This window comes from Mustela lutreola, chromosome 2, assembly GCF_030435805.1.
Source record: "Mustela lutreola isolate mMusLut2 chromosome 2, mMusLut2.pri, whole genome shotgun sequence".
NCBI classification, from domain to species: Eukaryota; Metazoa; Chordata; class Mammalia; order Carnivora; family Mustelidae; genus Mustela; species Mustela lutreola.
Window position 1 is genome coordinate 124,849,957 of NC_081291.1, and position 72,089 is coordinate 124,922,045.

General features: G+C 34.1%; 1 long non-coding RNA gene across 1 annotated transcript; it reads right to left on the reverse strand.

Annotated features, from left to right (window-relative positions):
* Positions 1-8,819: 8,819 nt before the first annotated feature.
* LOC131825870 (uncharacterized) lies at positions 8,820-55,904 on the reverse strand. The gene is made up of 3 exons (XR_009351349.1): positions 55,815-55,904; positions 9,498-9,555; positions 8,820-8,967 (listed from the first exon to the last, which is right to left on the reverse strand). It is a non-coding gene; the product is annotated as an uncharacterized LOC131825870 (long non-coding RNA).
* Between the last annotated feature and the right edge of the window lie 16,185 nt (positions 55,905-72,089).

Below are 72,089 nucleotides of genomic sequence, written 5' to 3' on the forward strand. Positions count from 1 at the left end.
TAACCTCCTCTCCTATCAGTCCCTCAGTCCCTCTTCTCTTTTTTCTTTCTTTCTTTCTTTTCTTTTTTTTTTTTAAGATTTATTTATTTTAGAGGGAGGGAGGGAACGTGTGAGCAGGGGAGGGGCAGACAGAGCAGGAAAGAGGGAATTCTCTACAGACTCCCTGCTGAGAGCAGAGCCAATACAGGGCTTGATCTCAGGACCCAGAGATCATGACCTGAGCCAAAATCAAGAGTTGGCTGCTTAACTAACTGAGCCACCCAGGAACCCTTGTCTCTCTTCTCTTTTTATAGGGCAGATGTAAGAGTAAGCTTATTTATCATTGGGTGAATAAAGACAATTCTGTCTTTCAGCAGAACCTTCTATTGGCAAAAACATCCATTCCAGTGGGCTCATTTCAAGGAGGCAGAGTAAGGCCCTGGTGCACATACAAAAATCAGTTGTATTTCTATATGCTAAAAACAAACTATTTTTAAAAGGGAATTAGGAAAATAATCTCATTTACAATAGCACCAAAAAAAGAATAAAATACTTAGGGATAACGTTAACTAAGAGAAGGACTTGTACAGTGAAAACTTCAAAATATTAATTAAAGAAATTAAAGAAGACACAAACAAATGGAAAATAAAACATTTTATGTTCATGGTTTAGAAGATTTAATGTTGTTAAAATGTCCATATTGCCCAAAGTGATCTATGGATTTGGTGTAATCCATAGCAAAGTCTCAATGGAAAAAGCAGTATTAAAATCAATATTGAGCCACAAATGATCCAAATAACCACAGCCACCTTGAAACAGAACAAAGCTGGACACATCACACTTCTTAATTTCAAAATTAATTACAAAGTTATAGTAATTAAAACAGTGTATTCTGGCTGCTTCTCCCTCTGACCTTCTCCCCTCTCATGCTCTCACTCTCTCTCTCAAATAAATAAATAAAATCTTACAAAAAAAAAAAAAGACCGTGTATTCTGACAATATGACAGACATAGAGACAAGTGGAACAGAATAAAGAGCCCAGAAATTAATCCGCACATAAATGGTCAACTAATCTTCAACAGAATATCAAAAATCCCACAATGGGGGAAAATACAATACACAATAGGGAAAGGATAATCTCTTCAACACCAATGGCTGGGAGAACTATATATCCACATACAGAAGAATGAAATTGGACCTTGAACTTACACCACATACAAAAATGAATTTGAAATGAAATAAAGACTTTAATGTTTTGACCTGAAGGTATAAAACTCCTAAAAGATGACATAGGGAAAAAAAACTTCATGACAATGGTCTTAGCAATGATTTAATGGATATGATCCCATAGATAATGTCCTATAGCTAGTATATACTCAGTAAAATTGTTAGTAGTTATTAAATATTTTCAGCATCATTTTGTAAATATAAAATACACATGTACTTTTATTATGAGTTTCAATATATTAAAATAAATGTAAAAGACTAACCATTGTGACCTAATTTTTTTAAATTTATTTTACAAAATATCAACATTAATTCAACTAAACTTTTTATTTATTTTTTTCTCATTAATGATCCAGATGTTAGTGAAACTAGGCTTTTATGGAATTCAGAAGTGGAAAATGTCTCAGAAATGTTATTAATGACTAGATGAGCAGTCTTCTCAGGAGTCCCTTAACTGATGAACACCTGTCTCATCGTTAGCTTAACAGGTTCTCATTATGAAAGATATCAGCAAAATGATCATTGGTGGCATTCTTACCATACCTTTGAACTAGTGGGAATAATACAGTAATGAATAATTGACATTTAGTTATTCTAAGACACTTGCTCTTATTGGAACAGAGACATAGAATATAGTAACATTTTCCCCTTATGTTGAAATTACTTTGTTCACAGTGACTTTGGTGACTTAAAAAAAAATTACATACAAATTGTTAAGTTAACATCTTGACTTATAGCTAAAAAACAAAAGAAGAATATAAAGTTAACATCTTGATTTATAGCTAAAAAATAAAATAATGGAGAATATATCTAAAAGCATTAATGCTAACTTGTTAGGGTATTATACACAGATGGGGATGGCTAATTGCTAAAACACGAAAGGATTTTTTATCTTAGTTGTACATTTTATTAATTTCAACACTGTGTCTTTTCATTGCTAAACCAAGTTGCTATGTGGATCATGAAATTCCTATACTCTCACTTACAGTGATAACTTCTTTTTTTTTCTTTTTTTTTTTTTACCCCCAGTGAGTAATTTCTCTTAGGTATTTACATCAATAATTTAATTTCCTTATTTAAATAGGTACTTTTAATAAGTACTTTCCAAGTATAGAATGAGCATTTTGGAAAAAAATAAACCAATCTTTGTAACTCTCTATTTCTCTCTCTTAAAATAACCCCTGAAGATGAGAGATAGAAATTCAACACATAATTATAAAGTTGTGCAAACTTGTGTTTGGCATCCTCCTGTTCTCCGTTTTGACTTTTGTTGTCATTTTAACTCTAGATTCCAAAAATTTCAGCTGCCACATGGCTGTATAGTACCTCCCAGTACCAATTCCCCATCTGGATCTATTCTGGACATATTATATTCTAGGCCTGCACTGTCCAACATAGGAGCCACTTGCCCCATGTGGCCATTTAAATTTTAAATTAGGTAACATTAAAAATAAATTTCCTCATTAACATTAGCCATACTTAAAGTTTTCAATAGCCATATGTGGCAAGTAGCTTCCACATTGGACAATGCAGTTATGGGTATTGCCAAATACACAAAAAGTTTTATTGCAGAACACTGATTTAGAAATGTTTTTTAAGATTTTATTTATTTATTTAACAGACAGAGATCACAGGAAAGCAGAAAGGCAGTTAGGGGCAGGCTGGGGGGGGAAGTAGGCTCCCTGCTGAGCAGAGAGCCCTACATGGGGCTCAATCCCAGGACCCTGGGATCATGACCCAAGCCGAAGGCAGAGGCTTAACCCACTGAGCACCCAGGTGCCCCCAGAACTTTTTTTTTTTTTAAAGCATATTATATCCATCTCGGGGAATTATGAAGTTTTGTGGAAGAGTTGGAATTTGGCTGAAAGGTGTATAAACTACCATGGAAAAAGGCTACATTTAGTGGAAGGTGTTGCTGAAATACAGGATATGTGAGTGGCATGATGGGAATGCATGTTGAACAGGTAGAATGGGATAAGATTATGGACATTTTGGGTACAATGTACATTTATTCTGTGAGAGAATGAGAAACACTGAATTCTATTGTGACACTTCAAGATGAGAAACTATACAATGTAACACATATGCATAACATTTCCATTTCCAATCATGCAAAAACATTATTTCAAATATTTGACTGAAACTAGGGATGCTGACAGTCTGGTCAAAAGATAAAGTAGATATAATATCATCTCAGATGATTTTTTCAAGAATAAGGTACAAACTAAATGTTTACCAATATTTTTTTCTCTAGTTTCCATAAGAGACCGTTTAGCATGGACATGAAGGTATTCTTGTGGTATTAGAGGGTTTATGTTTGATTTCCAGCTCTTTCACCTGTGGCTGAGTACTCTTGGGTTCAATATTCTTATCTATAAAATGTAGATAATAAAAGTAATTACCTCATTTACTCATTGTGAAGATTAGATGTGTTAATATAGGAAGTGTACCTACCATAGTTCTCAGCACATAGTAGGTTCCCAATAATTAGTAAGTAATGTTATAATAATTGTTAACATGGTAAATAGTGTCATAGAACATCTCAAAGTAGGGGGTTTATGGGTTGTTACATTATAAAGTTCTATTAGTCACCAAAGGTTCCCCATCTTCTACTTTTTATGTCATTAAATGTATTCATATTCATTTAATTATTAATTGATTTATTCATTCATTTATTTTTCCAATAATAGTTTCATCCATTTATATAACTAAATTATGTTTAGTAATATAGTTTTGCTACATATAAATTCCCATTCTGGAATAACTAAAATGTTATAGGAGAAAATTAATTTTGACTAGAGTTTCAGGGTTGAATTCACAAAGAAGTCACAATTTAGTAATACCCCAGGTTCCATTTCACTCCTGATCTATTTAACGGTAGACAGGCATTTTGGGTGGAATTGATCCATCTCAAATCCTAGGGGTAGACCCGGACTGCGTAATTATATAATGTTCAATAGGACTCTTTCTATACAATTCATTCAGAGAAATAGCTCTACTTGTTTTTGTTTTTGTTGTTGTTGTTTTTAAACCTGGGTTTTCATTTTCAGAATCTGGTTCTAGAATAAAGTTTATGAACAGGAGCCCATAAATATTTTGTGATTATCTTCAGAACACATTTTCATATCCAAAGCAATGGAAAAATAGAAAGCAGAAGCCCCAGCCATAAAGTATGTAATAAAAAAAAAAAACAACCAAAACATGAAGGCTATAAAGAGTTTTGATAACTCTCATGTTTGATTCATTTGGATGAAGTAATGCTTTATCCAATTAGATAAATATCTGTGACTCTTTTCTAAGCAGAGATGGGATTTATGGTTTGAACTCATTCCATGGATGTCACTGGCAATATTTTCACTTGAATTTTGTGGTTATAGTAATTTGGCCTTTCTTGTAAGTAATTCTAGCTGTACTCTAAGTCTGCTATGAAGGTGACTTAGAAAAGTGGAGAAAGACTTGTTAGACTGACTGAAAATTAACCTCTCAATATTCTGTGCTTTTAGTCCCTGATTCAGATTAAGTTAATCTTATAGATGGTGACATAGACAAATTTTTATTTAGTTTTGTTTTTTGAAGGCTCTCATTGCCCTTATACCAAAAATCAATGAAAAATTATACAGTCTTGTCAATATTTAACTTAAAACAGACATTTTATGTTAAGTTATAAGGATATTGAAAGAAAAAATAAAGTTGAAATGGTCTACTAGGTTGAGAGATATTTTAGTACCCAAGTCTTAAATGAAGGCTTGAAGATTAGATATGTTTATCCTGGAGATATAGGAGAAAGAGGGAAAAAAAGGTGTCTTTACATATTTTCTACACTCTTACATGCAAGAGATGCCAGTTATTCTATGTTGTCTGAGAAGAAAGTGCCAGAGTAAAAAATAATAATAATAATAAGACAATGCATTTCCAATTAAAAATCAGATTTCCTAATAAATTAAAGTACCAGCATTCATGAATAAAATACTTTGTCTTGTGAAGAAATTAGGTTTTGAACATTACAAATTTCAACAGGGATAAAATTTTAGAAACACTTTTATTTTTTAATTTTTATTTATTTATTTATTTTTAAATTTTTATTTTTTATAAACATATAATATATTTTTATCCCCAGGGGTACAGGTCTGTGAATCACCAGGTTTACACACTTCACAGCACTCACCAAAGCACATACCCTCCCCAATGTCCATAACCCCACCCCCCTTCTGCCAACCCCCCTCCCCCCAGCAACCCTCAGTTTGTTTTGTGAGATTAAGAGTCACTTATGTTTTGTCTCCCTCCCGATCCCATCTTGTTTCATTTATTCTTCTCCTACCCCCTTAAGCCCCCATGTTGCATCACCACTTCCTCATATCAGGGAGATCATATGATAGTTGTCTTTCTCTGCTTGACTTATTTTGCTAAGCATGATACCCTCTAGTTCCATCCACGTTGTCGCAAATGGCAAGATTTCATTTCTTTTGATGGCTGCATAGTATTCCATTGGAAACACTTTTATTTTTAAATAAATTGAATAATTTTTAATAAATTGGATCTTCAATAAATTGAAGAAATTTATACCCCAAAGAAAATTCTTGATATTCTTCCCCCCTCCTATCTACATAATTCCCTCCTCTCAAGTCTTCCTCAGATCAATAAATACACTTTTATCTCTATTAATCCTGTTAAGCATCATCTCTCATCTAGACTGCCTGTTTTTATATATAGTTCTCAAAGTAAGAATTATTTTTACATTTTTAAGTGGTTGAAAATTTTTAAATAATATTTTATGACACTTAAAAATTAGGAAAATTCAAATTTCCATGTACACAAGTTTTGTTGTAACCCCAAAAAGCATATTCATTTACATATTGTCTAAAGATGTTTGTTTGCCATAATGGACGAACTGAGTAGTCAGTCATGAAAACAGAGATTGTATGGCTATAAGGTCTAAAAATATTTATTTTCTGCAAGAAAAATATCCCCAAAGAAAAGTTTGCTTATCCCTTATCTAGACCATTCAAACATCCTCTTTACTGATCTCTTGGGTTCTACATTTAAACACAGTAATGCATTCTTCACATAACCAACAAAGTAATCTTCCAAAATGTAAATGAGGTCATTTTGCTCCCTTGTTTCAAATCCTTCAATGATTTCCTACTGATGTGATAATAAAATTAATACTCCTTCTCATGTCTAAAGGCCTTAAATGATGTGATCTTGCATACTTAGAGGTTTTGTCTCTTATCATACTACTCTCTCCCTCATCCACCAAAGTCTGGCCACAATGATGTTCTATCTGTTTCTAAAACATGGCAAAATGTCAGACCTACTTTCTCTACAGTGCCCTTGCACATTCCTGTCTCTGACTATAAAGTACGTTTCTGATCTTACTGATCAAGAGATATCTTCTTGTAATTCAGTTCACAACATAATTGTGACCCTGTCCCATCTATCTAAATTCCAAGAATTCCTCCCATCTCTAACATGTCGCTGTCTATTACTATAAATTTTATATTCAGGGGCACCTGGGTGGCTCAGTGGGTTAAGGCCTCTGCCTTTGGCGCAGGTCATGATCCCAGGGTCCTGGGATCGAGCCCCACATTGGGCTCTCTGCTCAGCAGGGAGCCTTGCTTTCCTCTCTCTCTCTCTGCCTGCCTCTCTGCCTACTTGTGATCTCTGTCTATCAAATAAATAAATAAAATCTTTAAGTAAAAAAAAAATTTATATTCATTATTATTATTGTCTTACCCATACATGGAATTTAAGTTTGCTCAATCAAGTAAGAAGTTTTATTCAAAATTATATATAACTCTAGTTTCTGCCATAACTACTGATGTTTGATAATTGTTAAATGAATGATTTACATTACTACTTTCAAGGCCCTGAATTAGATACTATAATGTGACAAGGTAGGGAAGGAAGATAGAGAGATGAGTAACTTAAAGAGTCTGAAATCTGTCTGAGGAGAAATATGTACTTTCTAATATTTAAATTAAGTAATCCAAGTAATAGGCAACACATGCTGAGGTATAAGACTTCTGGAGTCAGACGTCAGGAGTTTGATGCCCAGTGGTACCAACTGTAACTTCGTGACATAGGACAAATAACCTGACTTCTTTGCACTTAGCTCTCTCATCTGTAACATGGAGGAGAAAATATCTTTTTCATGGATTCTTTAAAGATTAATTAAATTAATATGTGAAAAAAATTTAGTATCTGGCCATAGGAAAAATTGCATCAATGTCTGTTGAATAAAAAATGGAGTTACTAGGAGTATGTTTTCAGTACCCAGCCCAGGAAATCTTGCCTATACTAAAAAGTTTATCACTTATTTGAGGGCTCTAGGGAAGATTTCTGATGAGGATGCATTGTCATTAACTTTGCTTTCAATGAAGATGAATGTGTTTAAAGAACAGGTGGAGAGAGATCCACAATTAAAGCGGGCGGGGAGGGGGGCGCTTCTGCATTATTTCAGAGAAGAAGTGATGAGAGACCTACTTAGAAAGCAGAAGTGGGAATGTAAAGGATGAGGCAGGAGGGAGGAGGGCTTCAAGGGCTAAAGTAGTCACTGAGTGTGAGATGGATGTGTGATCAAGAAACTGAACCTTGTCAGTTTCTTTACTTCAGCTATGGTCTCTGTAGTGCCGTTGTGTGGAGTACATAATATATACCCAGAAAATCCTTAGTACAATTATAATACAAAATAAATACCAATGACAGTGTTATTGGTAGGGGTAGTTGATAATATATTGTTTTTCTCTTTTTCTTATGATATGAGAGCTATGGGGAGGTAGATGAAAGGATTTGACATCTTATTAAATGGAGAGAGTAATGGAGAAAGGCACATAGAAAATGACTTTAAATTTCTGGACTACATATTCAGGAGGAAAATGGCAATGTTAATTAATATAGGGACCCAGGAGGAGCAAACGATTTAGAGAAAGATAACCATGAAGCCACATCTTGAAATGAAGGACAGAATTTTGGCCATTAGATAAAATTAAGGGGTTTATTTCTTGGGAGAAAATTTATTGAATTAAATGAGCCATCACAGCATAAAAGAGGAGAGTAATAGAAAAGAACAGGATTTCAAGGGAATAGTTATACTAAAGGAGTAGTCAGGAAAGAAGGTAGGAGTGGAGAAGACTGCAAAGAAAGACAACAGAGGTGGAAGAGGAGGAGGCAACAGTGTTATGAAAGCCAAGGAGGTATTGCACAGGAGGGTGGGGCCAACAGGGAAGTCGAAGAGAGTAAGCTCTGCAGATTATGGGAGGTCCAGGATTTAGCAGATCATTATGGAGATCGGAGAGTGTATGAAGTGAGCTGTAGGTGTGGGACGTCCTGTCTACTACGAATAAACACTTTGGGGGCGCCTGGGTGGCTCAGTGGGTTAAGCCGCTGCCTTCGGCTCAGGTCATGATCTCAGGGTCCTGGGATCGAGTCCCGCATCGGGCTCTCTGCTCAGCAGGGAGTCTGCTTCCTTCTCTCTCTCTCTGCCTGCCTCTCAGTGTACTTGTGATTTCTCTCTGTCAAATAAATAAATAAAATCTTTAAAAAAAAAAAAAGAATAAACACTTTGGATATGGCTGGAAGAAAGTATTTAGTTGTTTATCAATACTTACTAGAATTATTATGAAAGAACTGTAGTCTAACACTCCCTTGTAGAGCCTAGAAGCTTCTGTTTTTGAAGGGACGCCCACTGACGATTCTTTTGGAAGTGAGGTGTGATTGAAGATTCAATTAGCAGAAGTGCAAAATTATCTCAACTGGAGTATTCTGAAAAGGAATCAGACTCTGATGAGAGGGTGACACAGAATAGAATTTTGTCTTAATCACTTATTAGCCAGATAATGTTGGGTAACTTGCCTAACCTCTGCATGTCCCTTTCTTCATCTATAATTTGGAATCGTACCACTTCTGGGCAGGGATGAAAATGAAATATCTTATAGTCCTGAATTCTGGCATCAAGATGGTGAGCTTGTATGGAGTCCTTTCTTTCTGCCTCTCCTTGCAGGCCCTCTACCTGGGTACAATGTTTAGCCAGAAGGTCAAATCAGTTCTACTAAAAACAGGCCTGCACAAAGGCCAAGGTTCACTGAAAATAAAATAAATAAATAAATAAATAAATAATGTCCCGATTTTTATTAAAGGCATAGCTCTCCTTCCAGTCACTCAAACTTAAATCTTGGTAACTTTTGATTTTCTTTTCCTTTTCTTTCCCAGAAAATCAATTATCTAACTTGTAATTGATTCATAGCATGGTTTTGGAGTCTGAAAGCTTAAATTCAAATTTTGTGTCCACTTACCGCTAGATATGAGCACTCGGGCTAGTTATTTAACTCCTCAGAAGCCCCATTTCCTCATCTGTAAGATGCAGATAACATTAGTATTTATAATTACAGTTTAGTGATAATTAAATAAAATAGTCCATGTCTAGTGCTTGGCCTAGGGTCTGACATATAGTAAAGGTTCAATAAATGTTAGTTTCTATGGTTAATATTAGTGTCAGCACAGTGTTAAGATTTTACATAATATCGTGCTCCTTATTCTTTGTATTTAACTGTAACTTGCATAGATTTTTATAACTTGCTGAACTTATGCCCACCCCAACTATCATTGTGTCTAGCTGATTTTTTTTTTTAAGATTTTATTTATTTATGTGACAGAGATCACAAGCAGGCAGAGAGGCAGGCAGAGGTGGGGTGGGGGGAAGCAGGCTCCCTGCTGAGCAGAGAGCCTGATGTGGGCTCTATCTCAGGACCCTGAGCTCATGACCTGAGCCAAAGGTAGAGGCTTAACCCACTGAACCACTCAGGTATCCCTGTCTGGTTGATCTTATAGCTTGTTTGTACACCATAGATGTTGAGGCATAACTCTGTTGTATCATTATGCTATTAATTATCTGTAGTTCCCTTCAGGATATGTGCCACATTTCAGAGCAGAATTTTTGCCCTCCTTCATTCTCTCTCTTTCCAGCTTTACTGTCTCCTGTACCCTTTTCTGAATCTGGTGTTGACACCCACTGGACTAATCATCCCCTTGAGAATTGCCAATTTTATACTTCTGTTAGATGAGATTTCCTTCACTTGAAATTCACCACTTCATGTCCAATATTACGACAAATAACATCACCACAGCAGACCCCGCTTCAGCACCTATTGGAAGTAAACTTTCCCTCCTCTGCATGAACTCATCTAACACTTTACTAAATTTCAAAGGGCACTTTTTTCATATTTATTTATTTACTGCACAAATCCCCTTCATTCTAGACAATTATCTCCTTTACAACATATATCAGTATATATATTCTGTTCATTATATCCCTCCTAACACATATATATTATTAAAGACTTCTGAGCAGCAATGAGATAAAAATATTCAATATTGATTATGGAACTACTTTTCAGCTGGATCTATAAAATGTGCTAAATATGAAATAATTTAGAAGGGAAAAACATCAACTGATCAATTGTCTGCTGTTATACAAGGAAAAAGTTTGCTGAAAATTTCAATTTTTGACAAGGCATTTCAACATTATAGTCATTGTACTATTTCAGGAGACTAAACTCACCAGATGTGAGAGTTTCTTATACTAGCTTAAGGTAAAATAGTACATATGCCCCAAAGTATGCCATTCTTCCATATAATAGGCTGCTAAATTAAACATTTCTTAAGCCACTGAAGTGTAGAGTAACTAAATTACTATAGCAATCACTAAGCTATATCTTTAATGTATGACTTTACTACATAGTAGTAGGTTTGGTATGAATCAACCTTGTACATATTCATCTTAATCTACTTTCTCATAATAACTGAAGATCAAAATAAAGATGAGCCTGTTCCCATGTGAAATTACTTTAGAAAGACATATGCTATGTATTTTCATTTTATTCTCTTTTGTTTTTTAAACAAAGTTCATATTGTTGAGGATAATAGTTACTTTCACAAACATCTCTTCTCCTTAGGACTGAAACTTTATTAGGGAAACATTGGAAAAGTAATACAGTCACTTCAAGATAGTTCACTATTTAATGGTTCTAATGAACACTACATTAATAACTCATTTAAATTGATCAGCACACTTGAAAACATTTATAAACAAGAAAGAAATATTTGATTGCTTTCTGACATTGAGAAGGATAATTGACATAGGACTAAATGATTGTTTATGTTGATAAACATGCATTCACTTAAAAAATAATAAAAATGATAATTTATAAAGATTATAAAAATTTTAAATAAAATATTAGATGAATTTTTAAATTTTGAGATATGTGTTTACCTTTTAAATAATCTTATTGTATAATTACTGAAGAATTTAGAAGAAAAATATAGTATATAGATATTATTATTTTTATTGACCAATAGAGACAGTTTTTTTTTAAGTAGAGAAATATATGCAAACCTAAATTTTGTTTTCTAAAGACTAATCTTGTAAGGCTTTGAGTTAAAAATAGATTATTCTTGTGTTTTGATGAGAAGAGAGAAACTTTCCCTGATATGCAGTTTATACTTGCATTTTTTATCTAATCAGGCAAACAATTTTAATTAATTCAGATAGTCGCCTCTATGGTATCTGTACCCTTTAGGGACTCTTCTTCATTATGGATGCAAATGTGTTCCTAAAATAATGAGAATAGCATTATCCTGTTTTATTCATTTAGGTGGTCAGAAAGAGAACAAAAAAATCATTTGATGGTGAGGTAATTCTTTTAATACACCATAATGGCATTAACTTTGGTATTTCTGTGCCTCATTTTCTTGATCATTCTCCAACAGTGGAACAAGTGAAGGTGATGAGGGCAGGGATGCCAAGAAAAGATGAAATCAAAATCTTTATATTTTACGTAGTTAAAACTTAGATTGTGGTGTCTTTTTAATAAATTTAATAGAGAATAAGTATCTGTCAGTATAAGCATATAAAATGCATAATGGGTAAGAGAATGGTATAAGAAATTAGAAGACATTTTAATAAAACATGTATTTTTAAAATTTTAATCAGATTTATAATTATGAAATTTGGATCACCCTCTTATCATTATTCTTAAAATACACACACACACACACACACACATACACAGTTTAGATGAGTGGTGTTTAATATACTAACTCTACTCAGAAATCTGTCCCACCAACCTTGAGAATTCTTGGAAAGAAATTTGTCACAAGACAACCTTCATCATACTAAGTTGCTCCAATATAATGCTCATACCTCATTTATAAGTTCATTTATTCACTAAAATTTCCTTTTGTGTCTAACATATGCTGGAGAGAAAAACAAATATAGAAACTAGTCAAATAGAGTTTACATCATTATTAATGTATTTTATTTTTAATTTTTTACAAGTGAATCACCCAATAATGAATGTATGAAAAAGAAATTCAAGAATTTAGGCATAAGAAGCGGAGTATGCAAAGTACAGTGCCTAAAAAGAGCATCCTCCATTTGGGAAATTGTTACTAGATGACAGACACCTAGATATCACCTGGAGATGATGCTGCAGAAATAGATGTTATGGAATGCCTTATATGCAGAGCTTTGATTTTTTTTTTCTACAGCATCAGGAAGACATTAAATATTGAAAAATTTCACTGTGACATAGAAGTTTCAGTGGAGCAAGCAACTATTTCCCCCAACTGCTCTCTCCTCAATATACCTAATATAATTATTGACCTTAAGCAGACTCCAAATCAAATACATCATCTAGTTGCAAATACTGGCCTCTGTCATGTATCCCTAACCTAATCAATCCTTACCTAAATTGCTACAGTGGGTGTTATTTGGTCTCTAAGACCAAGAAGTTTCTTGTCTTCAGAACAAGAAACTATTCTTCATGCTATATAGCTAGACTGGTTTTCCTAAAACACTGTGATTTCATAGCCAATTAGAATCTTTCACATCAATTCTGAAGTCTTCCTGTTTCAGGAACCTTCACAATCTGTCCCTATTTAAATTTTCAAGCCTCATCTGCTGCCATTTTCCCACAGACTCTATGTTTGAACAACCCAAGTGTCTCAAACTTTCTTAATCACCGTTTGGTGTTTATTCCCTGGTGAATATTCTCCATGGCAAACTCTTTTCTTTCAAGGATCAGCTCAAATACCATGTCCTACAAAAAAATTTCTGACATCCAAAGCCAGAACTGATGTCTCTTTACCTAGAGGCCCAACAAAATTTTCCCCTTAATTATAGTGTTGCATATTATATTGATATTTAATGCATCTATCTCTTTCAACCAGGATTCAGACTTCAAGGATATAGGCTTCATCAACTTCTCTCACTCAGTTCTTGATTTAGTATCTAGCTTCCACGGGGTGCTGAATACATACGAACAAAATATAGAGCACATATAAATAAAACTTTACCTACATTCTTAGCTGTTCCTTTAAACAACTCTGTTAAGTATTGTTATTACAGATATAAAAACTAAGGCTCAAAGATAGTACTTGATTTTTTTTTTTTTTTACATTGCTAGTAACTGACTAGGAATTAAAACCAGGCTTTCTGATAACAAATCCTAAGTTTTTAAATCTTAACAGAATTTTCTTTGTAAACCAGTCATGATCAGTAAAATGTTTAATGTACATATGGACTTAAATTTCAAACAAAGAATTTTTTTTCAATAAATCAGATTTAAACTGAGATAAGATGGTATTTGTACTGGAGGTTATCACTTTTTGATCAAATATTATGTCCTCAAATTGCTTAAAGTTAGGTCATACCTTCTTGTCAAATGTATTGAGGTACTATGAGTGAAGAACTATAAAAGTTAAAAATTGTTTTCCAAATGTGTTTTCATTTGGTAATTGCAATATAATGAAAGGAAGCTTGTGGTAGGATATCATCACTGCCCATCTTTCAGACCCTTATAAAAAGAGTCAGAATCCATCTCTTGTTCGAGATAGTTATCCAGTCATGCCCACTACATTTGGCTTTGCCATTTTTTGGTCTTTCCTTCAATTTAATGGGTTTCAAATTTGAAGAAGAAGGTTTGCAGCACATCCCAAAAAATCAGTTCTGGTGATATATCTCTGTTGCTTAATGATGCTTTGTTTAGAGGGAAAAGGGAACAGAAATAAACAACTTTTGACTGATCTCTGTCAACTAGGACAGAGTGTTATGTTACTGATCAAACTGGGAGACTTTCCCCAGTTTTAGCAGTAACATGACACATACCAGTGGAGTTTGTGGGTGAAGATGGTAGTTTCTAAGACATCAGCTTATTAAGATTTAACATGCAGCCCATTCTCATATTTTATACGTGTCAAAGATTTAAACACCGATTTGAAAAGATTTTCCAAAGAAAATTGAATTTTCAATCTATAAATAGAGAAAAGAAGAAGAACAACAAAGTGAACAAGAAGCCAGCAGAAGATACGCCAGAAAAGATGACTTGTCACAGCAGAAAAGAAAGAAAGTCAAAATAAGTCAGTGACGGGAAACTTAGTGAATGTTTTAATGAAAACCATAAGACATTTGAAGATAACTTTGTATCTTCAAAGTTGCTGCCATTGCTAGTAGGTTTGGCTATTTTCATAAAATATTGCTAGAAAAATTGGAAGCACTAAGTTTTTCAGTAGTGATACATTGTTGCTAAAAGTGTTTGATCTTCCAGAACCTTTTTTTTTTTTTTATTGTTCTCAGAATTTATAAGCAAGGAGATAAAATTAAGGTACATTTGGTCTTTTGCAATGTGCTGATGAAAAGCATTGTAGTGATGCTAAAACAAAGAATATGGCCATGGTAAATAACATCTCACAGGAAAAAAATATAATTGAAACAAACTATTCCATAATTTTTGGCATCACACACATAACCCCATTTCTTTCTGCTATAACAATTTTTAATAAATCTATTAAAGAAAAACTAGTAAAACACAAGTTTATAGAACCTTACATTTGCCAAAAAATACTTTAATCAAAACTTCCTAAGAATATGATGAATTACAAAGCATATATTTGTATTATTTTTCTCTTCAAAAAGAGCACATTGGTGAAGTAATTTTCAGAAAGGCTTTAGCTAAGGAAAAACTTAAAGTGACAAAGAACTCAAACAAAGAACCACTTCAATTTCACCTTCCATCCCCCAACTTTTTAGTGCTCTAAGAGCCTATTGATCCCTCATCCATCTGCATCGAATTCTAGTCGTTTCAGGACTTTGACTTTGTTACTGAACTTGCCCACTTGGCAAATGTCTAAAATACAGTTCTGCTAATGCAATCAAACCATTCTTGTTCTATCTACTTGGCTGTGGTATATTAGGGTCTGCTGAAGTGAAATATGAGGGAAAATGCAAATGCAGAAAACCCTATGGTATTGAATATGTGTAGTATCCATATGAATATTGGATTGACCTTCTTTTGGGTCAATACTTTTTTTCTTTTCTTTGACAGTCTGAAATTGTTGATTCAATAGCTGGAAGTGTAGTAATTGGAAGAAACCAGGCCAATACAGTAGTTGTGGTATTTTACTTGCTATTTTTAGTTCTATTAAAAATAAAACAAAATGAATTATTTAGTTTTCGGGCACATTGTGAATGAATGAAATTTAAATACATCATAATAGGTGGTGTTATGGAAAATGTATTGGGAAAAACAGGAAAATACGTTTGGGTTCCTTTAACACAAATAATTGGCCTCACCTGTCCTAAACTTAGAGCAGATGCCTCTTACTTCACTAGCTACTTGGGAAAAAAACAAAACAAAACAAACAAACAAATAAAAACAAAGGCAAACCAAAAGGAAAATGACCAGGAAGAGAAATCCAATGGACAGAATCTAAAACATCACAACAAGTAGATGCAAGAGTTTTTGACCTTTAAGAAAATATGATCTCTAGTTTCCCCAGTTTTAGCAGTAACATAACACATATCAGTGTTATGTTACTGTTACCTTGGTCACTTATGTCCTTGGATTGGATCACATCAGTTCTTTTCCTCCATTGGAATGGAATGGGGAAAGAGTTTGAATGAACAATCCCTAGAGGTAAAAGTGACCTCTTTTTGGCATTGCTTTTGTTTCATTTGCTTCTAACTAAGCTGTAAATCCTTTGTTCTTAATTTACAGATTTGAAATTCATGAGCTTTACCACATCTCCAAATCAGGACAAATAACCCCCCTGCTGTTTAAATCACTTGCATAATTTATATCTTTTAAAATTGGAATAGCATCATTGCCTCTTTTGCAATTATCCCATAGTCAAGCCTATCACCTCATTGAAAGGTCTTTAATTTTTCTTGATTTTTAAGCATTTTTACACTTCTGACAAGTTTATTTGAATACCTTGGGATGCCATAGCAATCTAGTCTGATCTACATAATAGTTTAGAGGTATGCTATATCCAGATAATGTTCAAAGTCAAACTGTCTGCAGATGTTACTAATTTATGTTTAAAAAATCAGCCAATGACATTTCAAAACAAGTATTATCAATACCTCATAAGAAATCACTATTTAATCTTGAGTTTGTCACTCTACATTTCCGTAATGCTTTAAATGTATTTCTGCCTTAAAAATTATAGTATTATTAAAATTCTTATTTTGACTGTCTTTCTAATTGGACCATGAAATCTTTGAAGGGTTGGATATATCTTATTTACCCTTTTATTCACAATATATAGTATATTACCTAGAATGTATTATTTACTTAAGAAATGTTTGTTGATTTATTAGCAAATTTGGCACACCAAAATAGGTAGGTATCATTTATCACATAAAAAAATAGCAGTGATGATGTTATTTTAGAATCTAATTGGGTTTACCTTAGTAATTTTCACTAGCATATAACATCCCTGAAAGATGAACATCTGAAAATCCAGCATTCATTCCTGATTAATACGCTTCAAAGTATAGGGATAGAGGGAACATTCCTGAACTTCATAAAATCTATCTATGAAAGACCCACAGCAAATATCATCCTCAATGGGAAAAAGCTTGCAGCCTTCCCATTGAGATCAGGAACATGACAAGGATGCCCACTCTCACCATTCTTGTTCAACATAGTATTAGAAGTCCTAGCAACAGCAATCAGAAACAAAGAGAAATAAAAGGTATCCAAATTGGCAATGAAGAAGTCAAACTCTCTCTCTTCGCAGATGACATGATTCTTTATATGGAAAACCCAAAAGACTCCACCCCCAAACTACTAGAAGTCATACACAATTCAGCAACGTGGCAGGATACAAAGTCAATGTACAGAAATCAGTGGCTTTCTTATACACTAACATTCCATTTACTATAGTACCAAGAACCATAAGATACCTGGGAATAAACCTAATCAAAGAGGTAAAGGATCTGTACTTGAGGAACTACAGAATACTCATGAAAGAAATTGAAGAAGACACAAAAAGATGGAAGACCATTCCATGCTCTTGGATCAGAAGAATAAACATTGTTAAAATGTCTATACTGCCGGGCGCCTGGGTGGCTCAGTGGGTTAAAGCCTCTACCTTTGGTCAGGTCATGATCTCAGGGTCCTGAGATGAGTCCTGCATCAGGCTCTCTGCTCAGCAGGGAGCCTGCTTCCTCTTCTCTCTCTGCCTGCCTCTGCCTACTTGTGATCTTTCTCTGTCAAATAACTAAATAAAATCTTAAAAAAAAAAAAAAGTCTGTACTGCCTAGAGCAATCTATACTTTTAATGCTATTCCGATCAAAATTCCACCGGTATTTTTCAAAGAGCAGGAGCAAATAATCCAAAAATTTGTATGGAATCAAAAGAGACCCCGAATCACTAAGGAAATGTTGAAAACAAAAATAAAAGTGGGGGCATCACAGTACCTGATTTCAAGCTTTACTACAAAGCTGTGATCACCAAGACAGCATGGTACTGGCATAAAAACAGACATATGGACCAGTGGAACAGAGTAGAGAGCCCAGATATGGACCCTCAACTCTATGGTCAAATAATATTTGACAAAACAGGAAAAAATATACAGTGGAAAAAAGTCTCTTCAATAAATGGTGCTTCAATAAATAATAAATATTTATTTATTCAATAAATAGACAGTCTCTTCAATAAATGGTGCTGGGAAAACTGGACAGCTATATGTAGAAGAATGAAACTCGACCATTCTCTTACACTGTACACAAAAATAAACTCAAAATGGATAAAAGACCTCAATGTGAGATAGGAATCCATCAGAATCCTAGAGGAGAATATAGGCAGTAACCTCTTCAATATCAGTCACAGCAACTTCTTTCAAGATATGTCTCCAAAGGTAAAGGAGACTTCTTCTAAAAGCTAACATGGAGTGGCAGTTTACTCAAAATTTACTCTACTTTGATTAGGTCATTATTTCTTTTAGTAAGACCATTTTCCATCCTTTGGAACATTATAGAATGAGTCTATGCTTTACCTTAAGGTCCTTCAAATATTTGAAGATAGTCATAATTCCTCATTTATCCCTTCTTTAGACTAAACATCTTCAGTTTTTTTCTGCTGTAATAAGATGATTTCCAGACCCTTCATCTTCCTATCTACATTCTTTCTTTAGTGATTAACTCAAATAGTTTAAGAAAAACAAAACAAAACAAAACAAAAACAGAAGATAGAAAAAAAAAAAGGAAATTTCCAACGTCTCTCCACTGTTTCTCTATTTCTTTGTTATTAAGTATATGTGTGAATGAAAATAAAATTTTTGCTTTTTAATCTCAACCTCTCAGATATATGATAGTTGACAGTTTGCATTGGATTCTTCTGTAATATCATCTTTGTGTGTTCAAATACATTGAAACACATGTATGCACACACACACACACGCACTCACACACACAGAAAGAGACAGAGATAGAAAAACAGAGGGGACACTTTTTAGAGTGTTGTTCTATTTAAAAAGAGATTGAGAGAGAACTTGTTATAATATTGCTATGCCATTTTTTCCCCATGAAAATCTCATCAGTCATGGCTCTCTCTTGGTTATACTCCAACATGTCAGTGAATCTCTTGAAATCTTATACTCAGGATGAAATATAAACTCAAATATAATTCCCTTTTATTAAGCATTTATTAGATATCAGGAACTTTGCTTGGTACTTAAAATGTTATCCCATCTTAATTTTCAATACAATATATGAGCTGGTTAGTATTCTAATTTTACATATAAGGAAATATTTTTAGAGAGATTAATTAAATTTTTCAAGGTCACTCACAAAGTCAGTTGCAGAGCTATGAATCTATTTCCTTATTTACTCCCCACCTTGATTCAGTATTTCAGACCTGTTTTCAGGGTACACAAATATAATCATTAAGCTTAAATGTGAAAAAAAATAGAGAAAAAAAGAAAAATAATCAAGACTGACAATATAAAATTAAGTCAGGAATGAGGCTAGTTTACAAAACATTATGTTCTTACTATAGATGGTCACAGATTTGGTAGAGAGTATCTTATTGAGCAACAAGATTATGGATAGTTAGTAGGTTCATTAAAATGGTAAGATAAAAAGGAACTGTTTTTAAAAATATAGCTAGAATTCTTCTGTGCCCTTAGGGAAGAAAAAGACTCATTTTCACATTTTTGATGTGGAAATGAACATTTTCATGAAAGATATAATGTTAATTTCACAAAGTTTTTATCTATAATACCTCTTGATATAGTGAATGTCCTAACACCAAAGCCAAGATTAGTAAAAGCAATTTTCTAAAAAACCAAATATTTTATATTCTGGATAACCAGAGCTCTGTTTCCTTGTTTCTTTTTCTTTTTTTTTAAAGATTTTATTTATTTATTTGACAGACAGAGATCACCAGTAGGCAGAGAGGCAGGCAGAGAGAGAGAGAGAGAGAGAGAGAGAGAGGGAAGCAGGCTTCCTGCGGAGCAGAGAGCCCGATGCGGGGCTCGATCCCAGGACCCTGAGATCATGACCCGAGCTGAAGGCAGCAGCCCAAACCACTGAGCCACCCAGGCGCCCCTGTTTCCTTGTTTCTTTACTAGATCTGTGCTAGAGTTTACAATACCCAGGGTAAAAAATGGCTTGCAAGTCTTTTCAGTAATCTTGTCTGTTAGTCTGTCTAACCACTCTATCTATCTAAATATCTATATCATCTATATCTATATGTATATTGATCTATGTTATCTCTAATCAACGGCTCTACTGCAGCTACCTGAGAAAATTCAGCCAGCATTCTTGATCTAGCTATATTTGCTCAAACCTGCATGATTTGATGATTTGATTGTTAAATATGACTTCAGTGTGTGCCTTGTGTTTCCATCAGTACCGGAAGAATATTAGCTTCATTACGTTACTAAGTTAACTTCCTTGAGTGGGTCATCCAAGACATCTACCTGACTGTAGACACAATGCTAACTCTTTCTACAGAAAATAATAAACAAAATAAAAACTTCAAAATTGTAATTGAACTTTAGATAATCATTGGTAATCATAAGGTAGTGGTTAAAATTATATATCTTTACAAGGACAGCTATTATATTTTGGAGTTAAGTAAAGGCCATAGGGCAGCGAATACTTGTGATAAATTTGATCTCATTCCAATTACAATGCTCTTTCTAGGCTGTCTGTAAATGTAGATTTTTCTGGTGCAGAGTATGGATGGTTAACTATTTGAATTGATCAAGCAATTATGCCTTGATCAATATTGACTAAGTTTATCATGACTGGTTAAATATGCTTTACCTAAATTACTTCTCCTCCACTTTATTTCTACTACTTCTCCCAAGCCTTATCCTCCAAGCCGGGGGGGGTGGGGTGGGATCCAACATTGCTTCCCATTGCAAATTCTAAGAGCCCAAGATACAAATAGTAAGTATTCATAAAATGTTGTAAGAGGTGGACATTTCAGGGACCACACATCTGTACAAAGGAGTATGGCAAGAGGGAGTGGAAAATGAACCACTGCAGTCATTCTGTGCCTAATGCACTTTTGCCAGGCATTTCATTACAAGACTTGCTGTAAAGTCAGAGTGCATAAGGTTTCCTACATTAAGAATCTCTGTTAGTGACAACAGCAGGGAATCTTATGTAAGCCAGTCCTTCTCTGTGAGTGGAGTGACATGCCTATATTGATGATAGCTCCAAATGTAACTAATAGCTGTTGTTCTTGGAGAGAAATGGTCAGAGTGGTTAAGACTAGAATTCTTTACTCCCTTTGCAGACAGTAATGAAACAAATCATCTCCATCAGTTGCTTGAGCACAGACACTGAAAAGGCAGGAGATCTGAAATGAAATAAGAATCAGGTTTACCTTGGAACTTGCTTGAAATGGGAGAACTCAGTGGTGCTTATAGGGGCCAGAAAGGACTGGAGATATACCTTCTGTCTCTATAGGTACATTTTCAGGGATGGAATGGTCAGTAAGGAAGTAAAGAGGAAAATAGGTTGCTGCAAAGGCAGGCTGAACTAAGCATCTAAGCCAAATTCCAGATGTCATTTGTAGAATGTGGCCATCAGTTATCTCCATAAATAAAGGCAGACAAGGTCAAACTTGTTCTACTTTCAAACAATTGAACTTTTAAAGTCAATTAGTCTTTCTCTTTGAAATGGAAATGTTGAAAATAAATTAGAGTTCAAATTTTTGGTTTATGTTTATATTCAACCTTACAGACTATTAGGAACTTTGGGTATGAAAAAGAATAAATGGAATGATTTGGATATATGAAACTAATTCAACTCCTTTTGATTTCTTGTTACCTTTGAAAATATTTATAGACAAAGAAGTTTCAGTTGATCTAATCAGATGAAAATAAAAGAAAACAAATTGCTATGTAGAAATGTTGACAGAAGATTGGGTCCCAGTTCAGTTAGAATCAAGTTCTTATCTGTGTTCTGATAGAATAGTTTTTATGACTATGAACATGTTGCTTTACTTTTGCCTCATCTTTCTCATTCTTCAAATGCAAGTTAGTGTTGGTCTGATTTCCAGGGCTCTTTAAGGAGCATAAGTTTATAATTCTGTTATTTAAGGGGAAACATTGAAAAAAAAGAGAGAAAGAGAGAGATTTATTTCTACTTAATACTCAACTTTGTATCTCAAAGAGAGGTTTATTTTTCCTCAAATCACTCCGTCAGTTGGGATTACTGATTCTCAGTAACATTTCCCAACAGAGAACCTGACTTGTTAAGCCTTAAGAAATCAAGAAACTGTTGAGATTATTTTAATCTCCCTATTATAAACAACCAAGCAAAAGTATCTTGATTTACTGTATGGACTTTCTTCATCATGCTTTTCTTTATATTTTCATCTCTAAAGGTACAAAAATCATTTGAAATATATTGCCTGCATAAATAAGAAAAGTGAAAAACTAGATATAATTAATTTTTATTGAACATTTTGTTTTCTGTGCACATTAATACCCATGATGTTGCTCATTTTTCTCTTTATTGTTCAGTTACTGGAAGATAGACATTTTACAACTCTCTACCTGCCTTATGATGTCTTAGATATTTACAATATAGAACAGACTATAATTTTCTTACAATCAAAAACTGCTGTTATTTTCCCTCTTAGGGAACACTATCGATGCCCAAACTGAGAGAAATTTATGTTTTGTATCTAAGTAGTCTGAATAATTTTGCAACATATCACTTGTAAAATCAAAGCATTCATGAAAATATTTTGAAGGTTGGGAATTGCTTATGTTTACTTAATGAATTTTTGTCTTAAATTCCAACCTCAGCATTGTTTGTTTCCCAGAGTCAGGAGTCTCTCATGTTTTGGCTCCCTCTCTGATTTCTTCTCATTCGGTTTTTCTTCCCCTATGATCCTCCGCTCAATTTCTTATATTCCACATATGAGTGAAACCATTTACTAGTTGTCTTTCTCTTATTGATTTATTTCACTTAATATATACTCTCCAGTTCCATCTATATCAGTATAAATGGTAGATATTCATTAATATAAATGGTAGATATTCCATCCTTTCTTATGGCTGGGTAACATTCCATTGTATTATGAACCACATCTTTTTTATTTATTCATCTGTCATTGAACACAATACCAAAAACTAATGATGTACTATATATGAGTTAATTGAATTTAAATTAAAAAAAAAATCTCCAACCTCAATATATTGAAAAATAGGAATCATTCAAATTGTCCCTATGTTGAGTTTGGCTTTGTGCAAAAAGTTACTTCAAAAGATGCAGTAAAGAAAACACTTTAGAAAAGGTGAGTTAAAAATTAGCTTTTAAAGGAAAAAATAAACATTTTTTAGTAACTTAAAATGTATATTTTTAGTTATTTTAAAAGTGGATAATTGGCTAGAAAGTCAACTGGATGAAATGTCCATTTTAAGGTAATGGATCCAACTATAAAACAGAGGTCTTTACTATAAATGAACCATATTGATGTAATAAAAAATCAATGGTCATATTCACTCAAAAAATATTCTTGAATAAACTTCATGTATAGTATTTGAGAAGTACCCATAGACCAATATTTAGTTCCCCTTCAAGTGTTGTATACCAACATGAGAAAGATATAAAAACAACTGAGTATAAAGAAAAACAACAGGAAAAACTAACTAATGAGAAGAGATATAAGCAATGATTAAAATTTAAGAAGATGAGTATACTTTTAATTAAGGTAAGCCTCAATGGAAGAGGAGTCCTGTGAGTTAACCTTTTGAAAAGTAGTATTTTGACAGAAAGTCTGGGTGTTGTGTTCCACTTAAAAACAATAGAGTTCAGAAGTATATGAGTGAATGGAATATCTGGAGAATAAGTTAAATGTAAATGGTCACTGATTCAGATGAGTAATATTAGATGCAGAGAGAGATAGCCACCAGTAATCATGATAAAATCACGAGAAGTCTTAAGCACCATCAAAGAAATTAAATTTTACTTAATCAAGTAAATTTTAATTAATTAGATAAAATATTAATTAATTTCATCATTAATTTCAATAAATCAATGATTTATTAATTATATAATAAAGTAATATTATTATGACTATAGTATTGTAATTGTTATAAATTAATGATTTATTACATTAATTTACCAAAATTTAATTAATTTAATAAAATTAATTTTATTCTTTAAAATAAAGAGACAGATTAAAGGTTGTGATTCAGTCTGTATTTTAGAAAAATAATACAGTGGCAGTTTGTTTAAGTATTTAAGATAGTAAATCCAATGACAAATTTCTAAAGGATGAGCATTAGAACATCAGAATAATTTTTATACTAAATATTCTACATATTTATTTATTTATTATTATTTTTTTTAAAGATTTTATTTATTTATTTGACAGACAGATCACAAGTAGGCAGAGAGGCAGGCAGAGAGAGAGGGGGAGCAGGTTCCCCATTGAGCAGAGAGCCCGATGCGGGACTCGATCCCAGGACCCTGAGATCATGACCTGAGCTGAAGGCAGAGGCTTTAATCCACTGAGCCACCCAGGCGCCCCTACATATTTATTTTTTAACTTATGAATATTTCCCATGTTATGATAAGCACTGGTTGTTTTAAGTGATTAATCACTAAATTCTACTCCTGAAACCCACATTACACTTTTTGTTAACTAACTAAAATTTGGGTAAAAACTTCAAAGAGAATATTTATCAGTTTATAAATTTAATAGCTTAATGAAACTTCAAAAATCTATGTTTTAATTTAGGAGAGTATGTTGAAGTATTTCTTGGGAAATTGAACATTGACATAAAAATGTATAGAAGAAATGCTTTAAAAATGCTAAGATAACAATATTAAGTTGCTACAGGTCATATTCATTACATTAAAAACAAAATACCATTCCAACAAAATAAAGCAAGATTTGTGGGAAAAAAAATGGTTTTAAAGCATTGGAGATCTGTTAAAGCAGAGAGGATTAAATTAAAGGAAAAGCCAGTTATTTTCTTATCTAGGATCATTTCTGGATTCCAGTGGGGCTGACAATTGAGTTTGCCCATGCAGAGCAATATAACTGGGAACAAGGAAACTGGCTCTGATTCTGCCGTGTGCTGAGCACCACATGGACAATTTTGGATCCCTAAGCAAGGCCAAATTTTTCCCATTATACATTTGTTGCAGTCTGGATCATAGAGGATCTAGGGAACTTCTAGAAAGTGGACTTGGAATTTCCCATAGTCTCCCCAAATTAGGAAATCAAGTCTCACTTCAGGAATGGTACCTGCCTCAAATACATAGCTAGTTACCTCTTCAAAATACTTACCAAACTTTAAAGAAGTATGGTAAGCCAAAGAGCAATGCTCAAAACCACAGAAGGAAACATTAAGTTCTTCCAAGTGCTGTCTGAAGAATTAAAAATAGCCACCCCATGCTTCCACTCCAGAAACCCTCAGTTTATTTCCTGAGATTAAGAGTCTCTTACCATCTGTCTCCCTCTCTGGTTTTGTCTTGTTTCATTTTTCCGTCCCTTTCCCTGTGATCCTCTGTTTTGCTTCTCAAATTCCTCATATCAATGAAGTCATATGATAATCGTCTTTCTCTGATTGACTTACTTCATTTAGAATAATACCCTCTAGTTCCATCCACATTGTTGCAAATGGCAAGATTTCAGGGGTTTTGATGGCTGCATATCATTCCATTGTATCTCTATATATCACATCTTCTTTATCCAGTCATCTGTTGATGGACATCTAGGCTCTTTCCATAGTTTGGCTACTGTGAAGAATGCTCCTATAAACATTCAGGTGCGTGTATCCCTTCAGGTCACTACATTTGTAGCTTTGGGGTAAATACCCAGTAGTGCAATTGCTGGGTCATAGGGTAGCTCTATTTTCAACATTTTGAGGAACCTCCATGCTATTTTCCAGAATGGCAGCACCAGCTTCCATTCCCACCAACAATGTAGGAGGGGTCCCCCAGCATTGGGGAGGGTATGTGCTATGGTAAGAGCTGTGAATTATGTAAGCCTGGTGAATCACAGACCTGTATCCCTGAAACAAATAATACACTATATGTTAATAAAAACAAAACAACAAAACAGGTTCTTATTTTAAAAGCATGGGAAGGAAACACCTGAGACAAGAAGCCCAATGGGTTTTATTCCCAGATGCTTTTATAGCCTGCTTAACAAAAGAAAAGAGAAGGCTGGGTTGTGTCCTGATTTTGGCAATTGTGAATACAACTGCTATGAATATTTGCAAATGTGTCTTTGTGTGGACATGATTTTTCACTTCTTTTGAAGAAACAGGAGTACAATTGGTGGTCTATGTAGTAAGTGTATATCAAGCTTTCTAAGAAGTTCCAAATTGTTTTCCAAAATACCTGTACCACTTTGCATTTATATTAGTAATATATGAGATTTCTAGCTGTTCTGCATCCTTGCCACCACTGATATTATCAGTCTTTTTCATGTTAGCCATTCTCGTGGGTATATATTGGTATCTCTTTGTGGTTTTGGTTTGCATTTCTCTGATAATGATGTTGGGTTTGTTGTTACACTGTTTGATTCCTTTTTAAGATACCTTTTATGAAGTGCATTTATAAAACTATTGCCATTTTGGGGGGAGTTAAGTTATTTACCTTTTTATTGTTGAGATGTTGAGGGCACTATTGCCTTATCAGATACGTGTATAGAAAATATTGTTCCTTCCCCATCTGTGGCTTGCTTTTTCATTTTTTAACAGTGTTTCAGAAAACCAGAAATTTAAAATTTTTATTAACTCCAATTTACTCATCTTTACTATGATGGTTCATGCTTTTTTTGACCTATCTGACTAATATAAATAAGACATCCTTAGGAGTGTGAAAAGGTAATCCAAGTGTGAGAAAACACTTTTAATATATCTTCCCAAAACCTGACTCGTACTTGGAATATAGGAAGGGCTCCTACTAATCAGTGAGAAAAAGATAATCCAATAGACAACATGTTAAAAAATATGAATGCTTTTTAAAAAGTGATAGCCAAATAGCCAATAAACACTTGAAGAGATGCTCAGTTTCATTAGTCATTCAGGGAAATGCAAATTAAAACCACAGTGGGGTACCACTACATGCTTCTCAGAATGGCTGAATTGGTAATTATATATAAATTGGAATATAAATATAAATTGGAAAAAATATATTTTTATATAAAATAATATATAAATATATTAAATATACATTAATTATATACTATTCACATTATATAAGTATAATTATAATCCTATATTATAATTATATATTAATAATTATATTATTATTAAATATAATGTATTCAAATATAAATTGAAAAATAAAATAAAAAACAAACAAAACTATGCCTAATGTTAGCAAGGATCTAAAGAATCTGGAACACTAATAGATTGCTGATGGTAGTATAAATTTATAAGAAATCTTTAGAAAATATTTGGCCAGTGTGTACTAAGGGTGAGCATGTATAGATTCTGATTTATCAAATCCTTTTCCATATCAATATCCAACAGATATACGTGGAGTTGAATGTTCATAATAATGTTATTGAAAATAGTGCAAACTGAAAACTACCTACATATCCACCTATTATTCCAATATGGGAAAATAAAATGGGCTGCAATCACATCATAATGAAAATGAGCAATTTACAAATACATACAATATGTATAAATCTCACAAATACAATGATGATTGCAAGAGGCCAGGTACAAAAAGTATAGATGTTGTGATTCTATTTACATCAGAATAAAAACAGGAAAGCTAATCTATAAGCAGTTAGAAGCCAGAATAGTGTTATAACTCAAGGTGTGGGTGGGTGCTGTGAAATGGGGTAATTTGTAGGAATATAGTTAAGATTATTACTAGTATGAAATGTGAGTTTATTTGTATGCATATTTTTCAGTAAAAATAATAAAATATTTCTTTTTGAAAAAAACAACAAGAGAAAAGACAAAGATCTTGAAATATTTACCATTGTGTATTTGGTCCCATTAATGTTAGTCTGTATTTAAAAAAAATTCAATATTTAAATCAAACAAGGAAATGATTAACATTCAAAGAAATAGTGATGGTGTTTATTTATTAAAAGACTTAAATATATAAATTCTTTTTTTTAAGATTCATTTATTTCAGAGAGAGAGAGAGAGAGCAGGAGCAGGGAGAGGCAGAGGGAGAGGGAAAGAGAATCTCAAGCAGACAGCCCTGGGGCCTGATCTCATGACCCTGAAATCAGCACCTGAGCCAGAAACAGAGAGTCGGACACTTGATTGACTGTGCCACCCAGATGCCCCTACACATATAAATTCTTTAAAATCTTGGCAAAATATATATTTTATTTTAAAATACAATAGACCAATATTACTTACGAAAATTCTACATCTTAACAATTTCTCTTTTCTTGATCCTATTATATTATTATTAGTAGTAGTAGTAAAAACATAAATTAATAAATTTTTCTCTTACCACAATAAGAAACAAAAAGAAACTCCTGGGACTTGAGGGCAAATCACATTTTATTACTTTCTTTCTCTAACTACATTTTTGTATCATTTGTAAACAGGTGGGGCAATTGCAAAGATAGCGTTACCATTTATCTGCCCAAAATAACATTCCATCTCCACTTTTAGTTTTGTCCTTCTAACTGCCTTATTTTACTTTACCATACTTATTATAGCTTGGACTTATTCATTGTTTCTATTTATTTGTTTATTTTCTATTTACTGGGTCCTCAGAAACTTACTGCAGTGTAAATTTCATGACAGCAGGAGCTTTGCTTTGTTGAATGTAGTATTTTAATATCAAAGAATAATGCCTGCCATTAATGAGTGACTCCATACATATTTGTTGAATGAAAGAATAAATATTGAAATATTAAACCAAAATAATAAATTGAAAACTTGAAGTTTTCCCCTCTTTTTTCTTTTAGTATTGTTCTAGTGATGATAATTGTTATACACAACTAATAAATTGTTGAACAGTACATCAAAAACTAGTGATGTTTTGAGGTGCCTGGGTGACTCAGTTGGTTAAGCATCTGCCTTCAGCTCAGGTCATGATCCCAGAGTCCTGGGATTAAGCCTAATGTTCGGCTATGTGGTTAGTCAAAGCCTACTTCTCCCTTTCCTGCCACTCCCCCTGCTTGTACTTTCTCTTTCTCTCTCTTTCTCTTCCCCCTGCTTGTACTTCTCCCTTTCCTGCCACTCCCCCTGCTTGTACTTTCTCTTTCTCTAACATCTCACCATCTTGCCATCCAGCAGCAAGGAGTGTAGTTAAATACAATCTTATGAAAAGAAAAAAAAAAACAATGATATACCATATGTTCACTAATCATAATAAAAAAATTAAAAAAATAAAAAAATAAAACAAATAGAAAAAAATATATAAAGATCTAACCTAACATCTTGCCAGAAAATGTGGGTGTAAGTTTTTCCTTAACTTAAAAAAGCATCAAAATAGAATTCATTTATTAAGAAGAAAATATTTTTCATTATTTGTATTTTAAAATACGTATAGTTTTTATTCTAACAATACACTTGGTAAATTTAACATTATATCAGTAATTAGCTTTGATTATAACATAAGTTCCAAAATGTGTTTGGTCTGCTTAATTCAGGGAAAAAATGTTTCTGGAATGATGTTTAGTATTGTTCTGCCTGAAAAATAATTCTGCCTAAAGACTATTTGCTTGCATGCTGGACATAATAATGCTTTTCAGACTAGCTACTTTATTCCTAGAGTGACAGAGTACTAGACAATACTGTGTTTCATGGTGCTAATAGTAACTTGTATTTGTTAAGAGTAGGACAGGACAGGATAGCAGTAAGTCAAGAACTTTTTGTGCTGGAAAAGAAATTCTATCGTGGAATTTCACAAAGGTGATGCTTTCTTAAGAACTTGATGTGATTAAAATAGATGATTGAATATACTTTGGGAATAAAGTGGGTAGTTGTATTAAATAACTTTTTGAATGCCATTGAAAAGTGAAAAGGCACTGGTATTTTTTAAAAGATATGGCTTTTGAAGACAGCAATGTAACTTGTGAGAATGGTGCTTAACTTTGCTTTCAACAACTACTTTTGAAGATTTGCTACCCGTTTGAGGAGGTCAGTGTATTATACAACATTCCAATGAAAGAATAGAATAAAAAGTGCTTTGAAATGGCTTGTGTGTATATACCATGGCATAAATTGATCCAATAAACTAAACACAGTATTTGGATTCATCTAGAACCATAACATAGTACAATAATTGAATCTCGTCAAAATCTATGTTCCTAAAGAAAGGATAAATCAATTGCACTAAAACTATATAGTCAGGGAATGTGTAATATAATCTAAGAACATTAAAAAATAGTTGAAAGGATAATGTTTCATTCTAAATATTGAAATTTTTAACAGCATTCTCTAGACTGGCTAGATACCTGAGGACTTACAGAGTATAGAAAGTTTTTTAAGATTGCCAAAATGGTAGGTTTTCCCATCAGTTCTACCTGGAATTATATTCCAGGCTCTCTCTTACTAGGTTAATGTAAGATTGAGACATTCATAAAATTTGTATTAAAACAGAAAAGCCCTCCTTCCAAAAATAATCTTATAATTGACCAAGGTGCAGGGATGTGGGCAAACTTTGAGGAAATATATGGAAATTGAAAGTTTCTACCTCTTCCTCTATATTTGGAGACTAAATGTCTTTGCCAGGAGATAACATCTCACCAATGATTTATGAGTTGAGGGTACTAATTGGAAGAAGTTAAAAATATTAAGACATGACACTTTGATCTTTAAAAAAGTACTTGCCATCCAGCAGTAAGGAGTGTAGTTACCTACCATTTCAGCTCAAAGAAGCTTCAGGATCGACTTCAGATTTCCTTATGGCAGTACTGTGTTTCCAGTCAACCCACAGCCAATAACAGAGCATGATAGTGGTAAATGGGTCAGGCTCATTGAACGCAATGCAGGACCTCTCCAATTGGCAATCCTTACTGCTCCCAACTAGACTGGCCAAGATTTAGTTAGGGCTGCATGGAGATTCCCCCTGACCAATCCTCCCCACCCCCATTCTTTTTGCAGGTATCAGATCTACAACATGGTCTGAAGACTTTCCTTATCTAATGCTACAATCTCTCACTTTTATTTTTCTTAGGAATTTCCTTTTCCAATAAAACTCTTGTATCCTTCATCCCATCATCCATTTCTTGTTTATGTATGTGTAAATTAGACAGATAGATATATACACATGGATGTATGTGTATATATATATATATATATATGCATTCATATAATTTTCTTTAAGGCCATTGCATATTGTATTGGTTAATTATGTTAAAATCTTGATTCCCTGAAAGCTCTGTCCTTTTTGTTTTGTCCACAAGCCTCAAGACAGCCACAATATATATGGATTTTGATTGTAGACTTCTAGATAGTGACGCCATAATCTACCTGATGAATTGTGCTAATGCATACATACCACCTCTAGACTAGATCAGTGGTTATCTTTTCTGATATCATAGCAGAATCATTTGTGTGATGTTTAAAAGTTTGATGCCAAAACTCCACTCCAAAGGTTCTTCTATAATTGTTTCAGGATGGAACTAGACCTAAGAAGCCATGAAATAAACTCTGTGTTGAGAAATTATACCCTTTGCCCTTTGTCTGTAAAATCTGCCTTCTGATCCTTATCTTTCACCAGCCTTTATCAAGAAGACACAAGAAAGGACAGAGGAGGAAGAATTTGCTTCAATTTCTGCCCATTTAAACTGCCCCTAATAAAAACTCCATATTCTAGAACTGAGATTCAATTTTAGTGTTTTTCATTTGCATATTCTTGACCTCTGTTGGAACTCCTAGTTAATGAGGACTATGAACTCCTCCAATGGTGGAACTATGCTATTAATAATGGTAATCAGAAACCAGGAACCATAATTCAACCACTGGAAAAAATGATTTCTCTAAATCAACATGGATTTTTCTTATTATTAAATAGCAAGAAAAGCAACTCTTTCTTCTTTTTACATAATTTACTATGTTGTACATAATTCTCAATCTTTTATTTGGTTTTGTTTTTCTATTTTTAGTTTGTACTTGTCTTTCCTAAGTTATCTCAAGCACTTTTAATTAAGCAAATAACAAATGAAAAGACCAAGTGTAACTGCCAGCACAAATCAAGATGACATATTACTCTCAGAATCTCCATCCAAGCCATCATCTCCTGAGGAGGCCTTGCTAGGTTTGTCTACTACAGGTACTCATCAATATATGCACATTTACAGATCCACCAACACCACCATGGTTGTGTAGTTTAATTAAAGGGGAGAAATCTGTCTTAGTGTGTAAAAGCTGTTCATAATATTTGATGATAATGGGATATTTATTAACATATCAACAATTAAAAATTATTTGCCACTTATTCTTTCTTCAAGTTTATATGGTATAATTTGCATGCTAATTTTTAGATTAATAATAAGAGTTGACAAACTGCTGTTAGAGTACAGAGATTATAATGATGTTTCTTTTTATTAATTCAATTTTATTAAACAATTATACACTGATAAGAAATAATTTATAAGAGAATGAAGCAGGCATTTTTATAAAACATACTGTCACTACAATTTTTGCCTAGTTTTGATGTAATGAAATATAACATGAACATAAATATGAAAAACAAATTTCAGAGGAAATAAACATCTACCTCTAGCTATTACATTTCATTGTATATGCTGTATAAACAGATACACTGCTGCCTGTCCCTAGAGATTTGATATGGTTTTTCTACAATTTATTTTTCATTAACAGAAATACCAACTGCACAGTATTTAATTAGCCCATTATTGAGTTAAAATAAGTAATATTTTTGTAAAATGCTACAAGTATTTTCTTTTACTTAATGAGCAAAAATACTGCTGACATATTGGTAACTAAATACGTTTGGCTTAGTACACCATCTGCTGTGTAAGCAATGATTTGTACTGTGATGTCTAAGTTTGGGTGTAGGATGAAAGTCACAAAGTGGACAGAGAATGGGCTTAATTCAGAATATGGTTGTTCTATTTTTAGCTTGAACATTTTTAAAAATTTTAATTAACTATCTTATTTAAAAACTGGAAGATTTCACATAAAATAATCCAGAATCTGGCTTTTCTTAAAAAAGCGAAAGATTTCTAAATGCTACTCCCACATTCACCCAAAGAAGCACAGTGGAGAAACGCAAACCTAATTATTTTTATTTCCAAAATAATAAAACAAGTCACTCTACATGCTAAAGAAACAGAAAAGATTCATAGAGAACCAGATGTCTGCTTAAGATAAAATTTTTCCTCATGGATATTACCAGTGGCAAAGAAACTGCCACTTTTAACAGAAAGATATCACTTCCTTGAAATAAATTTTGTTTGGATGCCTTAAGTCATATATTTTATCATGTCTCCCTTATTTCTCTGGCAACTCAAAGCCAACACGAACTCCTGAAATTTTTCCTAAATCTACTCCACAAAATCTTTCCTAAACCAATAAATAGAATGTACTTTCCTTTAGCTGCTTAAAGCAACAACCTCAAGGTCATTTTGAATCCTCTTTTTCTGTCAGGATTATGTATTAAAGTAAAATGTCACCTCACTGGCCTTTCTGTTGTTAAAGAATGGATGCTGAGCAGAAGTTTTGTACTTCCTAGTAAGAAAAGCAATCCAGGATAGGGGATGAAGCCTGGGGAGTAGAAATGGGATAGGCCTTTTAAAGCCACAAAGGTTTCTCTGTCTCATTTTTGGATAGCCATATCTTTTGAGTGTCACTGATTGCTGGTGATATCTGGACTTATTGATTAGGTACTGTATAAAGTCTGGTCTGGCTGACTGGTTTCTACTGCATCACAAATCAAGTCACTTAGAATTACAGCTTTCCACCTGCACTTGCTGCACTGATGAGGTGCCCAATTCAGGGTGATTGTATCTGAATGTCATTTTAACCAAAGTGAGATCTATACTACTGTCAGTAGGCTAGGTAGCCCTGTAAATGTAAATGTGAAAGACCCATGGAATCTCCCCTTCTATTCCCCCTCCCTCATTAGCCACATACATGTGAAATGTTTCATATATTCTTTCCAGAATTTCTTTAAGAAACATTTTACTTATCCTATGTTTATCCCTTCCATTAGGATATAAGGTTTGTTGTAGAAGTTTATCATTTCTTTTTCACTGCTATATCCTCAGCACCTAGAAAGAGTCTATTTAATAGTAAACACCCAATAAATATGTGATAAGTCATTAAATGCAATCCTTTCCTTACAAATGTATCTTCATTTTACATTGTGTTGAAGCAGAACAGTATATATTACTAAACGGTAATAGAAAGAATAAAAGTGGGGTGCCTGGTTGGCTCAGTGGGTTAAGCATCTGACTCCTGATTTCAGCTCAGGTCATGATCTCAGAGTTGTGAGATCAAGTGCTTGTAGGGCTCCATGCTGAGCAAGGAGCCTGCTTGAGATTCTCTCCCTCCCTCCTTCAGCCCCTCCCCTTGCTCATGTGCTCCCTCTCTCTCTCTAAAAATAAATAAAATCTTTAAGAAAAATAAATTTAAAAAAACGAATAAAAAATGAAATGCCTGTACACTATTAGACATTCGTTGTCATGGAAGGCAGGATAATGGCCCCACATAAATATTCACATTCAAATTCCTGGAACTTGTGAATATATTACCTTATGTGGCAAGGGAGGAATTAAAGTTGCAGATGGAGTTAAGCTTGTAAATCAACTGACCTTAAAAAAGGGGATTATTGGGGCGCCTGGTGGCTCAGTGGGTTAAGCCACTGCCTTCGGCTCAGGTCATGATCTCAGGGTCCTGGGATGGAGTCCCGCATCAGCCTCTCTGCTCAGCAGGGAGCCTGCTTCTCTCTCTCTCTCTCTGCCTGCCTCTCCATCTACTTGTGATCTCTGTCTGTCAAATAAATAAAATCTTTAAAAAAAAAAGGGGGGGATTATTTCAAATGTGGGAGGTAGGTCTAGTATAATCATAAGGATCCTTACAAGTGGAACAGGAAGACAGAAGAGGAAGTCAGAGTGATATGATGTAAGACGAGAGGAAGAGGAAGACAGAGGAAGAGACCATGAGCAAAGGGATCAGATAAAAGAACTAATATTTATGTTTTTCATTAAAAGGAAATGATGGCCCTTGCTTTGCCATTCAAGGACTGCAATACTCCTATAAATCATTAGATTACAGAACAAAAGACTATTATTGTTAGCTTTGAATTAGGTAACATGCTGCGCAACTTTTTAGAATGCCCAAACAAAATCAGAGTTTCAGATGATTATGTCATTAGAACATAACCATCAAATAACTGAACAGAAAAATATTGTATAATTAAAACAAAATTTGAAAGAAATAAAACTTCTATTTTCTGTTGGGTTATCTTATAGCTGCCATTGTGTTTTTCTAGGAACATTAACTATTGTCTTTTGTTCTCAGAAACTATTTCATGGATAGTTCTCTGAGACACATTTTTATATCTATAAAATATCGCAAGGTATCTTTAAAACTGATATAGAATATTTTACATTTCAAGATAAAAGAAAGCTTTTTAGTGTGTTTACATGACCTCCTCTCCCTGTTAATGTCCATCTGTGACTGTATTTTGCAAGGTTTTTCTTCCTTTAGTTTAGTACTGCAATGTTCTAAATTCATAGAGGAAACTTTAAAAGCAAAACAAAACAGCAACAGCAACAACAGTAGCAATACACAAAAGACCTTGTTAAATTGAAGCTTCAGATTTGTTTATGGAAATGCCACAAATCTAGAACAAAGTTTTGTGATTATGTCTTTAGTAAGGTCTTCTTCCATTAAAAGTATCTTAAGACTAATTTTGACTGCATAGATATAGATTCAACTTACAGATCATTTATGGTAGTTCTGTGCTTATCCCTAGATATGTCTGGAAAATAATATTGCTTGTTGGACATGATAGCAAAGAAATTTTTGAGTTGATGATTTGTGATGTGCTAGGGTCAAAACTCTTCTAGAGGTATTCTGTACCAGACTGTCTAAACTGTTTATTGTAAGTACATAGCATGATGGTTTAGACCTAATTTATGTGGTCATATAGCCTTTTCTGGCTCAGTGGTCAGTGTAGTACCAATGACCTCTCAGTAAACATGTGCTTGGGCTTCCCTGAGACTGAGACCTCTTGGACTTATCTTGGTGATTGTAGTCTAGAGATGAAGCTTATCCAGTGAGACTGGACAAGGACTCTGGAAGATACACTTGAGTGCCTTGGACTCACATGATGCATTCTTTCTCTTATATTGTATACCACCTCTTTATTAAACCTTTATGTTTGTATGTTCTATGGCATCTCATGAGTCTTTTAATTATCTGACCCTTTGCAGTTGCAATATTTGACTTCATTAAAAGAAAAAACAACTCTAATAATCAACTGGTCTGAGAACTATGACCTTGGCAAGACGTTTGGCTTCTTCAAGTATCAAGTTTGTTTAAAAAAAAATCATTTTCAGTATTTTCCTATAACTATGTTAAACATATTTGAAATTATTCTAAGTAAGTGTTCATGTAATGAATGTTTTTCCCCTAATTATAAAAAAAGTAAACTTAGAAAATGTTTACCTTCTCTATTTTCCCCATTGGCAAGGTCAGTGTTTTAAAATCAGCCAAGGTTAACAGAGTCAAGGCAGCTAAAAATGCTATAACCTGAAACAATCCACAAAAGTCAATGAAGAATAATCACCATAACATTCCAGTATAGAATTTCAATTGGCAGAACACTTGACACAACTTGGACTCTGAAATTCTATTTATGTATTCCATGTAATCATACCACATGAAGAAATCAAGGCATTGCCATTCTCACAAAGTTCTCCATCTTGCTTGATTAGAGCATCTCCTAAAAACTCAAAACCTGTAAGCTCTCAGTCACTGTTGTGTATCTGAACATATCTCACATTCTACTTCCTTTCCTTCCTCTCTGGTCTAGTCACAACAGTTTAAATCTTTATCACCTATGTGTCTCCAAGTTTCATGCTGACTGACGTATGTTAATCTGATGACCTTTTATGGTTTTCCAATTTTATTGGTTCTATATATTGTATTTATTTCTGATTTAATCAAAACAGCACATAAACATGGTCAAAAAGGCTAAAAAGTCAGGTTAGATTAATAGCTTTATAAGGTATAGCAGCAAGACACTGACTCATCCTTTTCTACCCATGGTTCCTACTACATTGAGATAATTACTTTCAACTCCATATATCTTTTCCTCTTGGCTTTTATTTTCACTCTAAGTGACACATTTATACAAATATTTCTTGAATTTTTTACTTTTATATATTTGTTACAGGCCCCCAAGTGTAAAATATAAAAAAATAGCTCTCTTATTGCCTTAACTCCCACACACTCTAATGCACAAATTTCTTCTGCCATTTCACTCATCCTACCAATGTAATTAGAACATGATCTTGCTTAATTAAATACATAGTGCCTACCTTTGACTACATAAACTTTTTCACAGCTGAGCTGCTAAAGAACTATAATTATGTGTAAGGGAGAATTAGTGAAACAAAAGGGTGACTAAGGCAGAAACCATCTAGGTCTTCTCCAATTCCATTTCTCTTTTCTTCCTGGGCACAGGGCAAGCCTGCATTTCCCACCCTCTCTTTAGTTGGGTGAATTGATGTGACTGGCTTCAAGAGAAAGGGATGTGATAAAAATGATATAAACCATTCCACAGCTGCTCACTTGCAATGCTTCATTTTTTTTCCTTTGATACAAGTTTAAGATAGATAAGCATAGAAATCTTATATATATTATATCTTATATTATATATACATATGTATATATGTACGTATATACATATATATACACATATATACATACATGCATATATACACACACACATATATTCTTCAGCCATATATATATATATATAATAATCTTGTGTATTTTAAAGTTGCTAAGAAAATAAATCTTTAAAGTTCAACATAAGAAAAAAAATATATATATAACTTGGCATGATGATGGATGCCAGCTAGACTTATTGTGGTGATAATTTTGCAATATATACAGATGTCAAATTATTATTTTAAATACCTGAAACATAATGTTGTATGTCAACTATACTTCAATTATAAAAAAAAGGAAGCCTATTTCCAGACAATTTTTATTGTAATTTCTTATCTCAGAATTTTATTTGTCCTAAGAGAGTAGAAGACCAGGAATAGGTAGTGATCCTAAAAATCAATACAATACCTAACCTATTTTTCTTCCTGAAATTTTATGTTGGGAAAGCAGACTTACTTTCTTCTGAAAGTGAATCTGGGGACAATGTATTAAAATGGTTTTCTTGGCACTCACAAAACTGGGAACAGAATTTCAGTGGGAATCAAGCTGTTCTCTAAACACAGCCAAGAAAGAAATTGGAAAAGAGGTCAGGGGTATGCAAGGTGATATTTTATTGGGTCAGAATTCATATTATGACCCTATACACTCATAGCTGAGCAATCATAGTTTCTGTGCATCAGTAATAATGTTTCCAGAGTTTTACAGACTGCTTTACAGAGTGCTTTCTCATGCATGGCTCCATTGGACTCACCTGATAAAATTGTAAGATAGGCATGTTTCATTATCATTTTTAAAGATAAACTTTATTGATGTGCAATATACATAAATAGATAAAATGCTCACATTGGAAGTATAGAGCTTGATGGCTTTTCACGACATGAAAACATCCAACCAACCATCACTCAGAATGAGACGAGTAACACTGACAACATAATAAAAGCCATCATCATGTCCTTCCCAATCACTCTCTTTCCCCAAATACAACTGTCTGACTTTGACACCATGGTTTAGTTTGGTCTGCTTTTAAATTTTATATAAGTTGAATCATGACATTTGCACTCTTTTACATCTTATTCTCCCACTCCAAATTCATGTATGTTCCTGAGTGTAGCTGTATAGTTTACTCTAAATAGAATATATTATTCTGTTTTATAAACACGCCATGATATATTTATCCATTTTTCATTTGATGCACATTTAGATTGTTTCAAATTTTGTCTATTATGAACTATTCCATGCATTATGTTGAGTACATGGGTACATTTCTTTTGACTTTAGACTGGCTCTTGCCCAGTCAAGTGTATGTAAATATTCAGATTCAGTAGATCCACCACAAAGGTTTCCATCATGATTGTATTACTATATACTTATACCAGCAGTATATGAGATCCCAACTGTTTCATACTCACACTAACACTTGCCCATATTTTTATTTTTAGTCATTTGGTTGGTTTTTAGTGGTGTCTCATTTAGTTTTTAATTTGAATTTGTCCGATAATGAGATTTTCAGCTATTCAGATATAATCCATTTTGGGGTACCTGAATGGCTCAGGGTGTTAAGCCCTGAATGGCTCAGAGTTAAGCCACAGATTCTTGATCTTGGTTCAGGTCATGATCTCAGGATTGTAAGATCAAGCCCCTCATCCAGCTCCCGCTCTGCATGAAGTCTGCTTGTCCCTCTCCCTCTGTTCCTCCTCTGTGCTCTTGCAATCTCTCTCTCTCAAAAATAAATAAAACCTTAAAAAAAAGATAGAAGCCATTTTGATTCTTTATTTTGGAGGTGCTTGTTGAAGTCTTTTGCCCTGCTCTTTTTCTTTCCCACTGTATCAAAAGTTTCATTGCTAAAGGAATTTTAGGAATTCTGTGTATAGATGTTTCTTGTCAGATATGCATATGGTTTCTAGTGTGCTCTTTTACTTTCTTAATTATGTTTTTCATAAACACACACTCCTGGGACACCCAGGTGGCTCAGTTGTTTAAGCGTCTGCCTTCGGCTCAGGTCATGATCCCAGCATCCTGGGATTGAGTCCCACGTCGCATCAATGCTTCTCCCTCTTATTCTGCCACTCCCTCTACTTGTACTCCCTCTCTCCCCCTTAAATAAATAAATAAAAGCTTAAAAAAGAACTCACACAATTTTTAATTTTAAAGTAGTTCTATTTATTATATTTTTTCCCTTTAGGTAATGCTTTTTATGTTCCATTTAAAAAATTTCACTGTTTCTCAAGGTAATTAAAATTTTATCATTTTTTTCAAAAGTTTATTTTTTAATTTTTAAAATTTAATTAATTAATTAATTTTTAATTAAAAAATTAACATGTAATGTATTATTTGTTTCAGGGGTACAGGTCTGTGATTCATCAGTCTTACACAATTCACAGCACTCAACATAGCACATACCCTCCCCAATGTCCATATCCCAGTCACCTATCTCTACCCCCACCATCCTAGCAACCCTCAATTTGTTTCCCGAGATTAAGGGTCTCTTATGATTTGTCTCCCTCTCTGGTTTAGTTCCATTTCATTTTTTTCTCATTTCTCCCATGAGGTTTTATTTTATCTATCATATTTAGACCAACGTTCAAGCTGGAATTATTTTTCGTGATGGTATGAAATTTAGTTTAGCATTCATTTTTATTCTTTATGGTTATCCAACAGATCTAGTATCACTTATTGAAAAAGATAATTGTTTTCCAATGAATTGCAGTGTTGCCTTTGCCATAACTCACCTAATCATGGACGTGTGCATCTCTTTCTGGATGTGCTATTGTATTCCATTTGCCACTGTTCTATGTTCTACTACCATATGGCCTTATTTATCAAATTTTTAATAAATAGTAATAATCTAAAATCAAAGTCTTACTTGATTAATTTTTTAATAATAGCTTGGCTACTTGCATTTCCATTTGCATTTTGTAATTAGCTTGCTAATTTCCCCCAGAAAATTGCTGAGATTTTGATTCTGCCTATGTTTAATCTATGCATCAATTTGTGCAAAACTTATGCCTTAATGCTATTGAGTCTTCCAATATAAAAACACGATATATCTCATTTATTTTTATATTCTCTAATTTCTCTCAATAATTTATATTGTTTTCAGAGTAGATGTCTTGAGAATCATTAATTAAAATTATTCCTGTGCTTTTGGTGCTATTTTAAAACTTTCTATTTAGGGGGGAGTCAAGATGGCAGAGGAGTAGCTGGCCGAGATGACATCAGGTAGCAGGAGATCAGCTAGATAGTTTATCAAACCATTCTGAACATCTACAAATCCAACAGGGGATCAAAGAGAAGAAGAACAGCAATTCTAGAAACAGAAAATCTACCTAACTTTCTGAAAGGTAGGCTCTGTGGAGCAGTGAATCCAAAGCAATGGGAAGATAGACCACAGGGGGAGGGGCCAGCTCCCGACACAGCAACAGAGTACAAAATCTGAACTTTTAAAAGTCTGCTCCACTGAGGGACATTGATCCAGAGGCTAAGCAGGGGTGGAGCTCTCATGGGAACAGAGTAGTCTCTGGCCCCACAGGGTCACTGAAGGATCAGGGGTGTCTGAGTATCACAGAGCTCGCAGGTATTAGAGCAGGGAAGCTGGCTACAGAGATGGAGCCGAGGAGTGAATGCTCAGCTTGGGGTTACCTTAAACTGTGATCCATGGCACAGTCAGACCACTGCTCTTTGAACAGGGACCCCACAAGTGGCAGATCTGGGGAGACCTCCCTGGAACAGCAGCAGTGATCTGCTGGGTTTAGAGACTCCAGGCTGGACTGTGTGCCAGAGAAAGAGATGCTCAGTCACAGGCTGGGTGAGCTTGGCCCACAGCTGGAGGCCAGGGAGATGGGAGTGACTGAGCGCTTTTCTCTGAGGGTGCACTGAGGAGTGGGGCCCCAAGCTCTCAGCTCCTCTAGGCTGGAGATTGGGAGGCTGCCATTTTCATTCCCATCCTCCAGAATTCTACAGAAAGCAATGAGAAAACAAAAGTTCCCGAGAGCAAATCAGAGCAGATTACTTAGCCTGGCCCCTGGCAAAGGCAGAGCAATTTTGCCTCAGGCAAAGACACTTGAGAATCACTACAACAGGCCCCTCCTCCCAGAAGATCAGCAAGAAATTCAGCCAAGACCAAGCTCACTTATCAAGGAGAACAGTGGAATTCCAGAGGAGGAGAAAGCAAAGCATGGAATTCATGGCTTTCTTCCCATGATTCTTTAGTCTTGCAAAGTTAATTAATATTTTTTAAATTTTATTTTTTTCTTATTCTAATTTTTTAACTTTTACTCTTTCCTCTTTTAACATTTTTTTATCTTAACAATACCTTTCATTAAAAAAATCTTTTTGAAACCTCATTATTAGAATCATATTTTATTCTTCATTGTACCTAAATTTATTTTTTGTATACACATAGGGTTTTTTCTTCTAAAAAATTTTTGGATATAACCTCTAATAGATCAAAATATACCCTAAATCTAGCACAGTGCTTTGTTCTACTCTCCAGCCTGAGCAAATTCTCTCCACTTTCTTTTTCTTTCTTTTCCCAACTAACTTATCTTATCAACTCCTTTTTAGAATTTTTTAAGAATTTTCATCTTTACAGTCATTCTATCTCTTCATTGGGTTTATCCTCATTTGTGTGTGTGTGTGTGTGTGTGTGTACATATATATATATATGTACACACACACTTTTCATTCTCTAAAATTTTGGGAGGTAGTTTCTTCTAAGAGGCCAAAGTACTCCCCAAATTAAGTGGGTGTCTCTGTTCTACTCATAAGTCTAATATCTATATTTTCTTCCCCCCCCCCTTTTTTTTTTTGCACTTCTTTTTACCCCCTTTCTTCCCCCTGCCATGATTTGGAGTCTCTTCTGATTTGGTAAACACACATTATTCTGGGGTCTTTGTAACACTTTTAGTATTTTATTCTCTCCTTCATATATTCTTATCTAGATAAAATTACAAAGTGGAAAAACTCACCACACAAAAAATGAACAAGTGGCAGTACTGAAGGCTAGATACATAATCAATATGGACACTGGTAATATGTCAGATCTAGAGTTCAGAATGATGATTCTCAAGGTGCTAGCTGGGCTCAAAAAAGGCATGGAAGATAGAGAAACCCTGTCTGGAGAAATAAAAGCCCATTCTGGAGAAATAAAAGAACTAAAATCTAATCAAGTTGAAATAAAAAAAGCTATTAATGAGGTGCAATAAAAAATGGAGGCTCTTACTGCTAGGATGATAAGGCAGAATAAAGAATTAGTGATATAGAAGACCGACTGACAGAAATAAAGAAGCTGAGTGAAAGAGAGACAAACAAATATGGACCATGAGGGGAGAATTCAAGAGATAAGTGACACCATAAGATGAAACAACATTAGAATAATTGGGATTCCAGAAGAAGGAGAGAGGGGAGAAGAAGGTATATTGGAGAGAATTATTGTAGAGAATTTCCCCAATATACAAAGGGAACAAGCATCAAAATCCAGGAGGCACAGAGAACCCCCTCAAAATCAGTTAGAATAAGTCCACACCCCGTCATCTAATAGTAAAATTTATAAGTCTTAGTGACAAAGAGAAAATCCTGAAAGCAGGCAGGAACAAGAAGTCTGTAACATACAATGGCAAAAAATATTAGGTTGGTGTCAGACTTATCCACAGAACCTGGCAGGCCAGAAAGAACCAGCATGATATATTCAGAGCACTAAACAAGAAAAACATGCAGCCAAGAATACTATATCCAGCGAGGCTATCATTGAAAATAGAAGGAGACATAAAAAACTTCCAGGACAAATAAAAGCTAAAAGAATTTGTAAACACCAAACCAGCTCTACAGAAATTATTGAAAGGGGTCCTCTAAGCAAAGAGAGAGCCTCAAAGTAGTAGACCAGAAAGGACCAGAGACAATATATAGTAACAGTTACCTTACAGGCAATACAATGGCACCAAATTCATATCTCTCAATAGTTACCCTGAATGTAAATGGGCTAAATGCCCCAATCAAAAGACACAGGGTATCAGAATGGATAAAAAAACAAAACCGATCAATATGCTGTCTACAAGAAACTCATTTTAGACCCAAAGATTGAAAGTGAGGGGATGCAAAACAATTTACCATGCTAATGGACATCAAAAGAAACCTGGGGTGGCAATCCTTATATCAGATCAATTAGATTTTAAGCCAAAGATTATAATAAGAGATGAGGAAGGACACTATATCATACTCAAAGGGTCTGTCCAACAAGAAGATCTAACAATTTTCAATATCTATGGCCTTGACATGGGAGCAGCCAACAATATAAACCAATTAATAACAAAATTAAAGAAACACATTGACAATAATACAATAATAGTAGGGGACTTTAACACCCCTCTCACTGAAATGGACAGATCATCCAAGCAAAAAATCAATAAGTAAATAAAGGCCTTAAATGACACACTGGACCAAATGGACATCACAGATATATTCAGAACATTCAATCCCAAAGCAACAGAATACACATTCTTCTTTAGTGCACATGGAATATTCTCCAGAATAGATTACATCCTTGGTCACAAATCAGGTCTCAACCAGTACCAAAAGATTGGGATCATTCCCTGCATAATTTTAGGACAATGCTCTGAAGCTAGAACTGAACTACAAGAGGAAATTTGGAAAGAACCCAAATACATGGAGGCTAAAAAGCATCCTTCTGAAGAATGAATGGGTCAACCAGGAAATTAAAGAAGAACTGAAAAAAAAAAAATCATAGAAACACATGATAATGAAAACACAACAGTTTAAAATCTGTGGGACACAGCAAAAGCAGTGCTGAGAGGGAAACCCAACAGAAGAAGAGAAATAATAAAGATCAGAGCAGAAATCAATGAAATAGAAAAACAATAGAACAAATCAACAAAACTAGGAGCTGGTTCTTCAAAAGAATTAATAAGATTGATAAGCCCCTGGCCAGACTTATCAAAAAGAAAAGAGAAAGGACCCAAATAAATAAAATCATGAATGAAAGAGCAGAGATCACAACCAACACCAAGAAATACAAACAATTATAAGAACATATTATAAACAAGTCTACGCCAGCAAATTTGACAATCTGGAAGAAATGGATGCATTCCTAGAGACATAAACACTACCACAACTGAACCAGGAAGAAATAGAAAACCTGAACAGACCCATAACCAGTCAGGGGATTGAAGCAGTCACCAAAAACTGGCAAACAAACAAGAGCTCAGGACCAGATGGCTTCCCAGGGGAATTCTACCAAACATTTAAAGAAGAACTAATTCCTATTCTCCTGAAACTGTTCCAAAAAATAGAAATGGAAGGAAAACTTCCAAACTCATTTTATGAGGCCAGCATTACCTTGATCCCTAAACCAGACAAGGATCCAATCAAAAAAGAGAATTACAGACCAATATCCTTGATGAACACAGATTCAAAAATTCTCACCAAAATACTAACCAATAGGATCCAACAGTACATTAAAAGTATTATTCACCACGACAAAGAGGAATTTATTCCAGGTCTGCAAGATTAGTTCAACCTCTGCAAATCAATCAATGTGATACAATACATTAATAAAAGAAAGAACAAGAACCACATGATACTCTCAATAGATGCTGAAAATCATTTGACAAAGTTCAACATCCTTTCTGGATCAAAACTCTTCAAAGTATAGGGATAGACAATACATACTTCAATATCATCAAAGCCATCTATGAAAACCCACAGTGAATATCATTCTCAATGGAGAAAAACTGATAGCTTTTCTGCTAAGGTCAGGAACACAGCAGGGATGGCCATTATCACCACTGCTAGTCAACATAGTACTAGAAGTCCTAGTCTCAGCAATCATACAAAAAACAGAAATTAAAGGCATCCAAATTGGCAAAGAAGAAGTCAAACTCTCACTCTTTGCAGATGGTATGATACTTTATGTGGGAAACCCAAAAGACTCCACTCCAAATCTGCTAGAACTTGTACAGGAATTTAGTACAGTGTCAGGATATAAAATCAATGCACAGAAGTCAGTTGCATTTCTCTACACCAACAACAAGACAGAAGAAAGAGAAATTAAGGAGTCAATCCCATTTACAGTTGCACCCAAAACCATAAGATACCTAAGAATAAACCTAACCAAAGAGGCAAAGAATCTGTACTCAGAAAATGTAAAGTATTCATGAAAGAAATTGAGGAAGACACAAAGAAATGGAAAATATTCCATGCTCATGGATTGGAAGAATAAATATTGTAAAAATGTCTATGCTACCTAAAGCAATCTACATATTTAATGCAATCCCTATCAAAATCCCATCCTTTTTTTTCAAATAAATGGAACAAATAATCCTAAAATTTATATCAAACCAGAAAAGACTTCGAATAGCCAAAGTTATATCGAAAAAGAAAGCCAAAGTTGGTGGCATCACACTTCCAGACTTTAAGTTCTATTACAAAGCTGTCACCATCAAGACAGTATGGTACTGGCACAAAAACAGACACATAGATCAATGGAACAGAAGAGAGAGGCCAGAAATGGACCTTCAACTCTATGGTCAATTAATCTTCAACCAAGCAGGAAAGAATGTCCAAAGGAAAAAAGATAGTCTCTTCAACAAATCGTGTTGTGAAAATTGGACAGCCACATGCAAGAAAATGAAACTGGACCATTTCCTTACATCATACACGTAAATAGACTCAACATGGATGAAGGACCTCAGTGTGAGAAAGGAATTCATCAAAATCCTTGAGGAAAACATAGGCAGCAACCTCTTCGACCTCAGCCACAGCAACTTCTTCCTAGGAACATTGCCAAAGGCAAGGGAAGCAAGGGCAAAAATGAACTATAAGAACTTCAAGATAAAAAGCTTTTGCACAAGAAAGAAAACAATTAACAAAACCAAAAGACAAGTGACAGAATGGGAGAAGATATTTATTTGCAAGTGACATATCGGACAAAGGTCTAGTATCCAAAATCTATAAAGAACTTATCAAACTCAACACCCAAAGAACAAATAACCCAATCAAGAGATGGACAGTGGACATGAACAGACATTTCTGCAAAGAAGACATCCAGATGGCCAACAGACACATGAAAAATGGATCCACATCACTTGGCATCAGGGAAATACAAATCAAAACCACAATGAGATACCACCTCACACCAGTCAGAATAGCTAAAATTAACAAGTCCGGGAATGACAGATGCTGGTGAGGATGCGGAGAAAGGTGAACCCTCCTACACTGTTTGTGGGAATGCAAGCTGGTGCAGCCAATCTGGAAAGCAGCATGGAGATTCCTCAAAAAGTTTAAAATAGAGCTACCCTATGACCCAGCAATCACACTACTGGGTATTTACCCTAAAGATACAAATGTAGTGATCCGAAGGGGCATGTGCACCCGAATGTTTATAGCAGCAATCTCCACAATAGCCAAACTATGGAAAGAACCTAGATGTCTATCAACAGATGAATGGATAAAGAAGAGGTGAGATACAGACACACACACACACACACACACACACACACACACAATGGAATACATCAGATAAATTAAATAAATGAAATCTTGCCATTTCGGATTATGTGGATGGAACTAGAGAGTATTATGCTTAGTGAAGTAAGTCGATCAGAGAAAGACTATTATTATATGATCTCCCTGATATGAGGAAGTTGAGAGGCAATGTGGGGGGTTTGGGGGATAGGAAAGGAATAAATGAAACAAGATGGGATTGCGAGGGAGACAAACCATAAAACTTTTAATCTCACAAAACAAACTGAGGGTTGCTGGGGGGGTCTAGGGAGAGGGCGGTGGGTTATTGATATTGGGGAAAGTATGTGCTATGGTGAGTGCTGTGAAGTATATAAAAAGTATATAAAACACAGACCTGTACCCCTGGGGCTAATAATACATTATATGTAATTTAAAAATAAAAAAATAAAAAGTTACTATTTAAAAAACTTAATGTACTTCATTATTAAGATATATATATATAAAATTCATTTTTGTTACTGACTTTATATGATGTATACTATATGGTTAATATTAATTTTAATAGTCATTCTGTTTAGGTTCAAAACCCAAAGGATTAAGCAGAGGTACTATTAAAATAAGTATTAAATGTATGATACTCACTAGATATATAGTAGAAATATGTATTAGTGTTACAGTTCTAGATTATTTTGGATGTTTTATTTTTTAAAGATTTTATTTATTTATTAGACAGACAGATCACAAGCAGGCAGAGAGGCAGGCAGAAAGAGAGAGAGGGAAGCAGGCTCCCTGCTGAGCAGAGAGCCCAACGCGGGACTCGATCCCAGGACCCTGAGATCATGACCTGAGCTGAAGGCAGCGGCTTAATCCACTGAGCCACCCAGGCACCCTATTTTAGATGCTTTAACATATTAGTCATTATCATATGGTGTTTCCCATCTTATTAAATACTTAAAAATATGTTTTTTTGGTGACTTCATAGTATTCTGTTAAGCAGTGATATTATTATGTAACAGTTCTCATATTCATAGAAATTTAGATTTTTAAATTTTTTAATAGTTTTTTCTTCAATCAGCATATTTATATCATTTTAAAAATTATTATTATTATAATTTTAAAATTATTATTATTATTTTATCTTAATTCCAATCTGGTTAATATATACTTTTTTAAATCATGCATTCTTTCCCTAAGATAATGACAGAAAATTAAAATTATTAGACCAAGTAGGTAACTTCTTAAAGGCTTTTGAAGTCTCAAGAAGATAAAGTATTTTTATTTCCATTTAAAGAAGAATAAACTGAGGCTTGGGGAGGGTGCTGATGCCAAAAATCAAAATCTAGACTCTGTCAGAGTAGGAATTAAAGCATATTTCACTGAGCAATCCTCTATAATTTGGTGTCTTATTACCGGGGCAATTTTATGTGATTTCATTATTATAAGAAATAAGTTTATTCGGTAGAAATATTGTATACATCAGAGTGAAAGTAAAATCAAAAAGAAAAACATAATGTGTTGTCACATGAAATTACTAATGTTATTTTTTCAGGAGAGTAGGAAGAATGAATCTTAAAAAGGAATCATCTGCTTTGTCTTCCTGTTCCCTTTCAAATGTATCAATTTCTTCCTAACTATATCAATATTATTTAAAAAATTCAGGATTATGGACATTGGGGAGGGTATGTGATTTGGTGAGTGCTGTGAAGTGTGTAAACCTGGTGATTCACAGACCTGGGGATAAAAATATATGTATATAAAAAATATATGTTTATAAAAAATAAAAAAAAAAAAAAAAAAAAAATTCAGACAATGAACTTGAATTATCTGCAGGTGGCAAGTCATTTACTAAAACCAGAAAAGAAGTATGAATCCTGAGGGATACTATGACCCACTAATAGCAGGACGCAGACCTACATTGAATAATAATTTAGAACTATTACTAAGATAATTAGAAAGCCAATCTGCTGCCAGAAGGGTTAGACCTTAGCTTCTCAATTTATTAAAAAGCAGATTTTGATCTGTGAATGAAAAGAATCCAAAGTTCACTAACACCATAACCCCAACATCTGCTTGCTGTAAGAAGATAATAATTTAGTAGAAATTAATTTCAAATTTTCAGGTATGCAGATTTTATCAGACAATTATACCACTGACATTCATTTTCCTATTGTATTACTTACAACTTAAACTTAAGTGTTTCTTCATATTTGTTCAACAGCAGATATTCAGGAAAAATATTTTAAGAAGATTATTTTTCTCTCACTTTTAATTTAAAAGAGTCTTTATACACAATATATCTTACCAGTTTTCACCACACTTCATTTATAAGAGCATAGTGAAAATCTGAACAAAGTCACTGTATCAGATAAAAACTACCACTGCAACAACACTGAGCCCTTGTCAAAGTAATTTATATGGTTCACTTTACCAAAACTTCCCAATCCATTTAGAGATAAAGACATTTTTTCTCCATATTTCAGTCTACTTTTTTCCCCAAACTGAGTTCTGTTTCTACAAGCAGAGCTTCTTTAAGATGCGTTCAACTGTTTACCATTGGCTAACCTAACATGAAGAAAAAGGGGTCTGATGATGATAACCAATGGCCTCTCCCACATGTCTACTCATCTGCCGCTCTTGTATGCACTTTGTCATAGATATAGCAATTTGGATCCCAGCTCTATTCAGAGTGATGAACAGATATAAATAATAAAATAGAGCTGAAACATTTGTCTGTTCCTTATTTGGACCTATATTATTGTCAAAACTGATGTTTGAATAAACCCTCTTCTTATTTTTTAATTTTTTATATAAAAATCAATCTTACTTCTTTTTTAATGAGATAAACAATTAATTTTTAAAATTTTTATTAATATGTCCAATTATCCAGCATGTAGTACATCCTTAGTTTTTGATATTCATTAGTATTCAATGATTCATTAGTTACTTGTAATATCCAGTGCTCTCTTTTTAAAGGAAATATTATTTTTGAAGTATAGTTGACTGAATAAACATATTTAATTTCCTTGAAAATGGTGTTGTAGGCATTGTTCTTATTCTTCAGCTGTTTCACTTGCACTTAAAATAAGAGAAACTGAAGTTAGGCCAGAAGATATCTGAGCCAGTAATCAAAATACCCAGTTAAATTCAAACTTTGCCATTGTCCTCTCTGACCTTGGACAAGAAGTTAACATCTTGGGAAATTGTGTTTCTCTTCTTACAAATAGAACATCTGAATTAGGGGTTCACTAAATTTCCTTCTAGCTCTAATATTCTATGAATCGTTAGTAAGAGCAAAAGGTATCAAATGTTTTTGAGTACATATATATCATTTTGTATTAATATCTATTCTTTATAAAGGTGGGCAAAAAGTTTAACATTGCTTCAACAAGGCCCACAATGCTGATGTTCTAAGTAATGGTTATTTGAAGTAATATTTCAGGGAAGAGTAGAGCATATTTGAAGAATATACAAAATAAAGAGTCATCAGACTTTCCCAAAATGTGACAAGTTGCTGGTTACTAGGTGCAGTTAACCAACACAGGAACCAGTGTTCATAAAATAATTTTAAATTAAGCTTCCCAAAGTGGTTAGTACAAGTAAATTCATGCATTAAATGAAAATAATTTTCCTTTGTCATATAGATACAGGTATGAAATTATTCTTAGCTAGTTCTAATTCAGAATGATTTAGTGTTACAAAACAACTACTAGTTTGTGAAAAGTTATTGCTTATATGTATTTTGTGCAAATAAAATTTATGATTCAATTATATTTCATAAAATGTATTATAACTTTTATTCTTAAAATTAATGACATTTAACACACACTACAGGAGCAGTTTCATCCTTCAAAAGGAAAATAAACCCATATAATCAAGGTGATATCTGAAATACAGGTTAGGAAAATATTCAAAACAGAAGTATATATATAGTAGAGCACCCTAGATCTGCATGTTTTCTTTTCATGTTCCATAATTCCTCCTACCTCATATTATAATATTGATCATGTACACTTTATAATATCAATTTATTCATAGTAGAAGTAGAAATAACAATTGTGCAGTATCTTACCCTTACATAGCACTTTTATATGAAAACATATAGGTTATTTGCATAAAAAGGCAGCTATCAATTAGTTTCTTAGTGCTAGTTATGGACACGAATATAATTACTTTGATTATTTACATTTTCTTCCATGATGTGCTCAAATGCAGGTTTTGCCTTAGTGATCTGAAGTATCAATATGCTTGCTTTAATCTTTCAAATGCTGTCCTGCAGTAGGAAATTATTTTAGCTGATGAAGGTGGTAGGGAACAAGGATCATAAAAAATACTTTACCAAAAATCACCTTTGAGATGTTCTGAAACTTCACTTGTCTCAGAAAGAATTTGATCTCTTTGGAAACTTAAACCTACTCCATATACAGAAGCAATTTGAGTAATAAATCTTTCAGGCTTAAAAATAATGTTAATGACCATAGGCTATCCCAGACCCTGGCTTACTGGTCCCTGGTACTTCATGATATACCTTGTATAATAATGTCAATACCTCTTGACATTCCCATAACATAAATTATTTTCTTAGTTGATGAATTACAAAGCCACTCACTCACCAAAAGAGCAAGAGTTAAAGGAGTATTATATGTTGGCATCATACAGGTATTAATAGCAGCAGTTTAATTCTAAAACACCCTGTGCCATCCACTGTATTCTGCATCTTGATATTTATGCTTTTATTTTCAGGACAACATTCAAAAGAGATTCTCTTACCCTCAATTTACCAATTGGAAGATTGAGTTTCATGACCTTTATAAAAGACTTTATTTATTTGAAGGAGAGAGAGTGACAGAAATAGTGACATAAATAGCAAGAGCAGGATGGAGAGGGAGAAGCAGGCACCCAGCTGAGCAGGGAGTCCAATGTGGGGGTCGATCCCAGTACTGAGATCATGACCTGAACCAAAGGCAGATGTTTAACTGACTGAGTCATGCAAGCATCCTGAGTTTCATGACTTTTTGAGTAATTGGTCAAAAACAAAAACAAAAACAAAAACAAAAACTATGCAATCCAGAAAATCTGTCTTATCCAAATCCTATGATTGATCCAACAAGCCATTTTGATAGTATCTTCTTGCTTCACTGATTTTCTGATAGTAACTGTTACTTGAAATTCATGTCAGGAAACGAAATAGGATGTGTGCCTTATTACAACTTCTAAATCATCTTGAAACTTATTCACAATATGTTGTAATAAAAACCCACCATGAAGTTATTTCTGATACAAAATTGAGTTTTATTCTAACCTACATGCTATGCTATGCACATGATCCTCTCTTTTAACATACATATGCAAATATCACTAAGACACAGGAACAAGGCCTTTCTGATGACATATAGCATAAGCCAGATTAAAAGGTTGATCTGTGAAGTTTTCATATGCAATATAACATTTCGAGGAAATGCATAGCTTACAAAAGGCTAATTTGGGATGTGCATATCCTAACTTTGGTGCTATATATTTATTGTTCTCTGCCTGAATAATCCTGCATTAGGGAAAAAATTATAGCTTTTTTTTTAAGATTTTATTTATTTATTTGACAGAGATCACAAGTAGGCAGAGAGGCAGGCAGAGATAGAGAGGAAGGGAAGCAGGCTCCCCACTAGCAGAGAGCCTGATGTGGGGCTCCATCCCAGGACCCTGGGATCATGACCTGAGCCGAAGGCAGAGGCTTTAACCCACTGAGCCACCCAGGCGCCCCAAAAAACAGTTATAGCTTTATCCTACCCAAATCTGAATCTCACTTTCCCACATTCAAGATCATAGGATATACTAACTAGAAAAATCTTCAGTTTTTCTGTTCAAATGACAATTTCTACTCTTGAATGAAACTAGATAAAATGAGACAGTGTCTTCAGGACTGACCCAAATCAATAAAAGAATAAGACACAAAAAACAAAAGCAGAATTGATTCAACATTTTTTATTGATCCAACAAGTAATTTCAGATTGCTAGTTGAACTTAAAAGAGAACTGCAGGCAACATACTTTACCTGAGCGAATTTGTTCCAATTCTAAGCCCAATTTCTATTCCACTATTATTCCATTATAACAAACTATGAGTCATGTAGTTATGTCACAATAGCTAGTGAAAACATTTCCTGTCCTAAGCAAGTTAGGAAAAAGGACAAAGCACTTTTAGAAATTATCTCAAATTCTACCTTCTAAAGAAACTTGGGTCACTATAGACATTATTTTGTCATAGATTTAAACAGTTATATTTGGTGGGAGAATTTAGTTCAGCATATAAAAAAGATTCACATATATAATAATCTTTATTGTTTGTTTATGAGATTTATGCATTTTTATATAATCGTTTGCTTATACTTTGTACTGGTTGTACTTCTAATGTAACATATTTAGAATCTTAAGCAATATCATTTAATCGCAATGATATAAGGCAATTCACTTAATTTGTCAAATTAAGCAATGATGACAGTATATTTTTCTCAAAATGTTACAAATTGTTATATTATTTGTAAGAACATAAAATACATTGTTAATATATTTAACTGTGTTTATATATGTGACTTTTTTATCTATTAAAAAGGGTAAAACTCCAACAAGAGTAAAAATATTATCCCCAAATGATAGTATAATAAAATGTGATGTGGAAGAGAAATACTTAATGGAAATTAGGCAAACATAAACAATAAAAGATGGCATGTAATAACTATATTGTGGATTATCAAACTATTAAAATAATTCTCTGTGCATTTTATGTTCAGTCTGACAATAATAACAGCTATTGCATATTAAACATTTAATATAATGTTCAAAGATAGATGACCATGTTAGAAGAAAAAAAAATCCATTCATAGTCATTGAATCATAAATGGATTCAAATCCATTTATAGTCTCTCTAAATGAAGTGGGCACAATTAATACAATCTCATTATTATGCAGAAGGAAGTCATTCCAAGATCAAAGAATAAAAGCTAATATTAATTATGATTGATATTTTTTAACAATTTAAATCTTCAGGAGCTTCAGTTCATTTTACACAAATAATTATTCATAAATGATCATTTGTGTCTATGTCCTTAGGTGACTAATCCTAATTATGAAATGTAATTCTATAGTACAGCCAATTCTTCTATTTTGTTCCTATGTTTTGGGATAAAGGTATTAATAATTACACAATGCTATTCAGTGTTTTAATTTATATGAATTCAAAGCAGTAAATAAGTTACATAAAAACTAAGCAAGTGTTAATTACTATGTTCTTGTTAGTTTAATTTTTTACATATATCAGACTATTTTTGTTTTTCTTTTTAAACTCCTCATTGCATTAAAAGCTGGAAAAAATAATTTTGAGTTGGCTTTTGGAAACACACTTCATGAAATATTTATCCTGTTCACTGAATTACACACTTGTGTATGCATTTTTTGTGTACATTTTTACTTATTAAAAGCTAAAAATGCATCTGTGTTATTGTGATTTATAATAAGAAATATATGTTTGACCTTTGTCCATTCTACCTGGCATAGGGCTCCTAAAACCATTGGAATTTCCTAGATGATGAGGGTAGTAAAGGTATTTTTAATGTTATGTTAATCAAGTGATTTTTGAAAGCAAATAAGAATGGGGGCTGGTTGCCCAAAGACCCAACCATGTGATTAGGGGGTTGGAACTTTCAGTCCATTCCTTGGCCTCCATGGAAAAGAGAGGGGCTACAGGTTGAGTTCACCCAGCAATGGCCAATAATTTATTGATCCATGCCTAGGTAATGAAGCCTCCATAAAAACAAAAGGACTGAGTGTGGAGAGCTGCTGTTGGTGAATGTGTGAAGATTGGGGAGATTAGCGTATTTAGAAAGGGCATGGAAGCCCACACCCCTACTCCCCTATCTTGTCCTATGCATCTCCCTCATCTGGCCATTCCTAAGTTAATATCCTTTGTAATAAATCAGTGGCCTAGGTAATTAAATTGTTTCTTTAAGTTCTGTGAGCTACATTAGTAAATTAAATGGATCCAAGGAAGGGCCTGTTGGAACCTCCAATCTATAGGTGGTCTGATGGAAGCACAGGTGACAACCTGGTCTTGATATAGGTATCTGAAGGTGGAGGTGGAGCCAGTGTCATAAAATTATCCAGGTAGATAGTATCAAAATTGAGTTGAATTGTAGGATAACCAGCTGGTGTTGGAGAATTGTTTGTTGGTGAGCAACCCTCCTCCCCAACACCCACACTGGTACTGGAGTGCAGGAACCTTTAACATTCTTGAGTTTTAATGGTTTCAAATATATCTGCATATTAAGATCATCTGTACATTTTTATTTTACTTTTGCATAATTTCATGGACTATAGCCTGAAAAACCTGATCCAGGTCTAGATTATCTGAAATTCTATATTTTAAACAAGATCTCCAGGTGACTTTGTTCTGGTCACCTGCCAGATTTGAAACAACCCTTGTATACAGGGATGAAGCACAGAAAGAAACTTACATATGAACATGCCATGAGGTTCAGTGATGAAGATAGATGCTTTTCATAATGGTTTTTCATTTTGATAACTGTGTTTCAAAGAAAATAAAAAGACCTGTCAATGATAAAAGTATAAGGAGAAGAAGAAATTAATTTTGGGATATTCATATAAGATACACTACTACATTGATACTGAATGAACTACACAACAACTGAATGAATCCCATAGATATATTTAACAAAAAGAAAAAAAAATGAAGAAATGTATGGTATAATGTAAATAGAGCTTGAGGGACAAAAATACTATATTTTACTTAAATATATCTACCTAATCTATCTATCTATCTATCTGTCTATATCTATCTGTCTCTATCTATCTAAAATAAGTGAAGCACATAGAAATGAAAAAAAAAAAGCACTTTAAACTCAGAATAGTATTTACTACTAGTGGAGAGAAAAGATGCTCAAAAGATCAAATATTTTTGTAAATTTTATTTCTTTACTTAGTATTGTAATAAATGTTTTGTGGTTGTTATAGTACTCATTACCATTTGTATTTGAAATATTTCATAAGAAATAAGATAGATCAATTATGGAATAGCATTGGACTTGCTTTTTCATGGACATAGAAGGGAGTATGGAGAGGAGATATTTAAGGTATCTTCAGATATAATGAGTTTGAGAAGTCAAAAATCTTTTGGCTTGTTTTTGAAAGAATTGAGGAAAAGCCAGGAAATTTAAGGAAATTTCTCTAAGATCTCCTTGAATACTTGAGTTGTTTCTCTCTCCTTTTAGCTAATAGATGCCATGAGGGAAGTTTAGTCATTTAAAAATAGTATGTCAGGTGTGCTAAGTGAAAATGGAAGTTCTGCATTTACATTTGTTTCCAATATCATAATTTATTTTCTTAAATTAATTCACCATTTCCTTTCTTCAGTCTAAAGCCCATAAATAGGAAAATGTATTTGGGTTTATAGACTAAGTGTGTGGCAGGAAGGATTTGAATGTATGTATACCATTTCCCCCTCCTGTGTGTACATCCCAAAATGACAGTAACCATGGAAATTGTTGCATATTATTCTGAAAGGGGGGGGGGTGTTGGGATGGGTCCTTTGTCTTCATTTTGATTTTAGAGGATTTATCTGAAAGCTCTTTACTTGTAAACAAGCTATTTGTGAAAGTTCACCTCCAAGCAAACCAATCTGCCAAAGAAGTTTTTGCTTCATGTTGGCCAGAAACAACAACAAAAATATCCCAAAACTCAATCAATTAATCAGTCAGTCCATCCTTTAATCTTATGATTTGTCTAGACAGTAAGATTTCAATAATGTGCTCTTAAACTGATATTTGCCTATATAAAAATTATGATTCATTGACTCACTTCACACTTTGCTTCTCTTTTGTAACCTGGGATTTTTCTTTGGTGTCACAATATCACCATTGCTTATCGACTAATGAACACCAGTCTAGACACTTTCTGTTCGACTACAGTTTGAAGGAAACTAAGGTGTTTCTGGCAAATTCTTTTTCAGTGTGTGATTTTTTTAAAAAAAACAGTAATGACTAATGATCATTCCATCTTTACTGAGGAATGTAGTGTCTTCAATCTATAAATATTTTCTGAAAGGACATATTCCAAATGTTAAAAAGGTTTGTTTTTCTGGGGATTAGAGCTATAAAAGGCTGTCATCGTTCTTATTTACATGTGACTTATTTGAATTAGATTTTTAATTAACATTTTTATAATCATAGGAAACAATAAAAAATATTTTTTCTTTAAAAAAATTAAGTCCTGGGCGCCTGGGTGGCTCAGTGGGTTAAGCCGCTGCCTTCGGCTCGGGTCATGATCTCAGGGTCCTGGGATCGAGTCCCGCATCGGGCTCTCTGCTCAGCAGGGAGCCTGCTTCCTCCTCTCTCTGCCTGCCTCTCTGCTTACTTGTGGTTTCTCTCTGTCAAATAAATAAATAAAATCTTTAAAAAAAAAAAATTAAGTCCTACTGTACTTAATATAAGACAATGTATTCCTAACATGTTTTAATTATCATGGCAAAATGGTTTGCTATTTGCTATTTGCTATTAAACTATCAACAAATAATTTGCATTTGATCTTTTCATGAGTTCTTATTCTTAAAACATTGCTTGAAACCTATACAATTTGTTCATTTTTTTTTGCAAATATATGATACTTCAATAGAATGTAATGGTTTGGCTATACTGTATTTATTATATTTTCAATCAATTGAAATTATATTACTCATAAAAATCTGCATTAAATAAGTGAATGGTAAGATTTGAAGAAAGATTCTTGAATTTCATCACTTTTTTAAAAAATTTTTTATTTATTATAAACATATATTTTTATCCCCAGGAGTACAGGTCTGTGAATCACCAGGTTTATACACTTCACAGCACTCACCAAAGCACATACCTTTTTAATGGCTAAAAAGGGGGACTGTTTTGTTCTTTTATAATATACCCAGAACTCTAATTTCTAAGATAGTTTTATTGTAATTTCCCTTAGATGAAAACGTTTCACATTAATCTATGTTCTAAAACATGGTGGGTGTCTCGAATGCTAACAGAATATTCAGTTTAACTGTGAGGCTGAAACTTCAGTTGTACCAGACGACTTTGTGATTTAAATATGAAAATTAATTCATAAATCTTTTTATAGTTGTAGTAGCACTTCCAGAGCTTATCAAAACTGGATCATCCTACAAAACAGAATGAGTTTAAAATTTGATCTAATATTCATAACACCAAAGACAGATATAGATAGAAAGACAAAGTTCATCTTTTTATTGTTAGAGATGTGTTTTTTTACATAACTTTACCTTCTGTTTTTTTCTTTTCATGTCATAACTGCTCTAACAAAAGGACTGTGTCATCAATTTTAGTATATTCTCTTATTCATGTAAAAATATAGCAAGTTCAACATGCAAAGTAGAAATTACCTAGGAAATATTATTACTATTCTTTATGACATATACATATTAAGATTTATTTTTATTTGATTTCAAACATTGTGTATTATACATTAAAGGTAAAAATGTGTCAAAAATAATTGAGTTAAAATAATGTAATTCCCTTATAAAAATTAATATGATCAATAAAATCCCTAAAGGAAAAAATGCACTTATGATTTTTTAAGTGAACTAGATTATAATATAAATTTTCATGTGGAAGTATAAAAGTATATTGTGGTAAGTTAGGAAATAATTCACAACATTTTAAATCTGGAAGGGAAATTTTAGGTGTTCTAATTTCCTTTCTCCCTTTTATAGCTGAAAATAATAAGAACTTTGCAAAATTAAACCACCTCACCAAATTCACACAAATTGTGGAGAGCTTATCAGATCTTAGATATGCTTTAAGTTATGTTTCATTGAACTCATAATTATTTTTTGTTATAATGTGTTTGAAGGGCTAAGGATTTTATAGATATCACTTTCACTTATATTAAAAATGGTGATAACATCATTCATTCATTTTGCAAACCTTTGTTGAAAAATTGTTAGTTTCCAGGTTCTCTACTAGGCTTAAAACACATGAGAAATAGGAGAAGTCAGGTTTCCTGCTCTCAGAAGATGAATAATAAAATGATCAACAATCATAAATAATTTCCAAATTATAAATGCTATCAAGAAAATAAAACATGATGACATTATGGAGAGTATTACCAGGGTTTTGTCAGCTATGGCCTTTGAGCCAAGATCTGAAAAGTGAAAAAGAGCTAACATTGAAAAGTGATTGTACTAACCAGTTTCAAGCAGAGACTAGAAAATGCAGAAGCTCAAAGGAAAGAATAAGGTTGCGTGTTTAAGAAATATAAGTGAATCCTGGGTGAGTGTGGGAAAGTGGGATGAGAAGGTACCAAGATGGTTATAAGGCCTCAGCTTATAGAAAGCCTTTTAGAAATGGTAAGGAATTTGGATTTTAATTCAAGTGAAAAGAGAAGCTATTGAAAAGTTAAAAGTAGGAAACTAATATTTTCTGGTTATCGTTTTAAAAGACTGCTCTGGAGCACCTGGGTGGCTCAGTGGGTTAAGCCTCTACCTTCAGCTCAGGTGGTGGTCTCGGGGTCCTGGGATCAAGCCCTGCATTGGGCTCTCTGCTCAGCAGGGACCCTGATTTCCCCCTCTCTCTGCCTACCTCTCTGTCTACTTAGATCTCTCTGTCAAATAAATAAATAAAATCTTAAAAAAAAAAGACTGCTCTGGTTGCTTGTAGATAATAGATTGCAAGACACTAAGAATACTGTTGTGGTTTGTATCAAATGAATCTTCTTACCAAGAACAATTTTAAAAGCTTGATATAACACCAAACAATAAAAACTTTTGCAACAATGACTACTTGAGAAGATCAGAAAAGAACCAAAGCAAATAGAACTTCATGGGGATAGTACCAGATAAAAGGGCAAAACACTGAGATAAACCAATATTTCTCCCTATATTTATTTTTGTGGCATTTGCTGATTCCCTGTAATGGTACTCCCCAAGTATAGGCCAAGGTGGGATTGTATGGGGGGTTGATCATACAGAGAGCAAATGCAAATATTAAAACAATCTAAATAATATAGTTTCTATATTTAAAAATACATAAAGAAATACAATTTGAAATGTAGCTTCTATATTTCAAAATATGCAAAAGTTTATAAAAGGATGCTTCATAAAATGTACCAAGCTCAGATGAACTCACATGGTAACACAAAATTTACAGATCAGAAAATTCCAATATTAATTAAACTGTCTAGAGTATCCAAAATAAAGAAAATTTCCAAATTATTTACATTAAATGTATATAAAAATAAGCAGAACTGAGAGAGGTAGCATATAGAAACAAAAGAAAAATTACTACCTCACTAATGAATAGTGCTTTATCTTAAATATGTTAGCAAATAAAGTCCAGCTCATATTAAAATACATACCATCAGCAAAGTGAGTTAGGGCAGAAATTCAAGGATGACTCAAAATTGGAAAATGCTTTTCTCAGACTGGAGGAGAAACTCATGTGGTGATCTTCATGTATGGGGACATTTGACAATGTTGGATACTTGATTATAAAATGGCTCAGTTTAATAGGGATTCATGGGTGTTTCCTAAACAAGATTTAATATTAACGTATCAGTTCAAAGCCAGTGTTTTAATGGGAAAACACAAGAGGCTCCTTAATAAAGTCAGAACAAAATTAGGATGACGGTTATTGCCACTGATATGTCCATTGATTTTGAGATATTAGGCAATGCATTTAGACCACCAAAAGCAATTAGAGACATAAAATTGAGAAAACAAATTGACAAAACTATAACTACAAATTATGAGATTATATAATTATGAAACACAAGAGTACCAGTAAAAATTGAGAGAGAAATTTTAACGAAGTAACAGATATAAAATTAACACTGATAAGTCAATAGTTTCCATATACAGAAACAAAAAACAATATTCTAACTAAAACCAGTTAGAATGTATGAGAAAAATCCATTTATAGCAACAAAAATTAAAGTAAAATTTTCAAAATATACCTAAAAAGATTTGTTGGGGAAATCTGTGAGAAAGTAAGTATGAGAAAAACTATTAATCAGTCTTGAAAAACACAAAAGTATTCTTGAAATAATAAAAAACTGTATTTTTAGATAAGATACAGTATCTTTAGTAAAGTGATTTTTCCCTTTAATAATTTATGAATTTAAAATGACCCCAATATAAATATATTAATTTTTTCTGGAGTTAGTTTGGTTGATTATAAAAATCGTAAAAGAAGGAAAAAGAATATCCTGAGAAAACCTGGAAAGTAAAGCAATGCTTAAGTATATGGCTAATATTACTAGATGTTAAAACATGTTAAACAGCCTTCAGATTAAACAAAATGGTGCTGACAAATAACTATCCTGAAAGACCAATGAAAAAGTATAGTAAATACAGACAGAAAAGTACATATAAGAATCTTGATATAACATTGGTTTGGCAGCATTCCAAATTAGTGGAGGAAGACAGAATTTTAAATAAATGGTTTCGACCAGCAGATAAGACATGTGGAAAAGGAAAAAATATTAAATTGGATCCATTCTTCACACCATAACCAAGAATAAATTTTAAAATCGATCACATATTTATCTGTAAAAAATAAATACATCCATGTATAAGAAAAAACATTTTGTGATTTAATTCATAATCTGAGAGTAGTTTATACAGTTGAAAGCCCCAAATACATAAAAGCAAAGTTTGACCATTATACTTCCAAAGGCAAAAATGTCAAGTACTAATTCAAGTCTAGAAATAATTATTTGCAACTTATGTCCCAAAGGATAATATTTTAAATATTAAAATATTTCCCCCAATATAAGGAAATACAAACAAATCTTAAAAATAGAACTACCCTATGACCCAGCAATTGCACTACTAGTTATTTACCTGAAGGATACAAAAATATTGATTCAAAGGGATACATCCACCCCAATGTCTATAGTCTGCATTATTAACAATAGCCAAATTATAGAAACAGTGTGAGTGTCCATCAACTGATGAAAGGATAAAGAAGAGGTGGTACATATGCACAATGAAATATTACTCAGCCATAAAAAAGAATGAAAAATATCTATTTGCAACATCATGGATGGAGCTATACTGTATTATGTTAAGTAAAATAAGTCAGAGAAAGACAAATGGCATACAATTTCACTCATGTGGAACTTAAGATCCAAAACAAATGAACACGGGGTAAAAAAAAAAAAAGAGCAAACCATAAAATAGACTCTTAACTATAGAGAATAAACTGAGGGTTGCTGGAGGGGAGGTGGGCATGTGGATGAGTAATGGGCATTAAGGACAGAACTTGTGTTGAGCACTGTGTGTTTCAAGTAAGTGATGAGTCACTGAATTTTCCATCTGAAACAATATTACCCTGTATGTTAACTAACTGGAATTTAAATAAAAACTTGAAACAAACAAACAAACAAATCAAATCAACAAAGGACTGGGGAAAAATAAATACAAAGGGCTTACAAGCTTGTAAAGATGTTCAACTTTACTTAGAATATTGGATAAATCAAGTTGAAATTATAATCCTGAGATTATTATTTCTCACATATTAGATAGGAAAATCCACAAGCATGACAACATATTCTCTTGGTAAAGGTATGAGAGAAGAGGCATTCTCATACTTGGCTGGTTGGAATACAAAATGGCATAATCTCTACATAGACAAATTTGGCAATCTAACCAAATTTCCTATACATTTACCATTAGATGCAAGGAGATATAGTGAAAAAAATAAAACATTAGATGTTACTTTGACAGGGAACTAAATGAAGAAGGGAGGTATAAAAGCAACTTGATCCAATTAATCCATCTTAGCATACAGAGGGATAAACAGACATAACAAACTTTATCATGTAATGCAATAGGAAATATACAGACATAGCTTTGAAGGACTTTTGCCTGTGAAATGGAGGTTGAATTTCATCCAGCCTCTTGATTTAACTAACAGTTTTTGAAAGTATAGGCCATAGAAGTAACTTAAAGACATATTGGAGAAACAATTGGTCAATATAGAGTACTGGAAATTGTGGAGAAGTGTTCTTGTTTTTCTAATGAAAACAAACAATTGCATCAACTAAAAGAGGAATAGTTGTATAATAAAAGAAATATAAGAGATATAACAATGACATGTAGTGTGTAGAACTTGTTTGTATGCTAACTCAAAGAAATCAAAGAAAGCAACCATAAAAAGACATTTCAGAAAATCTAAGAAATGGAGCATTTGGTTGGCTCAGTTGGTTAAGCATCTGACTCTTGATTTCTTAGGCTCAGGTCATGATCTCAGCGTCATGAGATTGAACCCCGCCTCAGGCTCCCTGCAGGGCATAAAGCCTGCTTAAGATTCTCTTTCCCCGGGAGGAGTCAAGATGGCGGAGAAGTAGCAAGCTGAGACTGCTTCAGCTAGCCGGAGATCAGCTAGATAGCTTATCTAAAGATTGCAAACACCTGAAAATCCATCGGCAGATCGAAGAGAAGAAGAACAGCAATTCTGGAAACAGAAAAACAACCACTTTCTGAAAGGTAGGACCGGCGGAGAAGTGAATCCAAAGCGACGGGAAGATAGACCCCGGGGGGAGGGGCCGGCTCCCGGCAAGCGGCGGAGCAACCGCGCACAAAATCAGGACTTTTAAAAGTCTGTTCCGCGGAGGGACATCGCTCCAGAGGCTAAACCGGAGCGAAGCCCACGCGGGGTCAGCGTGGCCTCAGGTCCCGCAGGGTCACAGAAGGATCGGGGGTGTCTGAGTGTCGCAGAGCTTGCGGGTATTGGAACGGGAAAGCCGGCTACAGAGACAGAGCCGACAGTAAGCTCGCAGCTCCGTGTTACCTTGAACCGGTCGCAGGCTCGGTGAGCTCGGAGCGCGGCCGGAGGTCAGGCAGACGGGAGTAACTGGGCGCTGTTCTCTGAGGGCGCACTGAGGAGTGGGGCCCTGGGCTCTCGGCTCCTCCGGGCCGGAGACCAGGAGGCCGCCATTTGTATTCCCGTCCTCTGGAACTCTACGGAAAGCGCTCAGGGAACAAAAGCTCCTGAAAGCAAACCCGAGCGGATTACTCACCCCGGCCCCGGGTAAGGGCGGTGTAATTCCGCCTGGGGCAAAGACACTTGAAAATCACTACAACAGGCCCCTCCCCCAGAAGATCAACAAGAAATCCAGCCGAGACCAAGCTCACCTACCAAGGAGTGCGGTTTCAATACCAAGGAGAGCAGCAGAATTCCAGAGGAGGAGAAAGCCAAGCACGGAACTCATGGCTTTTTTCCTGTGATTTTTTTTAGTCTTGCAGTTAATTTAATTTTTTCTTTTTCATTTTTTTTTTTTTTTTCTCGCCTTCGGGTAAAATTTTTTTTTTTTTTTAACTGTTACCTTTTTCTTTTTTAACGATTTTTTACTAGTTTATCTAATATATATATATATATTTTTTTTTACATTTTTCTTAGGTGTTTTCTTTTTTAAAAAAAAATTCTTTTCTTTTTTTTTTTTTTTTTTTTTTTTTTTTTCTTTTTTCTTTCTTCCTTTTTGAACCTCTTTTTATCCCCTTTCTCCCCACTCACGATTTTGGATCTCTTCTAATTTGGCTAAAGCATATTTTCCTGGGGTTGTTGCCACCCTTTTAGTATTTTACTTGCCCCTTCATTTACTCTTATCTGGACAAAATGACAAGACGTAAAAATTCACCACAAAAAAAAGAACAAGAGGCAGTACCGAAGGCTAGGGACCTAATCAATACAGACATCGGTAATATGTCAGATCTAGAGTTCAGAATGACAATTCTCAAGGTTCTAGCCGGGCTCGAAAAAGGCATGGAAGATATTAGAGAAACCCTCTCGAGAGATATAAAAGCCCTTTCTGGAGAAATAAAAGAACTAAAATCTAACCAAGTTGAAATCAAAAAAGCTATTAATGAGGTGCAATCAAAAATGGAGGCTCTCACTGCTAGGATAAATGAGGCAGAAGAAAGAATTAGTGATATAGAAGACCAAATGACAGAGAATAAAGAAGCTGATCAAAAGAGGGACAAACAGCTACTGGACCACGAGGGGAGAATTCGAGAAATAAGTGACACCATAAGACGAAACAACATTAGAATAATTGGGATTCCAGAAGAAGAAGAAAGTGAGAGGGGAGCAGAAGGTATACTGGAGAGAATTATTGGGGAGAATTTCCCCAATATGGCAAAGGGAACAAGCATCAAAATTCAGGAGGTTCAGAGAATGCCCCTCAAAATAAATAAGAATAGGCCCACACCCCGTCACATAATAGTAAAATTTACAAGTCTCAATGACAAAGAGAAAATCCTGAAAGCAGCCCGGGAAAAGAAGTCTGTAACATACAATGGTAAAAATATTAGATTGGCAGCTGACTTATCCACAGAGACCTGGCAGGCCAGAAAGAGCTGGCATGATATTTTCAGAGCACTAAACGAGAAAAACATGCAGCCAAGAATACTATATCCAGCTAGGCTATCATTGAAAATAGAAGGAGAGATTAAAAGCTTCCAGGACAAACAACAACTGAAAGAATTTGCAAATACCAAACCAGCTCTACAGGAAATATTGAAAGGGGTCCTCTAAGCAAAGAGAGAGCCTACAAGTGGTAGATCAGAAAGGAACAGAGACCATATACAGTAACAGTCACCTTACAGGCAATACAATGGCACTAAATTCATATCTCTCAATAGTTACCCTGAATGTGAATGGGCTAAATGCCCCTGTCAAAAGACACAGGGTATCAGAATGGATAAAAAAACAAAACCCATCTATATGTTGCCTCCAAGAAACACATTTTAAGCCCGAAGACACCTCCAGATTTAAAGTGAGGGGGTGGAAAAGAATTTACCATGCTAATGGACATCAGAAGAAAGCAGGAGTGGCAATCCTTATATCAGATCAATTAGATTTTAAGCCAAAGACTGTAATAAGAGATGAGGAAGGACACTATATCATACTCAAAGGGTCTGTCCAACAAGAAGATTTAACAATTTTAAATATCTATGCCCCCAACGTGGGAGCAGCCAACTATATAAACCAATTAATAACAAAATCAAAGAAACACATAAACAACAATACAATAATAGTAGGGGACTTTAATATTCCCCTCACTGAAATGGACAGGTCATCCAAGCAAAAGATCAGCAAGGAAATAAAGGCCTTAAATGACACACTGGACCAGATGGACATCACAGATATATTCAGAATATTTCATCCCAAAGCAACAGAATACACATTCTTCTCTAGTGCACATGGTACATTCTCCAGAATAGATCACATCCTCGGTCCTAAATCAGGACTCAACCGGTATCAAAAGATTGGGATCATTCCCTGCATATTTTCAGACCACAATGCTCTAAAGCTAGAACTCAACCACAAAAGGAAGTTTGGAAAGAACCCAAATACATGGAGACTAAACAGTATCCTTCTAAAGAATGAATGGGTCAACCGGGAAATTAAAGAAGAATTGAAAAAAATCATGGAAACAAATGATAATGAAAATACAACGGTTCAAAATCTGTGGGACACAACAAAGGCAGTCCTGAGAGGAAAATATATAGCGGTACAAGCCTTTCTCAAGAAACAAGAAAGGTCTCAGGTACACAACCTAACCCTACACCTAAAGGAGCTGGAGAAGGAACAAGAAAGAAACCCTAAGCCCAGCAGGAGAAGAGAAATCATAAAGATCAGAGCAGAAATCAATGAAATAGAAACCAAAAAAACAATAGAACAAATCAACGAAACTAGGAGCTGGTTCTTTGAAAGAATTAATAAAATTGATAAACCCCTGGCCCGACTTATCAAAAAGAAAAGAGAAAGGACCCAAATAAATAAAATAATGAATGAAAGAGGAGAGATCACAACTAACACCAAGGAAATACAAACTATTATAAGAACATACTATGAGCAACTCTACGGCAATAAATTTGACAATCTGGAAGAAATGGATGCATTCCTAGAAACATATAAACTACCACAACTGAACCATGAAGAAATAGAAAGCCTGAACAGACCCATAACCAGTAAGGAGATTGAAACAGTCATTAAAAATCTCCAAACAAACAAAAGCCCAGGGCCAGACGGCTTCCCGGGGGAATTCTACCAAACATTTAAAGAAGAACTAATTCCTATTCTCCTGAAACTGTTCCAAAAAATAGAAATGGAAGGAAAACTTCCAAACTCATTTTATGAGGCCAGCATCACCTTGATCCCAAAACCAGACAAGGATCCCACCAAAAAAGAGAGCTATAGACCGATATCCTTGATGAACACAGATGCGAAAATACTCAACAAAATACTAGCCAATCGGATTCAACAGTACATTAAAAAGATTATTCACCACGACCAAGTGGGATTTATTCCAGGGCTGCAAGGTTGGTTCAACATCCGCAAATCAGTCAATGTGATACAACACATCAATAAAAGTAAGAACAAGAACCATATGATACTCTCAATAGATGCTGAAAAAGCATTTGACAAAGTACAACATCCCTTCCTGATCAAAACTCTTCAAAGTGTAGGGATAGAGGGCACATACCTCAATATCATCAAAGCCATCTATGAAAAACCCACCGCAAATATCATTCTCAATGGAGAAAAACTGAAAGCTTTTCCGCTAAGGTCAGGAACACGGCAGGGATGTCCATTATCACCACTGCTATTCAACATCGTACTAGAGGTCCTAGCCTCAGCAATCAGACAACAAAAGGAAATTAAAGGCATCCAAATCGGCAAAGAAGAAGTCAAATTATCACTCTTCGCAGATGATATGATACTATATGTGGAAAACCCAAAAGACTCCACTCCAAAACTGCTAGAACTTATACAGGAATTCAGTAAAGTGTCAGGATATAAAATCAATGCACAGAAATCAGTTGCATTTCTCTACACCAACAGCAAGACAGAAGAAAGAGATATTAAGGAGTCAATCCCATTTACAATTGCATCCAAAACCATAAGATACCTAGGAATAAACCTAACCAAAGAGACACAGAATCTATACTCAGAAAACTATAAAGTACTCATGAAAGAAATTGAGGAAGACACAAAGAAATGGAAAAATGTTCCATGCTCCTGGATTGGAAGAATAAATATTGTGAAAATGTCTATGCTACCTAAAGCAATCTACACATTTAATGCAATTCCTATCAAAGTACCATCCATCTTTTTCAAAGAAATGGAACAAATAATTCTAAAATTTATATGGAACCAGAAAAGACCTCGAATAGCCAAAGGGATATTGAAAAAGAAAGCCAACGTTGGTGGCATCACAATTCCGGACTTCAAGCTCTATTACAAAGCTGTCATCATCAAGACAGCATGGTACTGGCACAAAAACAGACACATAGATCAATGGAACAGAATAGAGAGCCCAGAAATAGACCCTCAACTCTATGGTCAACTAATCTTCGACAAAGCAGGAAAGAATGTCCAATGGAAAAAAGACAGCCTTTTCAATAAATGGTGCTGGGAAAATTGGACAGCCACATGCAGAAAAATGAAATTGGACCATTTCCTTACACCACACACAAAAATAGACTCAAAATGGATGAAGGACCTCAATGTACGAAAGGAATCCATCAAAATCCTTGAGGAGAACACGGGCAGCAACCTCTTCGACCTCTGCCGCAGCAACATCTTCCTAGGAACAACGCAAAAGGCAAGGGAAGCAAGGGAAAAAATGAACTACTGGGATTTCATCAAGATCAAAAGCTTTTGCACAGCAAAGGAAACAGTTAACAAAATCAAAAGACAACTGACAGAATGGGAGAAGATATTTGCAAACGACATATCAGATAAAGGACTAGTGTCCAGAATCTATAAAGAACTTAGCAAACTCAACACCCAAAGAACAAATAATCCAATCAAGAAATGGGCAGAGGACATGAACAGACATTTCTGCAAAGAAGACATCCAGATGGCCAACAGACACATGAAAAAGTGCTCCATATCACTTGGCATCAGGGAAATACAAATCAAAACCACAATGAGATATCACCTCACACCAGTCAGAATGGCTAAAATCAACAAGTCAGGAAATGACAGATGCTGGCGAGGATGCGGAGAAAGGGGAACCCTCCTACACTGTTGGTGGGAATGCAAGCTGGTGCAGCCACTCTGGAAAACAGCATGGAGGTTCCTCAAAATGTTGAAAATAGAACTGCCCTATGACCCAGCAATTGCACTATTGGGTATTTACCCTAAAGATACAAATGTAGTGATCCAAAGGGACACATGCACCCGAATGTTTATAGCAGCAATGTCCACAATAGCCAAACTATGGAAAGAACCTAGATGTCCATCAACAGATGAATGGATCAAGAAGATGTGGTATATATACACAATGGAATACTATGCAGCCATCAAAAGAAATGAAATCTTGCCATTTGCAACAACATGGATGGAACTAGAGCGTATCATGCTTAGCGAAATAAGTCAAGCAGAGAAAGACAACTATCATATGATCTCCCTGATATGAGGAAGTGGTGATGCAACATGGAGGCTTAAGTGGGTAGAAGAATAAATGAAACAAGATGGGATTGGGAGGGAGACAAACCATAAGTGACTCTTAATCTCACAAAACAAACTGAGGGTTGCCGGGGGGAGGGGGTTGGGGAGAAGGGGGTGGGATTATGGACATTGGGGAGGGTATGTGATTTGGTGAGTGCTGTGAAGTGTGTAAACCTGGTGATTCACAGACCTGGGGATAAAAATATATGTATATAAAAAATATATGTTTATAAAAAATTAAAAAAAAAAAAAAAAAAAAAAAGATTCTCTTTCCCTTCCTCTTTGCACCCCACTACTCTCTCTTAGAAAATTATCTAAGAAATGTTAATATGAACTGGATATTAGATAATACCTAGGAATTGTTTTTATTATTAATGTAATAATGGTATGATGATCATGTGCAAAAGTACTTACCAGGTTTGCATGCATACTGAAGTATTTGTGAGTGAAGTAGGAAGTCTGTGATTTGCTTTTGAATACTTCATCAAAAAAGGAAAAAGAAAGAAAAAGGGGTATCAAAAGGAAAAAAGATTAAGTAAGTGGAAAGATTTCAATAATTATTGAATATGGATAATGGGTATAAAATGATATAAGATTATGCTTGCATAGTTCAGAAAACTACGTAATAATTTATGACAGTAGACTGGAACTGGGAAGGGGTGGGGACAGTGGGACCATTCCACTATTTTAAGCAATTTGGATTAGGATGGTAGGAATAGATGGGAAAGAGTAGGTGAATATGGGATATGATTTGGAAAATCTAAAAAGACAGTCTGATGAATTAAATAAAGATATTAAAGGAAAGAAAGAAATCAGAAATATGTCATAAATCCCAGGAAAAGATGGTCCGGAAAATATTTAAATCTGTTCAAGGAATAGGTCAAATCTGGAGATATGAATATGGGAGTCAACAGTGTGAAGATAGCTTGTACATTTTAGCCTGGATAAAATCATCAGGAGAAAATGTCAAGGAAAGAGAACAGGAAAAGTAAGCCTAGGGCACATTGATTTTAGAGGTCCATTGAAACAGAAAGAGTAAGGGGGCTGAGAAGAAGTAACCAGTGTCATCAGATTGTCCTGAGAGATAAAAAGTGTTCAAAGAAGTGGAGTATGGTCAGCAAGGGTGGAAATCTCTAAGAAATCAAGTAGAAGATGGCCAGAATAGTGACTTTTGCATTCTGACAACATGGAAGTCATCCGTGTCCTCATGAGTGGCAGTTTCACTAGACTAGTATGGTTGCAGATTTGATTAGACCTATTTGAAAAAGGGAACACCGGGAATAACATGGTGCGATAGGCAGAGAAAAGTGTATTCCCTCGTAAGATCCCTGAAGGTATCCTTAAGAAGATTTCACTTCTGTATCATTAATGGTTAAAACATTGTTTCTCATGAGATTTGGATTAGTTTTACCTTCAATCCTGATTCTTAAGGCCCTCAAATTCTGAAATACTGGACAAGCTATCTGGTGATGGAAAGAATGCCGAGGGTCTTTCCTGACTGATACACAGTTTTAATAAATGAGGGAAGGAACAGGATAATTTTTCATTCTCATTGAAAACTACCACCTGTTTTCTGATATTAAGAACATATTTAAAGATAGGCTAAATTAAAGGAAATACCTCAAGAGTGATCCTTGTTTCTCAGTTTCATTTACATGGAGAATTCATGCTTAGGATTTGTTTCCTTTTTTTCAGTGTACTGTATCTTGTCTAGGCTTTTTCTCTTAACTTTTGAACTGGGATGTTGTGATAGAAATTGAGGACTTGTTGCTATATTTTACTTGGTCATATTTTAGTGGCTGCTGATAACTTATTAATTCTGATAATACATAAGTCTCTTTTATGATGATCTTTTATTAGTATTATAGCCTACTGTGAACATGGAGTGCTGGTTGTCTAAAATGTTATCACATCCAACAAAATTGACAATAATTTCTTAGTATCATCTAATACCAATTCCATATTCAAACTTCTCTATCTAAAATTTTTGGATGTGTATTTTGACAATTGAAAGTAAGTAGTAAATATTGTGAACCATTATTAGAAAAAAGGTCATTTTTTCTTCCATAACTATAATACCATTATCACAGCTGAGAAAGTTAAAAATAGTTCCATCGTAATTAATATACAGTCCATTTTAAAATTTTATCCACTTTTCCAAGAATGCAAAATCGCATTTTATAGCTTTTCTTTTTTTTTTTTTTTTTTTTTTTTTTTTTTTTTTTTTTTAAATTTTTTTTTTAAAGATTTTATTTATTCATC